Source organism: Erinaceus europaeus, chromosome 19 (assembly GCF_950295315.1).
Source record: "Erinaceus europaeus chromosome 19, mEriEur2.1, whole genome shotgun sequence".
NCBI classification, from domain to species: domain Eukaryota; kingdom Metazoa; phylum Chordata; class Mammalia; order Eulipotyphla; family Erinaceidae; genus Erinaceus; species Erinaceus europaeus.
The window spans coordinates 38650480-38722568 of NC_080180.1; the positions used below are offsets into that span (position 1 = coordinate 38650480).

The 72089-nt window shown below is 39.8% G+C and overlaps 1 protein-coding gene and 1 long non-coding RNA gene across 2 annotated transcripts; one reads left to right on the plus strand and one right to left on the minus strand.

The window, feature by feature from the left end:
• Positions 1-2463: 2463 nt before the first annotated feature.
• LOC132534738 (uncharacterized) lies at positions 2464-6797 on the plus strand. The gene is made up of 2 exons (XR_009546446.1): positions 2464-2681; positions 3281-6797. It is a non-coding gene; the product is annotated as an uncharacterized LOC132534738 (long non-coding RNA).
• Positions 6798-34344: 27547 nt separating this feature from the next.
• On the minus strand, positions 34345-53143 carry APELA (apelin receptor early endogenous ligand). The gene is made up of 3 exons (XM_016194635.2): positions 52868-53143; positions 51367-51456; positions 34345-36468 (listed from the first exon to the last, which is right to left on the minus strand). Exons 1-2 carry the CDS (start codon positions 52938-52940, stop codon positions 51368-51370), a joined length of 162 nt encoding a protein of 53 aa, XP_016050121.1. The 5' UTR covers positions 52941-53143; the 3' UTR covers positions 34345-36468; position 51367.
• Between the last annotated feature and the right edge of the window lie 18946 nt (positions 53144-72089).

A 72089-nucleotide genomic window follows, 5' to 3' on the forward strand; every position in this document is an offset into this window, starting at 1 on the left:
GAGCGACTCCCCTGCAGGTGGGGAGCCGGGAGCTCGAATGGGGATCCTTCAGTCGGTAGTTGAGCTGTGCACCACCTGCGCTAAACCTGCTGCGCTACCGCCCGACTCCCCCTTTTTAATTTTATTTTATAAATAATGAAAAAAGCTCATCATCTAAAGAAATCCAGACTAAGGGATCATGCGGCAGGAAGCAGAGTTGATGCCCCACGGCGGGGTGCTCACTCCATGGGCAGGTAGGGTGCACCTCAGAACTCAGGTCCTTGGCCATTGAGCCTCGCCCACTCCACCGCACTTTACCCTCCAGCAGGTGCGTGCCGCCTGGTCCCCACTGGAATCCCCGCGCGGGGGCTGTTAACGGTCCTTGTGGAGCTGTTGCGGGCGTTACTGGTCTGTGGAACCTAGGGAACTTCCTAGCTGCCCCAGATCTCTCCATCAAGCAGGCAGGCCAAAAGGAGGTCTCTTCCATCTCCACTTCTCTGGGGTTTCTGGCCGCGCCCTTCGGGGGTGGGGATGCTGCAGAGATCAAGGACCACGGTGCAATGTCAGGTAGGCAGAGCTGCCCTCAGCATCAGAAGTGATGGGTTCCCAGGAACTTGTGTGCCCACCTGTAAGCCTACCTCTCCAACTCCCTCAACGACCCCCCTTCCCCCCCATCCCTCACATTCCCCTGTAGACTTTGGCTTTGGTTTACAGAGGCCTTACGCCTGGTCCCATGCCAGCTTTCTATGGACGGGCTGTTGATCACCTCCACTTCTCACCCAAATACAGTCAAAGTCAAAATTAGGATCATTTTAGGCAGCCCCTGACTCTGAAGACCAAGGAGACCCAACCCACTGGTGGCCTCCCTACTCCGGGAGTCTGGTGTTGTGCCCCTGGGGACCAAGCTGAAGGATTGGGTTGAATCTAAGAGGATTTTAATTACTAATCTGTTATCACTTAAAATGTGCTTCAAATCAAACTTTTTAAAAATAGCTTGTGCCGAAAGAGAGAGGAGGAAGAAAGAAAAGAGGAGGGAGGAGGGAAGAATTTGCTTGTGACTTCAGAGAAAGTGGAAACAACATTCAAGAAGTGTGTGTGTGTGTGGGGGGGGTCTGGGGGGAGTCAATCCACAGGGGAGAAAAGACAATTTAGTAGGGAAGTTAATTATGTTTCTTGAGAAACAAGGGTATGGGGTGGGGGACTGGGTGCACCCGATTTAAGTGCATATATCACCATGCACCAAGACCCTGCTCCCCACCTATGGGAGGGACGCTTCACAAGCAGTAAAACAGGTCTGCAGGTGTCTTATCTTTCTATTTCCCCCTCCTCTTTCAATTTCCCTCATTTTTGAATCTCCACTGGGAAAAAAAAGGGGGGGGAAACAGCTTCTTAAACGGGGGTACCTGCACCAAGCTCTGGCTATAACCTTCGTGGCAATAAAAATGAAAGTAAAGAAGAGAAAAGGAAACAAGGATAGAAATGAAAATAAGAAGTGAAACGTGTACTCGGTTTGGTATATCACATCAAAACAAAGGGCTCTGGGAAGGGAGAAATGGCTTTGAGGCCCTGGTGAATGATGGTGGAAAAGGAACTAAGCTGGGAGAGTGTTCTGTAGATACCTATCAAAGGAAGATGAGAACGTATCAACAACTGTACGATAATCTACTAACCCTCCTATGAAGTGATGGCAATATAGTAGAAGATAAAGCTTTCTAAAATTGATTCCAGATTAAGGAACATTTTAAATTGTAAACTACAGCACTCCAGAACCCCACTAGTTAACAGGTTAAATATGTCTTGTGGAAAATAACTAAAGTCCTTTATTTTAGAAATTTTTAAAGTGGTATTTGGAGTATCAGGATTAATTCTTCAGTTGCAAAGTTCCATTTTCACTCATTTAGCACCACACTGGAAAAAAAAAAAAAAAAAAACCATCGCGCATCAAACCCCTCCTCCCTTCCCAGAGACCTTTGCTTTAATGTGATACACCAAACCAAGCCTTTTCTATTCTTGTTTCCTTTTCTTCTTCTTTCATATTGTTGTCTGGGTCCCATCTCTTCTGGACAGCAGGGTTCTTCAGCAGCAGACAAGGTCATACTCCATAGGATGGGGCACATGTAGAAACAGACCCCGGGTTCAATGTCCAGCTCTTTCACCCGCTTCTCCAGTGACCTCCATGGAGTCATTGTTCCTCTTCATCCACACTTTCCCTCTGTAGCTGCTGCCCTGGAACACAGGGATGTGTTGAGGATGGATTCTGAATCACACCAGTGCAGTTTAAACAATATCTTCCTGGTGGTCAGTGAGTTGACCCTCAGAGCCTTCTCTAGGCCCTGGTAAGGAATGTTGCTGTGGAATTCCATCTGTGGATGAACAAAACCTCCAGTGCTCACACCAGGAGCCTTCCTGTGGATTTAGAATTTATTGTTTCCACAGACTTTTTTTTTTTCTTCTCCATTTCCTCCACCACAGGCTTCTGTCTCTTACTAGCTTCCTCTTCCTGCTAGAACCTTCCAGCCCCCAGGACATCTGAGTCTTCATGGAGTTCTCTGGGAGCTTTGAGATGGCTGAATGGCCCATATCTCAGCAGGATGTCTTACCTGTCTTAGCTCCACGCACCAACTATCAACTTCATAAAGGGAAAGAAGCCTCTTCTGGAAAGGTCCAGCTCCTGATTCTATTCAGGAAATTGAGCTACACAGGTACGTCACTTCCTACTCCTATGACACTTCTGATTCCCTATACAGCATCCATGGGCCTTTTTAAACGCTTACTGAGAAACTTCTTGACTGTAATTCCCACAGGCCACAGGACTCAGAGTTCCCTTGACGCTTCAAGAAATCTTAGCCAGGTCCTGCTAATAGTGTAGGGAAGGAATGTTCAATTGCTACACATGTGCAACAGAATGCAGAGCCGTTTCCCTTTGTTACCACACTGCTTGCCATCGAGGATCACTGGGTCCAGCGTTTAGTGATTGTGGTCCATTTCCCATTTAGTGATTGTGGTCCACTCCAAGCACTAAGTCACTGCACTCTTCTCCATCTGGGCCATGCACACCTGGTTATGTACAGGGAGAATGCAAACAGAGTCCAGGCTATATCTTTCTATACCATCCTTCTGATTCTAAGACTAGGAAGATGCAGGCATTTCCCAAGACTGCCCCCTTCTCTCACAAACATGGCAGGACAGACAGAGAAGAGCAGGGAAGGAGAAAAACCCAGGGGAGCCATGCAGGTTTACAGGTTTCTCCCAGGTGAGGTGCTGGACCTGCAGGTAAGATGGTCTCTCTTCTTTCCTCCAGGTGACACTTAACACACCAGGTTCACCGGATAGAATACTCCTGAAGGCCTTCAGGGGATTGTCTGATCCCTTTGCTGGGGATCCTTACAGAGAAGTCTGTGGAAGCTAACACACCTTCCAGGAACAAGTGTTCTCTCCAGGTCTGAGTGCAGAGAGATCCTTCCTGCACTGCAGCCTCCCCAGATGTGCTTTCACTGGTCTCCCTGAAGTTCCATCTGCTTTTGTCTTCATGGAACCTGAAAGGAGCTTGAGTGTCTTTCGCACCCATGGTTACCCTTTGCTCCTCTGTCTTTGAGGGGAAGGACTTCAGGAAGCTGCATTTGGATGTTTCGTCAGTCTATACGTAGACATCGTTTCTTCGGTGGCATCTTTTGCGGGTTGGCCCACAGTTGCACAGTCTTCTGAGAAAGTGGAGCCACTTGTTTGCCTTGACTGTGACCAGGGGAAGAGGTGCTGTTGTCACCTGGGTGAGGGGGAGCTTGCATGGAAGCGTTGCTGAAATCTGAACTGCAGGCCCACTGTTGGTACTGAGGGTGGTGAATAGAGGCTGTAGGACCAGGCTGTGGAGCTGGGGGTGGGTGGCAATGCTGAATTTTAAGCTAGAGGAAAGAAAGAAACAGCCTTCTCTGTTTGCCCATTTTCTGTCTTCCAGGAACTGGAAGGAAAGGCAAGTGGACAGGAATATATCCCTCTCTTTGCAAAGATCTTCAGCGGAAACTAGTGCCAAAGGATTGGTTCCTCACCGGAAGCCAGTCCATGTGGAGGTTAACCCATGGGTGTTTTATGATGTGTCCAGCTTCTTTGTGGGCTTGACTATTATCACTAGTAGGAAGAGGTGTTTCATTTCAGGAGAAAGAGTGTCAGGAAAATGCCAATGTCCCTGCTTTAAATAAGGCCTCTTCCTCAAAAGACAAGGGCATAGTGACCATGAAGTGGAGGCCAGACCCCAGATTCCATAGGTCCACTTCAGGTGTTATTCTCAAGTGTTTCTGGGACAGTACAGATGCTGTTGCAATGCGAGTACTCAGGGTTGGTCCACTAGGACCCTACTGAAATCAAAGTCTGTCGGCTTAAGAGTGTGCTTGTCATCTGCCAGGAAGTGCATGCTTCGAGTCCCTATGTGCTATACCCTTAGTGTGACAATATTGCAGTGCTGAACTCAGCTTGCTGCACTTCATTCAGACTTCCTCCTCTCCTAAGGGTCTGTGGTCCACCAGATGGGCCCAGAGGCCTCCCCTCCCTCCAACATAGTGGAGGACTGGGGTTAAGTCTGGTTGCTTTGATCACCTCATGCAGTTTGAGGATGTGTGGGTGATCTAAAACCTTCATGCTGACCTCCAGATGCAAATACTGGGGGGTTTCAGGGAATGCGGATTTTTGATGATCTTCATAGCAACCTCTTGGCTGCTGAGGACCTACTGTGTCTATTTTTCCTTCTCCAATTCTCTTTCCAATGGCTTAGCTCTTGAGGTTGCTCTTCTCAGGGGAAGAAGCAGTCACCAGGTCCTTCAGGACCAACTATACTAACTATGCATCTAATTATGCACCAAGTGGTGTCTAACAACTTTGAAAAGAGTCGTCACTGTCTCTTCTAGCTATTCTAAGCATCTATACCAATGGCATAGTAGACAGCACCACCTTATTCTTAAGGCAAAATTAACAAATTGAGAACCCTACCAAGAGCTAATTCAAACTTAGCTGTAATAAATAAGTCATGTATTTGTATAAATATACAAATATATGAAATGCAACTGCTTTTAAAAACTATGTATATGATAATACATGGAAATGAGGAAAAGAAGACTGAGGTGAGGAGGGATAGTCCTTGACGCTTTTGAAAAGCCCTGGGAGTGCGGGGAGAGGAACCGAGTACTGGCCTCTTAATCTGGTTCTCCTAGAAACTTGGCAGTTGGAATGTCTCTTTTCTTCTACAACTCTTATCCTCTAACATTTTCTCTGTGTGGGACTAGGAGGAGGATAAATCTACTGTATCCTTAAGAAAAATATGGAAAATGAGCTTCTAAGTTATATACATGGCCCAGCATAGCTTACAATTTAAGGGCACTTAATATTTAGTAGGAGTGCCTAGCTCTTACTTTCTTCTAGGAACTATGATCTACTATTTGGGATTTGTATCTTTTTTCTCCCAGATCCACTACTTCCCTTTCCCACAGCTCATCTATTGAGATAACATTGATGTTACTCTCTCTCCCTTCATCTACCTTCTGTTGAATGGCACATGGTTGAGCATTTGACTCATGCTGGGCCAGTGACAGATCTTCCCCAGAACTTCATCCTGTGATGAAATATGTGCATCTCCAATTCATTATAACAGGTGATTTTCTCCCTTCTCTTCATCCCTTCTCTTCATCAGTCAATGGATCACAAGGCTTAGCAAGCCCATCTCTAAAAGCTAAAAACTGTCCTTTGTGCATCTCAAACCATGCCCGAGTCAAGACTCCCATCACTTCTCCCTTGGATAGTGATGCTCTGACCCTAGCTGGTAACAAATGATGCCCCTGCAAAGTATGCCTCATCAGGATCACCTTAAGCTGATGATTCGGTGAGAATACAGACACAGGAGGAGCTACGAACACAGTAAAAATTACTGTGTAAGCAAAACATAACAAGGGAGGTTAGTATGCTAAGTCTTTTACTTAGGAAACTTACAAAACTTGCCTGCATAGCATTTTAATTGGACAATCTTTGTCTGTCCAACATTTTCCTCCATTCACCTTCCTGTGAATCATCTTTCTCCACATCAGAAATACTAAACTTCTGTCCTTTCCTTTGCTCTGGTTGGCATATGAGTCTCAGTCCTCTGGCCCTTGGCATCTATCTCCTGGGCTTCATGCTGCTGGGAGTCTTGGTGGGTTTGGCCAAGTCTCTTAGCACAAAATTTGAATAGAGGTGTCCATGATAATTTTTCCAGTTATGTAAATGGAAATATAGAGTTATTGATTTTGAACTTATAGATGGTACAAAATAATACACACTTGCCACTGGGTGTCCTGCTTGTCATTCAGTGGATTGATCACCATTGGGGTTGATGGACCATGGAATTGACAAGGTTACTTATTGTTGGATCTGCTTCTACACAGGGCCCAACAGGTTAATGTGGCTTATCTTTGTCTATAGGGATGAGAGAAGAGCTACATCTGTTTATCTTTCAGGTCTGCTCTTTACCCATGTTCTGCTTCTTGGTGCACAAATGCCTCTTGAGGGGTGGAGAACAAGTCATTGTTCTACAGTATGAGATTAAGAGTCTCTGTCCCCAATGCATTCTGTAACAATGAAATTGGGTAACTGTAAGCTTGGGAACGCTTTAAAGCTGGATGATGAAAATGGAATGTGATTAGATATTGTATCTAATTAGAGCACTACTCAGCTTTGGCTTATGGCAGTGCTGGGGATTGAACCTGGGACCTTGGAAACTCGGGTAGGGAAATCTGAGTGCAATTTAAAATCCAACATTTGTCTGTAAATGAGGTTATAAAGAGATGATCTCCTAAATGAAACAGTCTTGATGTCTGAATTTCATAGTGCCTACCTGAGGTGGAAGTAAACACAATAGGACATTCTTCTGAGGGCTATCCCAGTTAGGAAGATGTGTCCATAATGTAGGAACATATTCTAGTGCTTTCTAAGAGATGGGTTCTTTTGAAAATTTATTTCTAAAAAGAAAGCTATGGGGAGCCGGACAGTAGCGCAGCAGGTTAAGCACAGGTGGCGCAAAGCACAAGGACCGGCATAAGGATCCTGGTTCAAACCCCTGCCTCCCCACCTATAGGGGAGTCGCTTCACAGGCGATGAAGCAGGTCTGCAGGTGTCTGTCTTTCTCTCCCCCCCTCTGTCTTCTCCTCCTCTCTCCATTTCTCTCTGTCCTATCTAACAATGACGACATCCATAACAATAACTACAACAATAAAATAACAAGGGCAACAAAAGGGAATAAATATTTTAAAAAATGAAAGCTATGAATCTTCTTTTCTAAACTTCTGTTGGGAAGCATTAACCTTTATATCATTGCAAAGAATTCAGGGATCAGCTGTCGCATGAACTCTGAAGTAAGGGATCATAAGAGTTCACATTCATGAAGACTCATCATCCACCCCTGAAACACAGTGCACTGAGCATTCAGGCAGACAGACAGCCATGGATCCTGTCTCAGAGAGCTTACAGTTTTGCTAGAGAAGCAAACACACACTGGTAGAAGACAGTATCAGCAATTTTCAAAAGAGAAATTCAAAGTGACTTCATGTTACAAGTGGTTAAATCTTTCAACATATATTTTACAAATATCTTAAATTTAAACATTAACTTTACCCTCAAAATACTGACTCCTTATTTAGGCACAGGTGGCGCCAAGCACAAGGACCGGCCTGAGGATCCTGGTTCGAGTCCCTGGCTCCCAACCTGCAGGGAAGTCACTTCACAAGCGAAGTATGTTTGCAGGTGTCTATCTTTCTCTCCCTCTCTGTCTTCCCCTCCTCTCTCCATTTCTTTCTCTTCTATCAAACGACATCAGTAACTACAATAATAAAACAAAGGCAACAAAAGGGAATATTTAAAAAATATATTTTGTAAAAAAGAAAGATATTCTACTGTAGTATTTGGGGGGACACAAAGGGGAAGGAAGGAACACTAAAGGGAGGCCTGGAACCAAGTTCCCTGAGGTAGAACAGGATGATGAGTTGGTGGAGGGATAAATGGACTGAAGCCTGTCTTGGAGGAATATGGAGATGTGCCCTTATGACAACAATCTCATATCAGCAGTCTCTCAATAAGGTGATGCTGAAATTGGGGGGGGGGAGTAATAGGGGAAGAGCAGGAAATATTTTCTGAGTGCCTACATCAGACACTGTGCTCAAAGTTTAAAGTGTAATTATTTAATACTTAGCATATTTCCACAAGGTGATTTTCCCCCAAGTCACATATTGTAGCCTTTACAGATGAACAAGCAATGGCACAACTATATAATTTGTGAAAGTAGGATCAGAAATTTCAGTAAGGATTGTTCTGTTTCACATGAAATGCATAAATAAAAATTTTAAAGTGATATCTGCATGTCCATGTTCACTGCAGAATTATTCAAAGTACCCAAGACCTGGAAATCACTTAAGTGGCCCTTGACTGATGAATAGATAAGAAAGATGCAAGATATATACAAGCTGAATAAGATTCAGCCATCAGGAAAAATGAAAATCCTGGCATTTGTAATAATGTGGAGGAAACTTTAAAGTGTTAAATATGTTAAGTGAAGTAAGTCCAGCAAAAATGAAATCTTAACATGTTGGCAAGATAGCTCACCAGGAAGAGGTCGGCCTTGTCATGTGTGCCACCCAGGTTTGAACCCTTAGTCCCGAAGGCACTGGGGGTAACACCAGTGCGATAGTGTCTCTCCTCCTCTCTGTGTCTCTCCCTTTGTTATTTGAAAACAGTCATTTTGGAGTGGTGAAGTTCTAGTGACAATGATAGCAAAAAAAGTCAGACTCACAGGAACAGACAATTTTTATCATGAGCTGGAGGGCTGGAGAAATGGCAAAACCTTGCTGAAAGAGTTCTAATGTTACACTACAAGATGAATAAGGTGCAAGAACCTGATATAAAATATGACTCTGCAGGAACCAGGTGGTGGCGCAGTGGGTTAAGCGCACCTGGCGTGAAGCTCAAGGACTGTTGTGAGGATCCCTGTTTGAGCCCAGGCTCCCTGCCTGCAGGGGAATTGCTTCACAAATGGTGAAGCAGGTCTGCAAATGTCTTTTATCTTTCTCCCCCTTTTCTGTTTTCCCCTCCTCTCAATTTCTCTCTGTCCTGTCCAACAACAACAATAATGATAACAGCAATGATAACAAGGGCAACAAAGGGGAAAAAATAGCCTCCAGGAGCAGTGGATTTGTGGTGCAGGCACCAAGCCCCAGCAATAACCCTGGAGCCGGAAAAAAAAAAAGACTGTACTTGATAACATCCTATTAAATTTTGATAAAATAAAATTTAATGTTTTTACAGTAAAAATATATTTTTTGTGATCTATCCTGGAGAATATTTTGTGTGTGCCTGCAAAGAACATGAATTCTACTGTTGTTAGATGGAATATTCTAGACATGTCTACTAGGTCCATTTGATCTGAAGTATTATTCAAATTTATCTGGGGCTTATTCACTTTTTGTCTGGTTTCTTTCTCTATAATCAATTATCAAAGGCTCTTGCCTTTAGATATTAAAAAGCTTTATTTCTTAAATCTGCTTGCTTAGTATAGTCAGTTACTCTGATGTTGGGTATAAATTTACAATGGTTGTATATTCTTGATAAATAGAACTCCTTATCATGATGGAAAGGTTTTTTTGGTTTTGTTTTTAGGAAACCAGAATCTTGTGCAATTTTACTGCCATGGGTCAATTTTTTATTCATATATATATGGAGAGAGAGAGAGAAATGGAAAGAAAGAGAGAGACCTCTAGAGTTTCCTCTGGAATTAAAGAACCCCCTGTGTTGTTCTAGGATTGGAACCTGGGCCTCAAGCAAGACAAGACTCCTGAGCTATCTCTCTAGTCCCTTCTATCACATTCCAGTTCTAAATTTTTATTTATTTTTCTGCCAGAGTTATGCCTGGGGCTTGGTGTATGAAGTTTGCTGCACTTAGTAGTTATCCCTGCTCTCTCTCTCTCTTTTTTTTTTTTTAAAGACAGTAATATGCTTTCCTTTTGAGTTTGTGGCTTAAGGTTCACTCCCTCCTCCATAGTGAAATACCTATTGCTTTGGAAAATATCTAAGACAACTTTTTTTTCTCCTTTATTGGGGATTACTATTTTACATTCAACAGCAAATACAATAGTTTGTACATGCATAACATCTATCAGTTTTCCACATAACAATATAACCCTTAGTAGGTCCTCTGCCATCTTTTTTGGACCTGTACGCTTCCCCACCCCAACCCCACCCCAGAGTCTTTTACTTCGGTATAGTACACCAACTTCTGATCTTGTTTTTCAACTTCTGCCTGAGAGTGAGATCATCCCATATTCATTCTTCTGTTTCTGACTTTTTTCACTTAACATGATTTCTTCAAGCTCCATCCAAGATAGGCTAAAAACGGTGAAGTCACCATTTTTTACAGCTGAGTAGTATTCCATTATGTATATATACCACAACTTGCTCAGCGACTCAGCTGTTTTTGGACACCTGGGTTGCTTCCAGGTTTTGGCTATTACAAATTGTGCTGCTATGAACATAGTATACACAAATATTTTTGGATAGGTGTGTTGGGTTCCTTAGGATATATCCCCAGGAGAGGATTTTCGGAATCATAGGGTAGGTCCATTTCTAGCCTTCTAAAGGTTCTCCAAACTGTTCTCCACAGGGGTTGGACCAATTTACATGCCCACTCAGTGCAGGAGGGTTCCTTACTCCCCACAACCTCTCCAGTATTTGCTGCTGTTATCTTTTCTGATGTATGATATTCTCACAGGAGTGAAGTGGTGGTATCTCGTCTTTATTTACATTTCTCTGACAATCAAAAACATGGGGCATTTTTCCTATGTGTTTCTTGACCTTTTGGATCTCTTCTGTGGTGAATATTCATTCTATCTACGAAGGACCACATTGTTTAAGAGAATTGGAGGGTGCAAGGCAAGTTGTAAGAGAGAATGTGTCCAATTGACTGGATTTTAAAAGGAAAGTAATACAGTTCTATATGTCTGAGACCATTTCCAGGAAAGATTCAAGGTGGAGCCAACACAGCTTTATGACCTTGACACATGTTACATTCACCACTTAACAAATATCCTTCCATTATTTTTTCTATAATCTAGCTGAAGTTTTATAAAATGTCATTTTGATAATTCAAAAAACTTCCAGCAGATGGTGCTAGCTACTAAACAATGTGCTTATATCCTGCAGCTAGGAATTGTGTTCCAGAAGAACAAAACAAACAAAACCCAAAATAAACAAAACACCTGTCCTGTCTCCTAAATGTATGGCCATCCCCACTGAAATGGGACAGGACTTCTGCTGCCTTTAATGCTTCCTCTCCCTGGACAGTCAGGTTCCCTGTTTTGGGATTTATTGCTTGAGTGTCCTAGGGACTCCACTGATTATGCTGTGAAATGACTGGTGGTGTCTGAAGACTGAGGATGATACAAATGAGCTAAGGAGAGGCCTGAATGGATGAAGGTGAGATAAAGCACAGAGCTGAAGGTCAGCAACTGTTAGTTATTTCAGCAGTAAATGAACATTTTGCGTTTCAGATTATAGCTGAATGCTCTGGAAAGTTCACACCTTGCATTCCCAAATCCAATTGTTCATACGCACACTCCCCCCCTTTATACTTACTAGGTCCTTCCATGAGAAAAGGTCCTGCCAGGAGTTTCACCTTCCTAGACCCTTTCTAAAGCCTCAGGGAAGTTACTCCCTATGTGGTTTTAAAGTGGAACTGGATCAGGTTACACCCAAAGAGACTGATGGTGAGACTGGAGGTGATGGATTGTCAGATTCGGAATGAGAAAACACATCTGACACTGCAGAGGGTAGAAAGGCCCTTGTTTCAGGGGTGGTGGCCCATGCAACAATAACCAGAAGCAGGAATGTAAGAGCTGTTGTCACCCAGAGGAAAGAGCAATGCAGATGAGCAGGAAGCTGAGCTCCTGGTAGGCCAAGGTGAGCAGCAGCTATTATGGTCCAGGAGTGGAAATGGGGCTGGGGATCTGGGTCCAAAAGAGCAGGGGAACACACCAGCCAGAGTTGGAAGAGGGAGAAAGGGTGTAGCGCCTCACCTAGTCTGAAGATGTTGACTTGGGGTCATTAATTGCCTGGAAAATAAGGAAGATAGGGGCCTGTGGCATCCTGAGTTAAGCACACATTGTATGAAGCTCAAGGGTCCTGGCTCAAGCCCATGGCTCCCCACCTATGTGTGTGTGTGTGGGGAGGGGGGTTCCACTTCACAAGTGGTGAAGCAGGTCTGCAGGTATCTATCTTTCTATCTTCCCTTCCCCCTCTCAATTTTTTTGTTATATATTTTTTTTTATTTAAATTTTTAATTTAAGAAAGGATTAGTGAACAAAAGCATAAGGTAGGAGGGGTACAACTCCACACAATTCCCACCACCCAATCCCCATAACCCACCCTCTCCCATGATAGCCTTCCCATTCTCTAGCCCTCTGGGAGCATGGACCCAGGGTCGTTGAGGGTTGCAGAAGGTAGAGGGTCTGGCTTCTGTAATTGCTTCCCCGCTGAACATGGGCGTTGACTGGTCGGTCCATACTCCCAGTCTGCCTCTCTCTTTCCCTAGTAAGGTGTGTCTCTGGGGAAGCTGAGCTCCAGGACACATTGGTATCTATCTTTCTATCTTCCCTTCCCCCTCTCAATTTTTTTGTTATATATTTTTTAAAAAGCTGAAAAAATGACCATTGGCAGTGGATTTGTAGATAACCTTGGAGAAGAAGAAAAGAAAACAGTTTGCATAAAATGAAAAGACATGTCGCAGGGTTCTGGATCCCCAGACACATGAGCAAGGTCTGAGATTACAGCCTGGCTATGAAGTCTTGGGATTTCTCCCTGCATCAGCCTCATAGAAGCAGTGCAGGGAGGGTCACGTCAGACCCAGCAGGCCCCATTCCAGAAGATTCAGTCTTCAGATTCTAGACTTTGACTATAGACTCATGCTTTGTTCTCCTGGGTCTGCTCAGGAAGGAGGCAACTGGGGTTTCTGTGACCTGAAATGACGGAGAAGTTCAATTAAGGGGCCCTAGAGGCTTTATGGTCAAGAAGGGGGGGGGGGGGGTTTGAGAACATGGGTTGATAGAGTCACCTTTAAAAACCTTATGATTGAAAGGATGGCTATTTTAGTCTCATCTAAAAGAGAAGTACTGAAGTGGAAGAGCAGCAAGAGGGTGTCCCTACTGTGAGGGAGACATGTCCCAACATCTTCATGTCCCCCCTGGATCTGGGCTAGAAGTAAGGATGATGGGGGAGAGGTTAAAGTGAATATTTATTTATTTATTTATTTATTTATTTATTTATTTATTTATTACCAGAGCACTGCTCAGCTCTGGTTTATGGTAGTGCAGAGGATTGAACCTTGAACCTGGGACTTTGGAGCTTCAGGCATGAGAATCTCTTTGTCATTATGTAATCTACCTCCTACCACCCCCCAGTGTGAGTTTCTCTTTAGTGACCTCTTTTTCTTTTTATCAACTTGTTTATTTGAGGAAAGCAGTAGATAGGAATATATTACTGTGGAGGCGAGATAGCTTATGATTATGCAAAAGACTTTCATGCCTGAGGCACTAAGGTCAAAAATTCAATCACCAGCACTATCATAAGCCAGAGCTGAGCAGTGCTCTAAAAAAGGTGGATATATTTTTATGTAAAACTCTATATTTTGTAGTATGTTTTGTTTTATGTAGTTATGTTTTAAGATTCTGGGCAAAGTATTTACAACCTGTTCCAATATTGCTTCCTTTTTTCCTTTCCTATAGTAGGGTCCTCGTTAACTAAAAAGCAAACAAACAAAAAAGAACTAGATTTTTTAAAAAAGATTTTATTTATTTATTCATGAGAAAGATAGGAGAGAGAGAAAGAACCAGACATCACTCTGGTACATGTGCTGCTGGGGATTGAAATCAAGACCTCTAATTCTTTATCCACTGTGCTACCTCCTGAACCACCGGAACTAGATTTTTTTTTTTTTTAAGATTTTATTCATTTATGAGAAACATAGAAGAGAGAAAGAACCAGACATCACTCTGGCACATGTGCTGTCGGGGATCGAACTCGGGACCTCATGCTTGAGAGTCCAAAGCTTTACCACTGCACCACCTCCCAGACCACTGGAACTAGATTGTTAAGGTCATTTTATTAATAAGAAAACTGAGAATTTGAGCACAGGAGGGACTTGAACTCAGGAAAAAATTCATATTATTTTGAGATTTCTGATCCACATGGATTTTGCTGTGAAGAAATTCTACGTGAAGATGTATTATGTGTGCATGAGAGTGAGGGACAGAGTGGATGTTACAACTGATATCTTAGGAATTTTCCCACATCGTGCTACTTAGACAGTATCTATGTCTCAGTACTATGTCTGCCTTGAGACAACCAAGCAAGGTCACTTTCTTTGTCTACCCTGTTAACCCATTCCTTTAGGGGCACATGTAGTCAAATGTCATGGGCAGGCTGTTGTTTTGTTTTGTTTTGTTTTCATGCATCTTTGCTATGTGATAAAGATTCTGTCTCAGGCTATTATGTCTCTGTTCTTTCAGAGTTAGAGTTTTAGATATGACTTCTTCATAGAACAAGACCTGTTAAGTTGTGAGAAAAGATGGTAGCTTGGACTGATTTGACAATTTAGCTTCTTTTACACAATAGCCCTTCTAATTCCAAAGTCATTTCCCATGAACAGTTAACAGATGGAAGAATCTCAGTGTTTGTTCAGTAAATTAAACATTTGATAGGAATGATGTATAGGAACTAACCATGGGGAGATAAGAAATTACATCCATGTGGAAACAGTGGTCATGCAAATCATTACTTTCCTAATAAAATAATTTGAAAAATAAAAAGAATAAATAAAAAATGATTGGCAAGAAAGCCAGAATGCTGGAGCAGAAGGTGCTATAGAGAGAATTTAGGAAGTGAGCTCAAATAACAAGAAAGGAAGAGTATTTCTAAAGGCCTATAGGTCATGGGAAGAACTCCGGCTTTTTTGCTAAAGCTTGTGCAAAGTCACTGGAGGGCTTTCAACAGAGGAATGAATGGCATGATTGATTTTTAGTTTACTTCTTCTTCTTCTAGCGTTTGCCCTTCTTCCGTAGCCAGTCAACAGCGTGAGGTTGAGCCTGATGTAAAGTTTCGAGACCTCCTTTGAATCTGGAGAGGTGGCAGTCATTGACTATGTGGGTCATAGTCTGTCTGTAGCCACAGGGGCAGTTCGGGTCGTCTCTGGCTCCCCAGCGATGGAACATAGCTGCGCACTGGCCATGGCCTGTTCCATAGCGATTGAAGAGGGCCCAATCATAACGTGCTAGGTCTAAGCCGGGTTGACGCTTGCAGGGGTCTGTGATGAGGTGTTTGTTCTTTACCTCAGCTGACTGCCAACTCTGTTTCCAAGAGTCTGGAGCAGAGAAGTTCAGTGTAGGCATAGGGGACCAGATTGGGTGACGAGACGTCAAGCGTTGAACAGGGTGGGCGAAGATATCCGCGTATATTGGCAGGTCCGGTCGAGCGTAGACGTGGGAAATGAACTTAGATGATGCTGCATCCCGACGAATATCTGGCGGGGCAATGTTGCTAAGAACTGGCAGCCATGGAACCGGGGTGGAATGGATGGTTCTAGAAATTATCCTCATGGAGGAATATAATTTGGAATCGACCAAGTGAACATGGGGGCTACGGAACCATACCGGGGCACAGTATTCTGCAGTGGAATAGCATAATGCTAGAGATGATGATCGTAGTGTGGAAGCGCTCGCGCCCCATGAGGAGCTGGGAACATTTGTTTCTGACCTGAAAAGTTGCTAGAATATAGGTTATGAGAGGAAGCAGGGGAACCATTAAGAAATTACTATAGGGGAGTCGGGCAGTAGCGCAGCGGGTTAAGCGCACCTGGCACAAAGCACAAGGATCAGCGTAAAGATCAGGGTTTGAGCCATGGCTCCACCTGCAGGGGAGTCGCTTCACAGGCGGTGAAGCAGGTCTGCAGGTGTCTATCTTTCTTCATCTCTGTCTTCCTCTCCTCTCTCCATTTCTCTCTGTCCTATCCAACAACGACATCAATAACAGCAACAATAACTACAATAAGAAAACAACAAGAGCAACAAAAGGGAATAAATAAATATATATATATATAAAAGAAATTACTATAGGGAGTCAGGCGGTAGTGTAGTGGGTTAAGCACAGGTGGTGCAAAGCGCAAGGACTGGCATAAGGGTCCTGGAGTCTTCACAAGCGGTGAAGCAGGTCTGCAGGTGTCTATCTTTCTCTCCCCCTTCTCCATTTCTCTGTCCTATCCAACAACAACGACATCAGTAACAACAATAAAACAGCAAGGAATAAATAAATAAATAGTAAAAAAAAATTAAAAAAAAGAAATTACTATAGTTGTCCAGCCAAAAATGAATGATAGTTCAGAGCACATTGAAGGCAATGGGGGTGATAAGATTTATTTAGTGCTTGGATCTTCATTTTGACATCAATCCTATAAAATTTATTGATGATTCTTTTGTAGATGTGGATAATATGAACATGTTTAGCCTGAGGAACTGATTAAATGGAGAAAGCATTAACAGAAACAGCAAGAGATAGACTGCAGAGGATTATCAGGACTTGTTTGAGAACATATTAAATTGTTGATGCTCATTTGACCTGTGAATAGATTATATGTCTAGAGTTTTGGGAATATGGAAAAGCAGAGTATAAATAACACTTTGAATTTTAGGATAAGTATGTCCTGTGTGACTTTTCAAAATGTAAGTGATTGTCCTGCATTTTTATTTACTAAGTCCAGCAACTTTAATAGTGGAGGCTAGTGTTTTCTCATTAAAGAAACTGGAAGGAATGACCCAAAATAGTAAAGAGAAATTGAATTCATAGTATGAAATTCAGAATAAGAAAGCGTTTTAGGAGGGCAGAGTTATCAACTATATAAATTGATGCTGATAGATCAAGTGTGTTCAGGGCATAAAATAACCATTGGAGATAGTCAACTAGAAATGGGTGGTAAATTTGGTTGTTCATGGACTAGCAATTAGGAGATGTTGGTTTCTATTGGGTTAAGGGAGAAAAAGAAAATGGGTAAGTACAGAACTTTGTTCAAAGGTGTTTTGCTGTGAAAACAACAGACAAATGAAATGGTAGCTGGACAAGAAGATAGAGAACTGGAAATTTCCTTCAGGAATGCCAGCAGTAACAGTAACAAATCAGCAGTAACCTGATTTGTATGGTGATAGAGTAATTTTTTTTTTAAATAAAGAAGGAATGGAACAAAATTTAAAATTCCTTCTTCATTCATTGTTACTTTACCATAGTTGAATGACCACGGTAGGATGATGGGTCCTTAGCAGAGGAGGGTAACTTACCAGCTGAGATGAATTCTGCTGTGTGCTCAGATCTCAGGTCTCTGGAGAACCCACAGGCAGACTGAAGAGCTGGAAGAGTCTGGTGATAGGGTAATTTAATAAAACATAATGAGACACTTATGAAGCAGAAATCTGACTTCTAGGACTATTCCTGATTCTCCCTAGAGTACTTGCTCTTTTTTTAAAATTATTATTATTTTCTTATATTTATTTATTTATTTGGATAGATACAGACAGAAATAGAGAAAAGAAGGGGTGATAGAAAGGGAGCAACATTATTTTAGCCCCCACAAAGCTTTCCCTCTGCAGGTGGGGAGCAGGTGTTTGAACCCAGGTCCATGTGCATTGTAACATGTACTCTCAACCAGGTGTACCACCACCCAGTCCCCTTAGTTCTGTTGAAATAGATTATGAGTCCAAATTTCACCCTGCTTCTCTCTTTGCATTCCAAGGGAAACAATAATGCCAACTCAAAAATTTATCTGTCCACAGGCCCGAGTTCATAGATGCCTTATTTACAAAAACCAAGATGTGGAAACAAAGTGAGTGTCCATTATTAAATGAATGGATTAAAAAAAATGGTGACATATTTACATATGTGTGAGAGTGTGTGATTCACACTATTTCACCATAGAATAAGAGAAAACCCTACTATATATGACAACATAGATGGACTTTGAAGGCATTAAGCTAAGTGAGATTAAATAGAAAAAGACAGTATTCTATGATCTCATTTATGTAGAATCTAAAAAAGACTAACAAACACACCAAATCTATAGAGGAAAAAAAAAAAGCAGACTTGTGGCTGGCCAATAATGGAGGGTTTGGGGGAAGAGAATAAGAAGAACATGATTGAAAGGTACGAAGTTTCAGTTACAAGACTAATAAGCTGAGGGAGTGATTTTTAGAACTGAACCCTTTCGCATGGATTAGTGGAGAAACTGAAATAAAAAGACTAGTAAGCACCCAGGGGTATGATGTACAACACGATGAAATATTAAGTTTTTGTTTAACACTATGGTTAGTTTACTGAAAAAATGGAATCTAACAAAAGCAGGTTCTCTAGTAATGTAACTTCCTTTAAAGTCAGTCATGATTTCTCTTTGTTCATCAATATAACAAAACAACACTGAACAAAATGTTAGCTGAAGACCTACTGTATTGGTGTACATTTGAAAGCTGCTAAAAGAATTCTTCAGAATACATATCTTGGTGTTAAAAGAACAATGGTGTATACAGGAAGATGCTTAGAGTTCTTGTTACAGATTGCTTCTCTGTGTAGCTGTTAATGGAATTAACTCATAATTCTTTCCCAATGCAAGTACATCAAGTCAGTTTGCTGTGTACCTGAATCTTTTTATTTCTCCTTCTCCAAATCACCTTATTGAATTAAATAATGATTTATAAGATAGTTATCTCATGAGTACAGAGCCCTCCCCTCATCACTTTATTGGGAGAAGTAATTATTTAGAAGACTATTATTGCTATACAAGTACAGTTTATCTCCCTATGATAAGTGTACCAATTTAAGCTTTCTTTGTCATTATGCACTGGGTCCCCAATACCCTCTCATCCTCCTTCTGATTCTCCCTATAGAGTACTTGACTCCTTTTTTTGTAATTTCTTTTAAAAATATTTTAAAATTTATTTATTGGATAGAGACAGCCAGAAATCAAAAGGGAAGGGGGTGGTAGAAAGGGGGAAAGACAGAGAGACACCTGCAGCACTGCTTTACCACTTGCAAAGCTTTTCCCCTGCAGGTGGGGACTGAGGGCTTGAACCCAGTTCCTTGTGCACTGTAACATGTGTGCTTAACATGTGGGCACCACCATCTGCCCCCCCCCCCATTTTAAGTTTTACTTATTGGATAGAGAGAGCCAGAAATCGAGAGGGAAGGGGTGATGGAAAGGGAGCAACACTGTTTCACGCCTCGCAAAGTTTTCCCTTTGCAGGTGGGGACCAGGGGTTCAAACCTAGGTCTTTGTGCCTTGTAACATGTGTGCTAAACCAGGTGTGTCACCACCCAGCCCCTTCGGTGCAGTTGTAATAGGTTATAAAGAGTTCACATTTTATCCTGTACTTCTCTTTCTTTGTATACCTGAAATTTACCCTATGCTGTATGTCAATTAAGTACTATTACTACCATGAATACTACACACACAGAGTTTTCAACAATATCAATACTAAACAAAATATTATATACACACATATATCATAGTGGTACACATAATTCACATTTAGGTCGAAAGCTGATTAGCTGAATGTTACAGTTAGTATTTAGCAGCACTTAAGTGCAAAGGCAAATACCAACATTATACAATGAGCTGCCAAGATAGAATAATAAATCTAAAACTGTAACAAAAAGCAATCGAATTTGGGTGTTTCTTTTCTTTCTTTTTCTTTTCATCCCCTTTCTTTTCTTTTCTTTTCCTTTCATTTTCCCTTCTTTTCTTCTCTTTTTCTGTTTTTAGTTATCCCTGGGCCTCAGTTCCTAGAGTACTTCAGAATTTCTAGAGGTTTTTTTTTTCTGTTTGATAGCAAGAAAGAGAAAGGGAGAGAGAGAAGGAAGAGGAGGAGGAGACAAAGAAGAGGAAGAGGAGGAATAAGAAGAAGAAGAAGAAGAAGGAGGAGAAGGAGAAGGAGAGGAGAAGGAGAAGGAGGAGAGAAGGAGAAGGAGAAGGAGAAGGAGAAGGAGAAGGAGAAGGAGAAGGAGAAGGAGAAGGAGAAGGAGAAGGAGAAGGAGAAGGAGAAGGAGAAGGAGAAGATGAAGAGACATCCGTAGCACTATTTCAGTGTTGATGAAACTCTCTCCCTGAAGGTGGGGGCTGAGGGCTTATTCCCAGGTTCTGGTATGGCACATGGCAATGTGTGTGCTCTCCCATGTACACCATCAGCTGGCTTCAGCATTACTAATCTACTTTTCCACATTTTATTGCCATGCAAATCACTTCAAAGAACTCACTGAGTGTGTAAATTCACTGAGTATGTAAAACAATAAACATATTGTCAGGGAGACAGTAGAGCAATAGCACAAGGGATCTACATGTGAGAGGTCCCAGATTCAAACTCTGGCATTATCAATCACAGCTGAGTGATATTCTAGTCAATAATAATAAGGAGGAGAATGCTATTAATGACCATAGTAAATATAAAGTAAAAGAAAGTATTCCTTGAATGAACAACTTAATCTCAAAATTAGGCTACTACAGACAAAAAAATAAATGTTACTATTAATACTATTTACCCTGGGGAGATATCATGTAACAGGTGAGGAAAGTGTGACAAGCAAGATAGAGTAATGCTTCTTTACTTTATACACTACCATAGCATATGCAATGATTGCTGCTTCCCTGAATGACATATGTAACAGATTTATGGAGATATTTTAAAATTGTAAAGTACATGACTTGTCTAGAATCAGGATGTTGGAAGGTTATTACATCACAGCATGAGTCTGAGCAAGGTAATAGAAAACACATTTTCAAATCACTGGCTTCTTGTTTTTTTTCAGGTGATCCAGCCAACTACACAGGCAATATATAAGTGCATAGTATATAAATGAGATATATAAGTGTGTATTTGAAGGATTATGTTGGGAGTATATAACTGCTCTGGCTGTTTATTATTATGAACAATCTGGTCTCTTATTATGAGACAATGATAATTGGATAATTTATAAAGTAACTGTTACATGCCATTCATTAGTCATTTAAAATCTTAATACACTTTAAAAATCACCTATACAAATAGAATTTCTGTGAGTTAAATATTATCTTTATTTTAAAGAAGTGAGGATTGAAGTCTATACTTTTTCCAAGGATAACTAGGTAAATGATAGAACTGACATATAAGTTTACTGGCATCAAATTTTATACTAAGGACAATGTTTCTGTTGAAAGCTGTTTCTCATTTTTTACTATCAGAAATTTTCTGTCATACAGAAGTTGAGAAATAAGAACAGAAAGGGGAAATACCAAGTAGAGTTTGGGATGGATTTTGTATATGGCAAGAAAGCAAAGGACTCTGGGAGGGGGGTGGAAGTGGGGGACTTTCAGGTCCTGGTTTCATGATGATGGAAGTAGGCTAGGGGTGAGAGGGTTTTGCAGAAAACTGAGAAAATTTACACATATATCAACAACTTTATTTACTGTAAACTATTAATCCCTCCCATGAAAAATTTTAATTTGCCATAAGCCCAATATGGATTCTTAGACATAAATCATTATTCTTTCCTTCTTCAGATGATTTACATGGGTTTATTCTCATGTGAGGACTTACAGGGTTAAAGACATGAACAATCTAGCTAGTTCTAGAATATCTTATGAATATACATATGGATTCAGTGTACTCTGGCTGCATCAGAAAGGATTTGACCCCAAATACTTGCTTAACAGTCTCAGCCTCAGTTTCAGTGTTTACAGGCACCTCAATAAAATTTTAAACAGGAGAGAGAGAGAGAGAGAGAGAGAGAGAGAGAGACTGAGACTATAGCACCTACCATTATTGGTATTTCATTAGTCTTTGCTTGTATGCCATGCTGGGTGGAAGAACCCAGGGCCTCACACAGGCAAGGCATGTGCTCCATCATTGAGCCTATCTATACCCTATGCTTCACTCCATGCACTGTTAGGAAGCTATGAAAAGATATTCTCCAATGACACAAGAGACCAATCTTCAGGTAGAAGAAATCAGGAAACAAGAATAAAAGTTGGCCATGGAATCCCAAAGATGCTGCCTGACATCAGAAACAAAGACATCGGAAACAGAGCAGAGGAGATAGAAAAGACAAGTCTGAATAGCAGGTAAATGTGGCTCAGAAGCGAAGAGCACTGACAAAGCAAACTACTGTAAATGTCAGAACTTATCCTACTAGGGGGCGGGCTGCTGAGGAAAAACTGTTGGAAATTTTCAATCTTTCCAAGCAGGCAACCAAGTGATAATATCCCAAACTGAAAAACCGCACAAGTTTCACTATTAGCTACTCACTTAGTGCTTACATAGTGAATATTCAAAACTCAGTAAAGGGGCCCAGTGGCGCACCTGGTTAATCGCACATACTACTATGCACAAGAACCCAGGTTCAAGCCCCCTGCTTCCTACTTACAGGTGGGATACTCTCACCAGCAGTAAAGCAGGTCTGCAGGTATCTGTCTTTCTCTCTCCTGTTTTATCTTCCCCTCTCTTCTCAACTGCTCTCTGTTCTATTCAATAGAAAATAAAATAAAAGGGAAAAATATTCACTAGGAGCAGTGAATTTGTAGTGCCTGCACCTAGCCCCAGTGATAACCCTGGCGGCTATTAAAAAAATAATAATAGGGGCCGGGAGTTAGTGCAGCAGGTTAAGTGCACATGGCACTAAGCCCAAGGACAGGCGTAAGGATCCTGGTTGGAGCCCCCAAGCTCCCCACCTGTAGGGGGGGGGGTCACTTCATGGGCGGTGAAACAGTTCTGCAGATGTCTTTCTCTCCCCCTCTCTGTCTTCCCCCCTCTCTCATTTTCTCTCTCTCCTATCCAGCAACAGCACTGGCAACAATAACAACAACAAGGTCAATACAATGGGAAAAAAATATGGCCTCCAAGAGCAGTGGATTTGTAGTGCAGGCACTGAGCCCCAGTGATAACCCTGGAGATAATAAATAAATTAAATAAACAAATAATTTTTCAAAAAATAATAATTTTTTTAAAAAGTAAGAACTGGAAGTGATTAGATCTCGGGACTTGCATGTCTGAGACTCCAGGTCAGCTCCTCTGGCATATGCCAGAGCTGAGCAGTGTTCTCCTCTCAGTCTCTCCCTCACAGAAATAAATATCAGAGTGTTAGAAAAGTCATGAAGCATTTATGCATAGAAAAACATTAAAAATATATAGCATGACTTTTCTGACAACCTAATATATAAAGGGAAATAGCGCAGCGGTCATACAAAAAAAAATTTCATGCCTGAGGATTCAAAGTCTTGGGTTCACTCTCTAGTACCAGAACTGAGCAGTGCTCTGATTAGCAAATAATAATAACAACAATAAGCAACCAATAGCACAGCTATATACAAGATACTGGGTACTGTACAGCAAACCCTAACAAAAGGACTTTTCAAAGTTAACCCAATTAACAAATAATGTGATGATAACACTATCGATTGTCTTTTTGAACCCTAAGACAGCAGGAACCTCACATCTCCACTATAGAGCCTCTACTTCCCACAGTCCTGGAACCCTTGGATAGAGCCCACTTTCCCATATGCCTCTCCCAATCCATATCAAATAATATTGCATCTGCCAATCACAACCTAACCAACACGATTGCCACCTCAACATGCTTCACTTCAGACTGTGTCCAGAGAATTCACGTGTGGAATGACAACCCTTCAGCTTCATTACTCGGGTGAGACCTTTCCTTTCATAGTATACTCTAATTCCATCTCAGGTGGTTCACTTTCTAACAAAGTCCCAAAACCTAGATATACACCAGTTTCTGTGAGAGAGAGTATATGTTCACACGTATCCGTAAACTACTGCAAAATATATACCTGAAAGCCGAAGTACACTAGAGTTTGCAGTGAGTAACCCCCTAACACTTCCTCTCCACTATTCCAAGCTTTGGGTCCATGATTGCTCAACAATTTGTTTGGCTTTGTATGTTAACTCTCTTTTCAGTCACCAGGTTCCAGATGTCATCAGGATGCCGGCCAGGCTTCCCTGGACTGAAGATGCCACCAATGTGTCCTGGAGCTCAGCTTCCCCAGAGACCCACCCTACTAGGGAAAGAGAGAGGCATAAAAACTGCAGCAAAGGTGGGTGCGAGGAATAACATCATTGCAAGACTGGCCAGCTCCTCATGGGGCGCGAGCGCTTCCACACTACGATCATCATCTCTAGCATTATGCTATTCCACTGCAGAATACTGTGCCCCAGTATGGTTCCGTAGCCCCCATGTCCACTTGGTCGATTCCAAATTATATTCCTCCATGAGGATAATTTCTGGAACCATCCGTTCCACCCCGGTTCCATGGCTGCCAGTTCTTAGCAACATCGCCCCGCCAGATATTCGTCGGGATGCGGCATCATCTAAGTTCATTTCCCACGTCTACGCTCGACCGGACCTGCCAATATACGTGGATATCTTCACCCACCCTGTTCAACGCTTGACATCTCGTCACCCAATCTGGTCCCCTACGCCTACACTGAACTTCTCTGCTCCAGACTCTTGGAAACAGAGTTGGCAGTCAGCTGAGGTAAAGAACAAACACCTCATCACAGACCCCTGCAAGCGTCAACCCGGCTTAGACCTAGCACGTTATGATTGGGCCCTCCTCAATCGCTATGGAACAGGCCATGGCCGGTGCGCAGCTATGTTCCATCGCTGGGGAGCCAGAGACGACCCGAACTGCCCCTGTGGCTACAGACAGACTATGACCCACATAGTCAACGACTGCTACCTCTCCAGATTCAAAGGAGGTCTCGAAACTTTACATCAGGCTCAACCTGACGCTGTTGACTGGCTACGGAAGAAGGTCAAACGCTAGAAGAAGAGAGAGGCAGACTGGGAGTATGGACCAATCAGTCAACCATGTTCAGTGGGGAAGCAATTACAGAAGCCAGACCTTCTACCTTCTGCAACCCACAATGACCCTGGATCTATGCTCCCAGAGAGACAGAGAATGGGAAAGCTATCTGGGGAGGGGGTGGGATATGGAGATTGGGTGGTGGGAATTGTGTGGAATTGTACCCCTCCTACCCTATGGTTTTGTTAATTAATCCTTTCTTAAATAAAAAAAAAAGAAAGAAAAAAAATGGACTGAATAGCAAGGTTTAGTCCATATTTTAAAAATAAAAAAAAATAATAACAATAATAATGAATTTGGTTGCCTCTTAAAATAACCACAGAGGTAACAATAGCTGTAAAACACTGACTAATGTTCCTAACCAACAAATATTGCAAAAAAAAAAAAAAAATGAGCACAGTAAAAAACAATGAGACTGGATCTTTACAGAATTGAGTTAGATTTCCAAGAGGAAATAGTTCATTTCATTTCCCCTTGGAAATCTAATTCAGTTCTTTAAAGATCTAGTTACATTGCAAAGTGCAAAAATGCCTAACTGCAGTAAGTTTAATTGAAATGAGGAAGGAGAGGTTTGATATTACTGAGGGTAGCAGCTGGGAGCACTCAGAGTAATTTTGAATAAAGTCTCCTTGCCTATGATGTTTTACTTGGCAAACTGATTCTACAACTCATAGCAAATAGGCCATGAGTTGCTATGGTAAACCTGGAGGAGAAATGATGAAAACTGCCACCAGATATTAAAAATGAAAGAGCTGTACTATTTGACTATGGTAGTGATGAAAAGATAAACAACACTTTAATAATTCATTTGGCTTTGTATGTTAACTCTTTTCAGCCACCAGGTTCCAGATGCTAGCAGGATGCCAACCAGACTTCCCTGGACAAACAATATGTCCTGGAGCTCCACTTCCCCAGAGCCCTTCCCCACCAGGGAAAGAGAGACAGGCTGGGGGTATGAATGATCTGTCAATGCCCATGTTCATCGGGGAAGCAATTACAGAAGCCAGACCTTCAACTTTCTGCATCCCACAACGATCTTGGGTCCATACTCCCAGAGGGTTAAAGAATAGGAAAGCTATCAGTAGAGGGGATAGTAGGTATACGGAGGTCTGGTGGTGGGAATTGTGTAAAGCTGTAGCCCTCTTATCCTATGGTTTTGTCAATGTTTCCTTTTTATAAATAAATAATTTTTAAAAAGATAAACAACACTCCAGTACAGCAGGTCACCTATCAGATAAAGTGACACTGAAAATCATTTCAGGCCGGTGGTGTAGGATAGGAAGATAGCATGTTATACAAAAGACTTCCTTGCCGGAGACTCTAAGGTCCCAGGTTCAGTCCCCAGCACCACCATAAGCCGGAGCTGACTAGTGCACTGGAAGAAGGGAAAAGAGGAGAAAGAGGAGAAGGAGGCAGGAGGGTGAGAGAGAGGGGAAAAATAAGAAGAGAAGGCAGGGGATGGGCAGAGGATTAGGGAAGGAGAGAGGAAACACAATCATTTGGGGAAATTGATAGACCTCTCAAACAATAGTTCTGTGATCATTGTTTGTTTATACATTTTAAACATACATAAATACATACACATGACCCATCCTAGTTCCAAAGAGTCAGTATCAATATATATATAGTGGCTTTGGTGTGGGAGATTTATATATATATGAGAATCCCCCCAAAAAAGATAAAAATCATGTCTCTTTCTCTTTATTTGTCTAAGAAATAATGACAAGTTGGTGTAAGAGTGGTAGAATCACATATATGTGAGAACCCAGTGTTACAAAACAAAGGAAGGACCAGAGACATTTCATCAAGTAGGGTGCATACCTGACCTGCGCGTATATACACAAGAATTTCGGTCCTAAAACCACATGAGGGCACTACCATGTAGGCAAAGCTTGATAGACCATGGAGCAATGTTTCTGTGCTTCACCCTCTGTCATTCCCTTTCTACTTGAAATAGAAAGGATGGGGGAGAGAGTGGAATTGTGCATATACAAGACCCTGGCAACATGAACAACAACAGCAAAACGGAACATGGATGTCAGTAGGGATTCTAAAAAGAAAGGTCAACTATCAAAAGAAACGGAGGCAAGCAGTGTAGTGGATATCTCGTCCAAATAGAAAGAGGGAAGTGTATCGTGTGTATCTGCGTGTATGGTGGAGGTATTACTTTTCTGCATGCCCTAAATCAAAATCTGACACACAAATGTCACTGAGAAATGCTAAGACAGATGGGTGAAAGTGGCTACTTTCACAGAACAGGGAAATGTAGTGAACAAAAAACTTATCTTGCTAAACAGAAAATATAGAGGCAATTACTACAAAAATTCTCAGGCTTTTATGGAAACTTAGAGGATTTTTTTTCTGTTTTTAATCTTTGTTGTTGTTGTTGTTATTTATTTTTGTTTTATTTTTTAAAATATTTTATTTATATATTGGATAATGAGACAGAGAAATCCAGAGGGAAAGGGAAGAGAGAAAAGGAAAAAGAGAGACCAGGTGGTGGCTCACCTGGTAGAGTGCACGTTACAATGTGCAAGGACCCAGGTTGAAGCCTTCAGTCCCCCTCTTCAGGGTGAAAGCTTTGTGAGCGGTGAAGCAGGATTACAGATGTCTGCTACCTATCTATCTCTCTACCTCCTTCCTCTCAATTTCTGACTGCCTCTATCCAATCAATAGATAGAGATTTAAAAAAAAAAAAAAGAAACTCAGGGCCGAGTGGTGGCACACCTGATTGAGTGCACATGTTACAGTGCACAAGGACTCAGGCTCTAGCCCTCAGTCCCCAGCTTCAGGGGGAAAGCTTCACAAGTGGTGGAGCAGTGCTGCAGGTGTCTCTCTGTCTCTCTCCCTCTCTATCTCCCCCTTCCTTCTCGGTTTCTGGCTGTTTCTATCCAAAAAGTAAATAAAGATAATAAAAAAAAATCTTAGAAATAAAAAAACTTCTCAATAAGAGAGAGAAAAGGAGAATGACATCTGTAGCATTGCTGCTTTGCTCTTGAAGTTCTTCCCTTGTAGGTGGGGATGGGGACTTGAACCTGGGTCCCAGCTCACTGTAACATGTATGTTCTATGGGGTGCACCATCACCTGACCCTAATTACTGGACTTATAAAGTTATATATATATATATATATTTTTTCTTTTTTCATCAGAGCACTGCTCAGCTCTGGTTTATGGTAGTGCTAGGGATTGAACCTGGGGCTGATGGTGTCTCACGTATGAAAGTCTTTTTGCATAAACATTATGCTATCTTCTCAGCCTAACACATTTATAAGTATTTTATCTTAGAATTTCTAAACCACTTTTTAATTGGACCCTATAATTTATCTGTAAATTAAGCATTGTAATCATATTTTTTTAATTAGGGGATTAATGATTTACAAGGAAAAAAGTCAACTGTTGATACAGGGATAAAATTTCTCAGTTTTCTGGAAAATACTCTTCTCCCCAACCCAGGTTCTCCTCCATCATCATGCATCAGGACCTGAAAGCCTCCCCCCCAACACAAACATGAAGTCCTTTGCTTTGGTGTACCACGAAAGCACCACCAAACCCAGTCCAAGTTTTAAGTTACATTTCCCCTTTCTGTTCTCATTTCTGAATTTCTGTCCATAAGTAAGAACATCCCATACTCATTCTTCTCTCTCTGGCTTATCTCATTTAACACGATCCCTTTAAGTTCCATCCAAGATGATCTGAAGAAAGTGAATTTATCATTCTTAATAGCTAAGTAGTATTCCACTGTGTATATATACCCTAATCTTCTTAGCCACTCATCTGTTGTTGGACACCTAGGTTACTTTTAGGTTTTGGCCATTACAAATTGTGCTGCTATGAACATAGGTATACACAAATCTTTTGGGATGAATTACAATCACACTTTTAGAAGTTGTTGGAAATTAATTTGGGCTACTTAAAGGGTACAGTATAGAGATTGCTGGGACTACATTCACAGGTTTAGTTTTATCCATGAACTCAGAAAGGCATAATAAATTCAATCATGGAGATAAATAAAACAGAAGTCTCTTTCTAACCATTCTCCTTACCTGCATATACTACGTGCTTTGTTTTTAATCTTCTGACCTTTTAAATATTACTTATTTGTTAAATAGAGACAGATAATGTGGGGAACTGTGGGGCTGAGGTTGAGATGAGCATGGTGCAGATCGCCTGTGGAAAAGGGTGCCTAGAGGTATAGTCACCCCGTCAGTCTCCCCCACACGGGGTCAAGCAGGGGACAGGCCTCGGCCTCCAGGATTTTGTCCCCGTCAGACTCCCCCAACCCACAAGGGCCCCACAGTCTCCAACACAATAGTACACTTCCTTGTTCCCAAACCACTTGGTCCGCTTACTCTTACTCTTAATAGAAGCCCCCTCACCACTTCCCTGTCTCCTGTTCCTTTTGACCATATATGGCCTGATTCCTCCTGCCCACACAAAGACCCTCCCCCCACCTCTCTCCTTGTGTGCCTGAAAATAATCTCACCTCCTCATTCCCAAACCAGCCAGACCACCCACCTAATGATTACTGGAAGAACCCCCACCCTTTCTCAACCTCCTGGTACTTTACCCATATAAGGTAAAACAAAGTGCTTCCTCCTACCACCCTTTGCATCCCCCTACCACCCTTTAAAATCTCTGTTCTGCTGCTCAATAAACGGGTTATCTGCTGCCATAACCTCCTGGGGTGGTCTTTGGTCTTGTCTCTTGCAGCGGGCCTCAAGGAGGTACCCCAGCCGTGCCCACCCCTGCTGCTGTCTCCAGACAAGTTCTTATCTGCGTCAGTCTCTGGTGGCCAACAAAACAGTTGCACAGAGAGAGCTAGACCCGAGGTAGGGCCCCCAGGAGAACCCGGCAAGGTAAATTAAGAAGTAATGGGGGAATTAGATAGGGAGAGACACCCAGAGTATTGCTTCACTATTTATGCAGGTGGGGACCAGGGTCCTTTTGCACTATAACATGTGCATACTAACAGGTATACGACCATGATGTCCCACCCACAGATCCAAACTTACTCAATTTCTGCTTTGCGTTTCTCTTTCCATAAAAGATTTTTTTATGACAGGAGCTCCAAACTCTTAGATGTAATCCTCAGCATCACCATAAACCAATATTATGGTGAAATAAACACAAATAACATTTAAAAAATGCAAAAGATTGGTTTGGTTGGTATCTCAAGGACATGGTGGGAGGTGCAGGAATGAGAAAGGATGAGAAATGACTTTTGTGTTGCTGATGAGAGAAACATCACGAGTAACAATGAGGACTTTATCAAATGTAAAAGAAAGCTGTAATGGGAGAATGCACCAGTCTGGGATACCACTTCCTGTTTCAAAGAACTTCCGGATAGTGAAATGGACAGATAGTGAAAGGGACACTGAAGTCTCAGGAAAGCAAGGGAAAGTTTATTAGGAAAAGTTATGCACATATAAACATATCTGGGCCCAATGGAAAGAGAGAAAGGCTGTCAACATTTAAAGGCTTCCTTTTTATCCTTTTTGAAGCTATAGGGCAGACATACAGTGATTAATGATCATTACGTAGGTGGTATAATGATAACATGGTATCTATTGCAGGCTCAGAGGCAAGTTGCCCTGGCAGTATCTGTTGGCTGGGTTCTTTTGTTCTGGGGGAGGATTTACAGCCTGAAGCTGGCTATTATCCTTGGCAGAGGAGGAATGGGGCTGTTCTTTACCCCACACTCCACGTTCCAGCCCTGCTCACACACACATCTATAATGTCAGCTTCAGGAAAGGAGAAAAAGCATCCATCTTCCTCTGGAAATGTGTCTTTCAAAGTTAGCAAAAGGCTTTAAGCCATTAACATGATATAATAAAATCTGAATATTTCTGAAGGGAAGACTATGACTCAGCCAATGGGTCTTTGGTAATTTTAAGAGATTCAAGAAGTAGTGGGTGATGTGCAATTAAATGTAGGTGTGAATTAGAGCACACTCAACCAATGTTGTTCAAGTTGTATATTCTTTTGTAACATATGGGCTCAACCAGGTATGCCACCACCCTGACCCCTGTAGTTTCTTTTGAATGGCAGGCGGTGAGGTGACAACTTTGCCATCTATTTGTTCTGTTTTTGTCTATAGTGTGAGTTTATGGTCTTAATAATTGTTTATGACATCTAAAAGTACTAAAGACATGAGCCCCAAATAATGACACTAATTCCTGAAATGTCAGACATGCAGAAAATTCAGATTAATATATAAAAGTTCAACAGGAGGAGGTCACTCTACCTGGCAGACATTAACAGTAATCAACCTAAAGAACTCATTCTGTTAGAAGAGGAAAAAATCTGGACTACTTGCTGGATTCTTTTCTTTTTTTTTTTTAATTGGGAAATTAATGTTTTACAGCTGGATTATTTTTGATATGGTCAATGAATCAATTAACGTGAGTTAGGCAGGTTCAGGTAGACAGCTCAGTGGCAGTGCAAGCTTGAGGCTCTAGAGTCAATCCTCAAGGAGTAGTAAAGACAAAGGGGGTATAAAGTAGAACTCCACTGGAGCAGTATTTTGCTTTCACAAAAGAATAAAAATAAAAACTGATTTGGGCAGGTGATTGAGTGGTAGAGGGCTTGTGTGAAATCCTGGGTTCTATTTCCAGCACCAGGAGTAAATGGATAAGCAAATAACACAGTTTAGTAGAAGAAAAATTCTAATTATGGGGAATCTATATAGACATGTGAATTCAATAAAGAAGGACCCCAAGTGGAGAGATAAATCCTGAGAGGAAGCATGGAATAGGAGCCAGAGACCTCAAACACAGGTGGGAGCTCACATAGAGAGGAAAGGGAAACAAAGATCAGATAGATAATCTGTAATTATAATAGATCAACTAACTGACCTCTGATTAAAACAATTTTTGTGATAAAATGGTACCCACATGATTCTTTTTTTGGATTCACTGCTTTTAAGATTAAAATAAGGTGGGGGTCATGCAGTGGCGCACCTGGCTAAGAGCACACATTATAGTGTGGAAGGACCCAAGTTCAAGTCCCTGGTCCCCACCTGCAGGGAGAAAGCTTCACAAGTGGTGAAGCAAGGCTATTGGTGTCTCTCTGACTCTCTCCCTCTCCATCTCCCATTCCCCTCTCAATTGCTCTCTATCCAATAATAGATAAATAAATAAATACTAAAAAAAAAAAGAATATATTAAGGTACAGAATTGATGTGGCTTTCACCCTTATTCCTCCAGTGTTAAGAATTCAAAGTAATCTAAGCTTATCAGTGATCTAGTGTCTCAGTAAGAAATGGGACACAGTCTTTTGGTGGTGGGAATGGTGTTTATGTACACTCCTAGCAATTTATAGTCATATAAATCACTATTTAATTAATATGAGAGGAATAAATTAAAAATAAATAGATAGATAGATAGATAGATAGATAAATGAAATGTTTTCCATTTCTAGTTTTGGTCTCTGGCTGTCCCATCGTTCTTTTTCTCTCCTTGCCCTTCATGAACAATGTAAAAGTCTGCAAGTGCACAGGGAAAACTTTCAGTGTGTAGCACGAATACATGTATGTATGCATATTTGGGTACCTGCATACTTGTCTGTGTAATTCTCTATGTAGAATGGAAGCCAGAGAGTGGTGTATATGACCTGGCTTTGGAATCAGGATCTTAGAAGCTCACTTTTTTAAAAAAAATTTTTTTTCATATTTATTTATTTATTTTTCTTTTGTTGCCCCTTGTTGGTTTTTACTGTGGTTGTAGTCATTATTGTTGTTGTTATTGATGTCGTTGTTGTTGGATAGGACAGAGAGAAATGGAGAGAAGAAGGGAAGACAGAGAGGGGGAGAGAAAGATAGATACCTGCAGACCTGCTTCACCACCTGTGAAGCGACTCCCCTGCAGGTGGGGAGCCAGGGGTTCGAACCGGGATTCTTATGCTGGTCCTTACGCTTTGCACCACCTGCGCTTAACCCGCTGCGCTACCGCCTGACACCCAGAAGCTCACTTCTAAGCAGTGACTTCCTCTACTTCCTGTGACCTTTGGAAGTTTTTTTTTTTTTTAATTGTTTTAGTTATTATTGATGTCGTCGTTGTTAGATAGGACAGAGAAATGGAGAGAGGGGGTAAGACAGAGGCTGAGAGAGAAAGACACCTGTAGACCTGTTTTACCGCCTGTGAAGCGACAACCTCCCCACTCCCACAAGAGGGGATTCGGGCTCAAACTGGGATCCTTATGCAGGTCCTTGTTCTTAGTGCCACCTGCGCTACCGCCGACTATCTAGCAGGTTATTTTTATCAGGCCTGTTTTTTCATCATGTCAAGAAAGAAAGATAGTATTAGTACAATCAACACCTTAGAGAGTCATACTAAAAAAGTTTTCACAAATTAAAAACACTTAATAAGGCTAGGGAGATAGCATGATGGTTATGTAAAATACTTTCATGCCTGAGGCTTTAAAGTCCAAAATTCAATTCCTTTAGGGCCAAAATGAGGTTTAGAGAAAGCAGCTGTGTGTCCCATTTTATGTCATTTATGGAGCTTAAAAAAAAAAAAGACACTGAAATCTATGGACTTTCTTTGCCTTTTGAGAGTAATTATTTAAAGAAAAAGCACAATCATTTGATTTACTCAGTTTAGATTTCTTTGGGATTGTATGCTTAAATAGAAATCTATTTAAAAATTAATAAATCTATCTAATGTTAGTGTTACTAGAAACAACAACAATAAACAGGCCAAACAAATTTTGTAAATTTCCTCAAAAGGAAAGGGAAGAAAATTGGGAGGGAATTAATCCAGAGTTAGGTGAACGAAAGAGAGACTCAGAACTCTGGCTAAGTACGACTTGTATATCCTAGTGGTTGAACGCACATTTGGGAAAGTATTTAGGTTGGTATTCCCCAACATTTTCAGTTTACTCTGTGGTTGTGGGTCATTCTCAATTTCTTTTCTTTTTTTTTTTTTTTTAATTTTCTTGGCATCTTGCTGGTGGCACACCCAGTTCAGTTAAGCTCACATATTACTGTGCACAAGGACCCAGAGGATTCAGGCCTTGCTCCCCACCTGCAGGAAGGAAGTTGCATGAGAGGTAGAACAGTACAGATGTTTCTCTTTCCACCTCTCCCTATTTCTCTGTTTCTCTCGTAATTAAACCAAATATATAAACAAAATTACAGATGTCTCTCTTCCTCTCCACCTCTTCCTATTTCGTCCCTCTCGTAATTGAAACAAATATATAAACAAAATTACAGATGTCTCCCTTTCTTTCCACTTCTTCCTATTTCTCTCTGTCTCTCTCATAATTAAAATATATATATAAACAAAATAAGATAAGCTGTGTCAGGAGAAATATCAGGTTACTCAGTCTGGAACTTAAGAAGAACCATGGAAATAGAGACAGGTATCGGAATAATTTCTACTATATTGTACCTAAGTCTCTGAACATTTCTTATATGAAGCAAGGACAATGTACATCCAAATCACTGGGTATTTTATTGAGCAGTTACTGAAGTTGTAGAAAGAGAAATCCGTAAACATTTAATCAGTTTACAATAACATGAGCTAATTTTAACTGTTTCTGTGAACATGATCATCTATATTGAAAAAGTGTGGTTTTATATTCAAAGAAATGCATCTGATTATAAAATTTATGATTCTGTTGTATACAATATATAAACTGTGCTTTAAACATAAACACAATAAATGGTAGTATAATAGCTTATGTTTCTACTGAAATACACTGTGCCAAGAAATTAAAATGATTATCTCCCCCAAAACATGCAATTTAAATATGGAGGTGTAACAACTTTCATAAAATTATCTTTTGTTTGTGTATAAATTTAATTACAAAAATTTATACAAGCACCTTCCAATCTAAAAGATACCTTTCTTTCATAAGCTATAAAATTGAGACAAATCGGGGGCTGGGCGGTAGCGCAGTGGGTTAAGTGCACATGGTACAAAGTGCAGAGATTGGTGTAGGGATCCTGGTTTGAGCCCCTTGCTCCCCACCTGAAGGGAGGTCGCTTCATAGGCGGTGAAACAGGTCTGCAGGTGTCTATCTTTTTCTCCCCCTCTCTGTCTTCCCCTCCTCTCTCCATTTCTCTCTGTCCTATCCAACAACAAAGATATCAATAATAACAAGAGGGGGAAGAATAATAACTACAACAACAATAAAAACAACAAGGGCAACAAAAGGAAAAAAATAGCCTCCAGGTGCAGTGGATTTATGGTGCAGGCACCAAGCCCCAGAAATAACCCTGGAGGGAAAAAAAATGAGACAAATCTTGCAAATATTCTTATTTCTCAAGTATATATGGTTTTATTTTAATAAGAGAGTTCTGACTTATAATGGTACAACTATCCCACATTCTAGATATGTTAAGCCCAATCTTTTATTTTAACAAAATAAGAGTTAATGGTTGGTGACTTCTCCCATTTTATGTTTATAAAATTTTTATAAATTTATAAAAAATGTTTATGTTTAAAAATTCTAATGTAAATTTTCATACCAAGACTTAACTCATAGTAAAATAGGAAGAACTTTCTAGCACCAGTCTAAGTCTTTCAAAAAGTACAAGTTATAGAGCATAGTTAACAACTTGGAATGTTGTTATTTGAAATGTCAACCTTAAGGAAAGTATTTTAAGGGCTGGGGAGATAGCATAATGGGTATGCAAAAAATTTTCATACCTAAGGCAGCAAAGGTTCCAAGTTTGATCCCCTGTACCACCATAAACCAGATTTGAGTTATGTGTGCTTTGATAAAAAAAAAAAAAAAAAAAAGTTAACCTTAAGTGGGCCTATCTGAGGAACTTTCAGTACAAATGAGTTACGGACATGAAACAGAAATTCCAAAGAAAAGTCAAACTGACTTTTTTTTTTTAACATTGATTTTTAATGCTTACACAATAAAAAAAGACTCAGAGATCAACACTTCAATCTTAAACTAAATGAGCAATAATTAGATTTACAACTTCCTCTTATAATTTAAAATGGCCATTAATCAAAATAAAATATTTTTATAAGCATTAAAGTGTACCATGTAAAAGTGGTAGCCAGTAACAGCTTCCTTCTTAGTCTCTCTATGTAAATAATTCATGAATCCATTGTTTTCTTTATTCTTCAAAGTCAAATGGTCAAGGCAATTAATTCAGATAGTGCATATACATATATATTTTAAGTCACTGAAATGTACACAAAATTTAAAATTCAAAAACATCGGGGGAAATATAGAAATATAAAATGAAAAACTTTCAATTCTTGCACATTTTTATTAGCATTCTAAGACATTAAAAAACATTTTTTTTCTTTCAACCAGTGTACAATGGTCATGTGCAAAAAAAATGGGAGACTTTTGTTGTGCAGGTAATTGTTGTGCTTCAGAATGGAACAGCTTTTCAATTTGTGTCATCCTCCTCTAAGAAGAAGGCAGAAAGAAGAGAATCCTGTGAAACGAATAAACCAGCCCAGGTGCTTTGCAAGTGATTCCTTTGTACAGGAACTTAGACATAATCACTCTAGTCTTGGTGGATAGCTTCCCTTCCCTTTACTCCTCTTCTGTTTCTGGCAGACCCATGAAGTTACTTAGACAAGATCTAGTTTTGGAAGGGAAGGGAAAAGAAGCACATCAAAATTAGAAATACGATCTAGCAGATTAATTGACCCAGACTTCATAATCATGTGACAGTGAATTATGAAAAATGTATCCGTGCTGTTCTGTACTAAAAGCAAATTTTTTTTTCTGTTATAAAATATAGCACCTATCTCTCTCTCTCTCTCTCTCTCTCTCTCTATATATATATATATATATATATATATATTTAGATCTGAATGTATGTCATTGGAGAAATTTATTTTCATTTATTTATTTTACTAGAGCAATGCTCAGCTCTGACTTTCTGTAGTGCTGGGGGCCAAACCTCGATGTTCAGGTCTCAGACACTAAAGTCTCTGCATAACTATTTTTCTTTCCTCCTCCTTTTTTCTTTCTTTTCTTTTTCTTATTTATTTTATTATTATTATTATTTTGATCACTAAGGTTATCATTGGGGCTCAGTGCCTGCATTATGAATCCACTGCTACCAGCAATGATTTTCTTCTATTTTTTTTCTTTCCATTTTTATCTGATAGGACAGAGAGAAATTGAGAAGAGAAGGGAAATAGAGAGGAGAGAAAGATAAACACCAGCAGATCTGCTTTACCACTCAAGCATTCCACCTGCAGGTGGGGAGTGGGGGCCTAAACCTGGGTCCGTGTGTTTAGTACTATGTGCACTTAACCAGGAGCACCACTGCAAGGTCCCCTCTTTGCATGACTGTTATCATATCTCGCCAGACCTCTGTTTTTCATAATATTTTGGGTTTTGGTTCCTGATGTTTATACCAACTATTTGGAGTAGGCTGTGGGTCTGATGTGTGTTTGAGCATGGATGGTTGACCCCACACTCCCACCCCAAGCTAGTCTATCAAACTCCCCTTGGCATGCCAGCCTTGTGTTGGAGCGAGATGCGGCCAGAGTACGCTGGGAATTTCAACCTTCCTATCAGCCTCACTCATCATCTACCCCTGCCCCCTTCTGGTGGGCTTCACCTTCCTTATATTTCTATTTCCTTGTTCCTGCATCACCATCCATACCTTCTCATCACCTTGATCTCTTTTCCCTTATAAGGAAATATTGATCTCATTGGCCAGCTGGCTACTTCCCCTGCACAGCTACCCCTTTATAAACTAACTTGTACCTGTATCAATAAAAAGGTTCCACTCGGGAGTTGGGCTGTAGCGCAGCTGATTAAGCGAAAGTGGCACAAAGTGCAAAGACCAGCATATGGATCCCCATTTGAGTCCTGGCTCCCCACCTGCAGGGAGTCACTTCACAAGTGGTGAAACAGGTCTGCAGGTGTCTGTCTTTCTCTCCTCCTCTCTGTCTTCCCCTCCTCTCTCCATTTCTCTCTGTCCTATCCAACAATGACAACAATAATAACTGAAAGTAAATAAATAAATAAAAAGTTCCATTCCCCACAATAGTACCCTAAAGAGGTTTGTGTATCGTCCTGCACCATACGCTAGAAGACCCCCTTTAGCGAACTCACTCCTGCCTCATCTCCCCTCCCCCCCAGGAACCCCGACAGTAGGCCAACAACAACAACAAAAGACATCAGAAGCAAAGTATTAATCATAAGTATTTTATTTAGCAGAGAGCATGGTTCCTTGAAATCTTTTAATGTTATAAGACTATGTGACAATTATTACTTAGAATTATGTTTTGAATATATGGTGTTATCATTTCTATTCGATGATAAAAATAAGGCCAGCAAGACAACTCACTTGACCATGCACCTGCTTTGGCATATGAGTGACCCAAGTTCAAGACTGGCCATCTCTGCACTGAAGGAAGTTTTAGTGCTGTGCTTTCTATCCTTCTCTCCTTCTGTCTCTTTTCATATCAAAACAGTTGGTCTGAGAGGTAAAGCCCCATGGGGGGTGGAGGATGACCTTTTACAGTGGGTGGAGAATTGTCAAGATCCTCCTAGGATGTTAGCTTGGGCTGCCTCCTAAAAACATTTCTAGAAGCCTCCACCTATTTCTTCTTCTCTTTTCCTGACAAGTCACAGTTGGGCATTAATTACAACCAAATTAGGAGAAAAACGATGCAGGCATGTATGTCTCTTTTAGAAATCATTCCCAACTTAGAGAGTCTAGATTCTGAACATAAAAATGAAACAGGTATTTTGCTTATTTGATTGAAAAAGACTATTATGTATTTACAACACCCACTGTTAGCCAAGAATATGAACAATAGGATTTTCTTGACTTGGCTATTATAAGAGTTAACCGGTATGGATATCCTTTCTTCCTTCTTCTTCCTCTATCTCTCTCTCCCTCTCAGCTGGGGAACTAAACTTGGCATTTCTGAGCCTCAAGCATGAAAGTCTGTGCATAACCACTATGCTATTTCCCCCACCTGTAAGTAACTTTTCTAGAAAGCAAAGGATGGGGGTAGATAGCATAATAATTATGCAGAGACTTTCCAAAGTCCCAGGTTCAATCCCTGCACCACCATAAACCAGAGCTGAGCAGTGCTCTGGTAAAAAGAATATATATATCACAACTGGAGGGCTTTTTTTTTTTTTTTCTGTTTCAAAAGATCCATTTATTAATGAGACAGAGAAAGAAGAACAGAAAGAATCAGGACATCATTCTGGTACATGTAATTCTGGTGACTGAATTCAGAACTTTGGGAGTCTAGCACTCTGCCCATTGCAATACTTCCAGAACTGGGAAGGAAGGAAGGAAGGAAGGAAGGAAGGAAGGAAGGAAGGAAGGAAGGAAAGATGGAAGGAAGAAAGGAGAAAGGGAAAATGGTAGAGAGTGAAAGAGAGAAGGGGGAGCACTGTGGTCCCTCTTCTCAGTAAAGTCACCATCACTGATGAAAATTCTTTTTTAAAACAGAAACAAACAAAATAAAAGTTTCTGGACAATGTCCAAAGGACCTATAGCAAATAGGAAAGAATTTAAGTGCTGTAAACTGAATCTTTGTGTTCCTCCAAAGTCATACATTGAAACCAAAATCTTCAGGAGTTGGGTGGTAGCCCAGTGGGTTAAGAGCATGTGGCACAAAGTGCAAGAACCAGTGTAGGGATCCAGGTTTGAGCTTCCTGCTCCCCACCTGCAGAGGTTGGGGGGAGTCACTTCACAAGAGCTGAAGCAGGTCTGCAGGTGTCTATCTTTCTCTCTCCCTCTCTGTCTTGCCCTCCTCTCTCCATTTCTTTCTGTTCTAACAACCACAACATCAATAACAACAACAATAATAACTGCAACAACAATAAAAAAGGGCAACAAAATGGATAATAAATATAAAAAAATAAAATAAATTTAAAAAGCTTCAATGTGATGGAATTCAGAGATTGATCGATTCTCCAGAAGTGATTAGGTAATGAGGCTGGGAGGCCTGTTGACTGTGATCATGGAATTAATGCCCTTCTAAAGCAGAACACAGGGGGCTGGGCATATGTGAAGACCTAGATTCAAACTTCTGGTCACTCCCTGCAGGGGAGAGAACTTCACAAGCAGTTGAACAATGCTGCATGTCTCTCCCCCCCCCCCTCTCTTTCTCCTTCCCTGTTTCTCTGTCCTTATAAAGATAAAGGCAATAAAAGAGGGAGGGGATGGAGTAGAAACCAAGGGCTCTTTCTTTCTAAAATGTGAGCACAGGGTGGAAAGATAGCTGTCTCTGAAACAGGAAGCAGGTTTTACCAGGTACTCAGTCTGCCAAAGCCTTGTTCTTAAACTTTAACCCACCAAAAATATAAGAAATAACTTTCAGTTGTTTATAAGTCAACTAGTCTATGGCTATCTGTTATGCCAGCCCACACAGACTAAAACAGTAGATAAATCTAATAGTGACTGGAGTCAGAGCTAATAAATAAATCAAATAGAGCAAACTATACATAAATGCTTCCTCTCCCCTCAGTTTCTTTCTCCTTTTCCTTAATTATTTTAAACTCTTCTTTTTTCACTAGAACACTGCTCAACTCGGGTTTATGGTAGTGCCTACGTTTCAACTTGGGGCCTTGTAAGTCCAGGCAGAAAATATTTTATTTTTATTTATTTATTATAGGATAGAGACAGAGAGAAATTGAGAAGGGAGGAGAAAATAGAGAGTGAGAGACACCTGTAGCCCTACTTCACCACTCCTGAAGCTTATCCCCTGTAGGTGGGGATCAGGGGCTTGATCCACATCCTTGTGCACTGTAATGTATGTGTTTAACCAGGTGCGCCACCATCTGGCCCCTATAGGCATGAAAGTATTTTTATTATTTTTTTTTTAAGACTTTCTTTTTTTTTTTTTTTTTTCTTTCCCCTCCAGGGTTATTGCTGGGCTCAGTGCCTGCACCATGAATCCACCGCTCCTGGAGGCCATTTTTTCCCCCTTTTTGTTGCCCTAGTTGTTGCAGCCTCGTTGCGGTTATTATTGCCATTGTTGACGTTGCTTTGTTGTTGGATAGGACAGAGAGAAATGGAGAGAGGAGGGGAAGACAGAGAGAGAGGGGAGAGAAAGATAGACACCTGCAGACCTGCTTCACCGCCCGTGAAGCGACTCCCCTGCAGGTGGGGAGCCGGGGGCTCTAACCGGGATCCTTACGCCGGTCCCTGAGCTTTGCACCACGTGCACTTAACCCACTGCGCCACCGCCCGACTCCCTGCATGAAAGTATTTTATATAGCTTCTATACTGTCTTCCCAGTCCTCCTCTCAGTTTCATTAATGGGCTTAAAATTGTATAATACCATAAAGTAAAGTTGGAGTTGTACTATATGTATAGTTTATACTATATTTTAAAAAAGGAAAGAGTAGAGGTAGATATATATCTTTACATCTTGCTGGATTTAAAATAGTATAATCTGATATCGATTCTGCTAAATTCAGGTATGTATTACTTATGTTTTAGAGCATCCACTAAGAAAATAATATAGAAAAAAATCATTAAAGGATTTAAATTTTGCAATTGAAAATATTTGCTTAGTACAAAAGGAAGGAGAAAAGGAAAAACAGAGGAACAAAAAAACACAAGAAACAACTAAAATGTTAGCTATAAATTCAACTGATTATCTGGGCCACAGAAATAGCCAAATGGTCCCTGCCAACTTCTATGAAGCCAACATCACTATGATACCAAAAGCAGATAGGGACACAACCAATAAAGAAAACTACAGACCATATCTCTGATGAACATAAATGCGAAAATATTGAACAAAATTCTAGCCATCCGGATACAGCAGTATATCAAAAAGATTGTTCATCATGACCAAGTGGGGTTTATCCCAGGCATGCAAGGTTGGTTTAATATACGTAAATCAATCAATGTGCTCCACCACATCAACAAAAGTAAGACCAAAAACCACATGGTCATATCAATAGACGCAGAGAAAGCCTTTGACAAAATTCAACATCACTTTATGATCAAAACACTATAAAAAATGGGAATAATTGGAAAATTCCTGAAGATAGTGGAGTCTATATATTACAAACCTACAGCCAACATCATACTCAATGGTGAAAAACTGGAAGCATTTCCATTCAGATCAGGTACTACACAGGGCTGCCCACTATCACCATTACTATTCAACATAGTGTTGGAAGTTCTTGCCATAGCAATCAGGCAGGAGCAAGGAATTCAAGGCATACAGATTGGAAGAGAAGAAGTCAAACTCTCCTTATTTGCAGATGACATGATAGTATACATGGAAAAACTTAAGGAATCCAGCGAGAAGCTTTTGGAAATCATCAGGCAATATAGTAAGGTGTCAGGCTATAAAATTAACATTCAAAAGTCAGTGGCATTCCTCTATGCAAACACTAAGTTAGAAGAAATTGAAATCCATAAATCAATTCCTTTTACTATAGCAACAAAAACAATAAAATATCTAGGAGTAAATCTAACCAAAGAAGTGAAAGACTTGTATACTGAAAAATATGAGTCACTACTCAAAGAAATTGAAAAAGACACAAAGAAGTGGAAAGATATTCCATGTTCATGGGTGGGAAGAATTAACATCATCAAAATGAATATATTACCCAGAGCCATCTACAAATTTAATGCTATCCCCATCAAGATCCCAAGCACATTTTTTAGGAGAATAGAAAAAATGCTACAGATGTTTATCTGGAACCAGAAAAGACCTAGAATTGCCAAAACAATCTAGAGAAAAAAGAACAGAACCAGAGGCATCATACTCCCAGATTTCAAACTGTATTACAGGGCCATTGTCATCAAAACTGCTTGGTACTGGAATATGAATAGACACACTGACCAGTGGAATAGAATTGAGAGCCCAGAAATGAGGCCCCACACCTATGGACATCTAATCTTTGACAAAGGGGCTAAGACTATTCAATGGGGAAAGCAGAGTCTCTTCAACAAATGGTGTTGGAAACAATGGATTGAAACATGCAGAAGAATGAAACTGAATCACTGTATTTCACCAAATACAAAAGTAAATTCCAAGTGGATCAAGGACTTGGATGTTAGACCAGAAACTATCAGATACTTAGAGGAAAATATTGGCAGAACTTTTTTCCGCATAAATTTTAAAGACATCTTCAATGAAACGAATCCAATTACAAAGAAGACTAAGGCAAGTATAAACCTATGGGACTACATCAAATTAAAAAGCTTCTTCACAGCAAAAGTAACCATTACCCAAACCAAGAGACCCCTCACAGAATGGGAGAAGATCTTTACATGCCATACATCAGATAAGAGTTTGATAACCAACATATATAAAGAGCTTGCCAAACTCAACAACAAGACAACAAATAACCCCATCCAAAAATGGGGGGAGGACATGGACAGAATATTCATCACAGAAGAGATCCAAAAGGCCGAGAAGCACATGAAAAAATGCTCCAAGTCTCTGATTGTCAGAGAAATGCAAATAAAGACAACAATGAGATAACACTTCACTCTTGTGAGAATGTCATACATCAGAAAAGGTAACAGCAGCAAATGCTGGAGAGGATGTGGGGTCAAAGGAACCCTCCTGCACTGCTGGTGGAAATGTCAATTGGTCCAACCTCTGTGGAGAACTCTCAGAAGGCTAGACACGGACCTACCCTATGATCCTGCAATTCCTCTCCTGGGGATATATCCTAAGGAACCCAACACATCCATCCAAAAAGGTCTGTGTGCACATATGTTCTTGGCAGCACAATTTGTAATAGCCAAAACCTGGAAGCAACCCAGGTGTCCAACAACAGCTGAGTGGCTGACCAAGTTGTGGTATATATACACAATGGAGTACTACTCAGCTGTAAAAAATGGTGACTTCACTGTTTTCAGCTGATCTTGGATGGACCTTGAAAAATCATGTTGAGTGAAATAAGTCAGAAACAGAAGGATGAATATGGGATGATCTCACTCTCAGGCCGAAGTTGAAAAACAAGATCAGAAAAGAAAACAGAAGTGGAACCTGAAATGGAATTGGCATATCACACCAAAGTAAAAGACTCTGAGGTGGGTGGGTGGGGAGAATACAGGTCCATGAAGGATGATAGAGGACATAGTGGGGGTTGTATTGTTAAATGGGAAACTGGGGAATGTTATGCGTGTACAAACTATTGTATTTACTATTGAATGTAAAACATTAATTCCCCAATTAAAAAAAAAAAGAAATAGCCAAATGGCTATGCAAAAAGCCTTGTGCCTGTGACACCAAACAAAGGTCCCAGGTTCAGTCCCCACACCACCTATAAGCTAGAGCTGAACAGTGTTCTAGTAAAATAAAAACAATAACAATAATAATCAATTAATGAAGTAAATAATCCATTCAAAGGAAAGATGGTTATCAACACCTTTTAGATTCAAAGTCACAAGTAAATTTAAAGTAAATATACATATAGAAATAAGCAAACAGTAAAACTTTTGCAACCTGTAGGTGGTATGAGCTTGTACATAAAAACCTCAAAAGAAGGGAGTCAGGCTGTAGCACAGTGGGTTAAGCACACGTGGTGCAAAGGACAAGGACCTGCGCAAGGATTCCAGTTCAAGCCCCCAGCTCCCCACCTGCAGGGGAGCCACTTCACAAGCAGTGAAGCAGGTCTGCAGGTGTTTATCTTCCTCTCTTCCTCTCTGTCTTCCCCTCCTCTCTCCATTTCTCTCTGTTCTATCCAACAATGACGACATCAATAACAACAACAATAAAAAAGGGAAACAAAAAGGGAATAAATAAAAAAAATTTTTTTTTTAAATCTCAAGAGAAGACAAGTAAAATAGTTTCAAGCCCAGCGTCTTGTGTTGAAGGAAGCTTCAGAGCTGTGGTCTCTCTTAACCTCTCTGCCTCAACAAAAAAAAGAAAAGAAAAAAGAAAGAAAAGAAAAGAAAAAGAAAGAATTTATTAAAACTATACAAATAATAATTTCATCAAGGTTAGAAAATATAAGATCAATTACATATAAGTCAATTATTAAGAAAATTCCAGGGAGCCAGGTGGTGGCACACATGGTTAAGCACATCTGTCATCCTAAAAAAAAAAAAAAACAGGCAAAATGGCCACCAGGAGCAGGAGTGGTGGATTCATAGTGCCAGCACCAAGCTCCAGAAATAACCTTGGTCAAAAACAAAACAAAACAAAAACTAATTAATTAAGTAAAAGTAAGAAAACTCCATTTACATCCTAGTGCCTCCACTTCTACCTCTCCTCCAGTCTTTTACTTTTGCTACAAGACACCATACCCAGTCCACAGGCAACATATTCAGCTAAAGATACAAAGATAAATATGTGTTCTGAGTTTGGCTAAGTGACTTTATGGCATTGTTGCCTCTAAGCACCCATTTATTCCGTCAAGGACCTTAAATAGGCACTAACTCCTGATACGGCCTTTCCAGTAAGTAGTCCTTGTGATCAGCAGTCTCTGCTGCTTCCAGGGTCTGTATTGGATACCCCTTTGGGAAGACCCCTGCTGTGCTTACCAAAGCCAGATTCTGTTGATTTAAATTAGTTTATTTGTAGCCCCCCACTCCCATTCCTTACCCCCCCCACACACAGACACTGTATTCTTTCCACAACCTCTACAAAGACAGAAATTCTGCCTCAACTTCCCCTAGTGGTCCCTCAAGGCATCTTGTATACTTATTTCTGGGTCCTAGAGCAGTTTCTCTTTATCTCAGTTTCTTCAGTAGCCAACTCAAGTCCTCTTAAGATTACTATTATATACTTCTAGTTCCCTTTCTTTTTAATCTAATAATAATGTTATTATTATTATTTATTTATTTATTTTTACCAGAGCACTGCACCTCTTCACTTCTGGCTTATAGTGGTGAACATCAACACCCTCAATATACACATATGTGTGTGTGTATGTGTGTGTGTGTGTGTATAGTTTTTGCCTCCCTCCACTTCCTGGGGCTTGGTGCCAGCACTTTGAATCCATCACTTCTGGCATCCCTCCCCTCCCCCTTTCTCATTTAATAGAACAGAGAGAAAGTGAGAGGGAGAGGGAGAGAAAGAGAGGGAGAGAAAGACAGATACCTGTAGACTTGATTCACCACTCACAAAACTGTCTCACCTGCCAGGTGGAGCATGGGAGCTTGAACCAGGACCCTTGCCCATAGTATTATTGTGTTTAAATAAATGTACCACTGCCCTCAATCTATTTAATATGATGACTTTCTTTATCAGTAGTAGTAGTAGTATGGGGGGGAGGACTAATGGCTTACAGTAAATACAGCTGTTGAGACATGGGTAAAATTTCCCAGTTTTCAGCAAAACGCTCTCACTTCCAGCCTAGCTCCTCTTCCACCATCATGCACCAGGACCTGAAAACCTCCCTCCCCCAGCATAACCATTTATGCTGTCTCCCCAGCCTTCCTTCAGGATACACACGTTCAGTCTTCAAGGCATAGATGGCATACTGAGGCAGGGAGAAGTGCAGTCAGCTAACAGTGGCAGTGCAGTAAGGCAAGTACTTTCATAGATGTACGTGCTGTAACACATACATTTAGCAAGAGTGTCAAACTCAGGGAAGGATGAAGTGATAATGAAGCGGGGGAGGGGAAAACATTTCAGGCAAAAGTACATCTCGAGAAATAGCAAAGTTGAAGAATGTGCTGGCTTGAAAGTAAAGGTAACAATAATAATAGCATTTCTAGCTGCTATCTGTTTAGCACTTACTATGTCTGAGGCATGCTTATGATAAGGTAAGAGAAAAGTCTTACCAATGGTCACCAGTCATTGAGCTAGCTGGCCAGAGCTGAAATGTAAGCTATCCATATTGTCTTGATTCTGTCTTCCCCTTCAGGAAAGAGGTGATAGATGGTATTGGGTGTTGTCTATTGAAGTAGGGGAGTTCCCCCTGTCAAGAATTTTCATCAGGGTGTGACATGATTTGAGCCAGAGAACTAGTTCTCTTGGATCATGCACTGATTTGCCATGTGTGCAACCCAGGCTCAACCCCCTCCCTTACCACATTGAAGGAAGCTGTCTCTCCCTTAGGAAAAACAAACAAATAAACAAAAAAACAAGTAAGCAAAGCCAGTGATATGACTGGATTTACTATTTAGAAGGGTTAGATAATAAAATAAACCAATAAGCAAGAACTTCTCAGAACCAAAATGAAGACCAGAATCTTCTGTTAACTAAGATGTTGAAGTCATGTTGGGGAGATGTAATACTGCTGAGACAGAGTTATGGAAATAATATCTCACATGTATAATTCAGAAAGAGCCTTGAATTACAGAATAAGTAGTGTGTACAAAGGCCCTGGGAGGTGGCAGCACAGAACTTGGAAGCATGAGGTATACACACACACACACACACACACACACACTTAAATGTAAAATGCAGTGTGTACATAAGGCTTGGTAGTAATCTGTATATACACTACAGAGGTTGTGGTGTCTGTAGAACAGTTAAAGTGGCTCTAAGAAAGCAACTGGATACCCTCCTACAGGTCCTGAAAAGAACAGCAAGTGATGTGTTCTTGAGACAAAGCCAACCTACATGTATGTATGTATGTATATATATATATATATATATATATATATATATATGTTTAGCATAGGTTCAATAATGTGTTCATGGATTAGTAAGAGGAAAGTTATTAGGAACCTTTCCCGGAATGTAACAGAGAGCAAGTGTGTGGGAAATAGAGGGGAGGGAAGGAGCAAATAACCTTTTCCAGAAATTTGGCCATGTAGAGAAGAACACTATGGGATCATTGTTTCTTTTCTCAAAGATGAAACATCATCAGTTTTGACACATGGAACGTTCTGAGGAAGAAAGGGAGTAATTACTGGATCAAGGTTGCTGAGGTGTGGAGAGACTGACTGTACTCAAGAGAGACATCTTTTAATGGAAGATCGGGAAATGAAAACAGAAGTGTTGCAGATGTAAATCTTCATGGTTTGGGGCAGGGGCTGATTGTGAAATTTGGATAAGCTCCATTTTCTCTAGGAAGAGGAATTAGCTCTCTCTGTGAATTAGAAGAAGAGGTTAAGATTTTTAAGAAAAGGTCACTAAAGCTTTGAAATACAGCTTAGGGCAAAGCAGTTCTTTCAGAAAGCCCAGCTAAAATGGGAGTATCCCACACTACAGTAGATATTTGGGGCTGAAGGCAGAATTAACTTCTCATTAAGTCAAAGGCAGAATAGAAAGAGAATAGTTAAGACAATAATACACAGTTGTAGAAAGTGTTGTGAAGCAGGGCAGAAGAGGTTGGGTCAGACATCTATAACTTTGAGGGGACCAGAATAAGTCAGAAGGGCTGGGAGAAAATGTAGTAGTAGCAAAAAGGACTTGAACTCAGGAAGTCACAGTTAGATCCCCAGCACCACCAATAACCACAAATAAATATGGTGGTGGGGTGGAAGGTGGGTACAGGTGAAAGTGCATTTTGAATGATAGTTAAGATGACAGGGACTATTAACAGATCTCAATTTAAAACAATATGTTAATGCCCTAAGAGATGGTGTAGTGGATAAAGCATTGGACTCTTGAGGCATAAGGTCCTGAATTCAGTCCCCAGCATCGCATATGCCAGAGTGAAGCTCTGGTTCTCTCTCTCCTTTTTTTTAATTTTAATAAATAAATAAAATTTTTAAATAAAATACTAAGAGCTAAGGAGATAGCATGATGGTTTTGCAAAAGGATTTTCATCTCTGAGGCTACAAGGTCCCAGATTCAATCCCTAGCATCACCTTAATCGAGAGCTGAGAAGTGCTGTGGTAAAAAAAATGTAGGTAAGTAAATAAATAAACATTAAAAGACATTTTAACCAGAAAAATAATTTATAGTTATTGCCTCTGGAAAATGAACAACTGATGATTAAGACTCTTTATTTTTTATTTTTACAGTCTTCCATACTGTTAGGAAAAAAAAAAATCACACCATGAAAATGTATTATACTTAAAAAAAAAATTCTAAAGTAACACTAGCAGAGTGTGTAGCTATCTGGAAATGAAAGCACTGACGTGAGATTTTGCTGTTGGACGGGGGAAATCCTTAACATCTAAAGTTCCTACCTATTTTCTACTCTAAACCTCTTACAATAACCATTAAGCCTGGATTTCCTGAAGTCCATTCTCTTGCTTGAGTCTATTCTAATTCACTTAGGGCTGAAAATAGTACCAACATTATTTCTGTGAGTAAACACTATTACCAAGACATGAAAATGTTATACAGCACAGCTTTTTCTACTTAATTAACCCAATTGTACAGATCCGGATATCTCACTAAGGAAGCACAGCAGAGGACACTATGAGCTAGAAAAATTGAGTCAGGATTATAGGGCATCCCCACTAAGTGAGCTAAAAAGGGAAAAAACATGTAAGAGGCTTAATCTGGAAACCTTCCAAAGCCAACTGTTTACCTTCCCTATCATTTTACAGTCTTACTTGACCCTAGCTGAATCTAATAACCACATGTGATTTTATCTAATACCCGCTGAAAATGGAGGGAGAGGATTGAAAGGAAGTTTCTGCCTTAGTTCCCGTATTTTGACCTGCACTGCCTTTCCCTAATTGTCAAGTTATTTTGTTGCAAGAGAGATTAAAATTGTGGAAGTATTTAGGGCAGTGAGAATTATACTATAAACATTTGACAACAGTCGTGACTATAAGCACTGAGTGAACAAGATCTTGGGAAATTATCTTATGTGCATTGGTTTTTATACAACTACAGGGTTCCAAAAAATGTGACTTTTAAATATTCTTCAAAGAATTGTAGCAGAAGGTAGGGCTAGTGTAAGCTCTGAGGAAATAATGCTTTGATCTGAGCAGTTTAGTTTTTTCAAGGACTCCACCAAATTCTTTAAAGGACTGTCATTAACTGTTTTGTTAGCTTTTATATAAATTTCTACTTATTTAACTTCTATTTAAATTTCCTTTCAGTTTGCAGATTTGTTTTGTAGGCCAAAATGTCCCTTAACTCTGGCAGTTTGATCTCAGGACTCTATCTTGTCCATTTGAAACCCTTTTGTTTTATGGCAGGTGGCTTGTGGAGAAAGTCAATAGAATCTGTGTGACTAGCTAAAGGCTTTGATTTGTGTTATATGGATATCTTTCTCTGTATATGCAGGAATTCCTTTGCTACTGTGAAATGCCTCCTCTCCTCTTTGTTATTTGTGGAGGAGTGCTGGGAAAATCTTGAACTTGTTCACTCCTCCTAAGGGTATATTTATCATTATCTATATGAGACTGAAATACTTAGTCAACACACACTCAAAAGGTTTTGTAGCATATACAATCCCCTGAAAGCATCCTTTAGTTCCCATTAATTGGCTTCTTAGAAATTTACTGTGTTTTCCTGGATTCCTCTTCCACCAAACCTATTCTTCATATTTTGATAGCAAAGAATAACACAGTACAGATACAGGCATGGAGAATTTGGCTTTTTGTCTTAATTCACTTGATAAACGCAAATTACTGGATTGTCCTTGCTTTATTTAAAGCTTTTCCACTGGGCTTTCACAAGATAGCAAAAGCTCCCATTAGGCAATAGGCACAGCAACCATTCTTTCCTCTGGATGAATAGAGTCATAAATGCTACAGTTAACAGACCAACTGAGTAAGCTAATTTAGCGCATGTTGGCCAGTTGAAGGATATAGCTAAGGTTTTCTTTCTTTCTTTCTTTCTTTCTTTCTTTCTTTCTTTCTTTCTTTCTTTCCTTCTCTCTTTCCTTTTTTTGGGAGATACATTGTATATACGTTAAAAAACTTAAAATAATTACAGTGGAATACTAACTTATTTTTTAGTACAAAGAAACTACTTAAATTTGGGCAAGTTTTTTTTTTTTGCATTTAGTGGAATCAATCAATATTACTGATGGGGGTGGTAAAATCAATGGTATTTCGATGAGAGTTTAAAAAATAAGGGAGGAATTTATCCCTAAGGATGCAATTCTATGAATGAAGCTGTAAAGTGTCATCCTGTTAATATAAAGTTGACTTTCTGTATGAAAAGAATTATTTGAGGCTAGGGAGATTGCCTAATGGTTATGCACAAGACTTATGCCTAAGCCTTGAAGGAGGTCCCAGGTTCAGTTCTCAGCACTACCATAAGATAGAGCTGAGCAGTGCTCTAGTGTGCATGTGCATATGAGTGTGTGTTTCGGGTAACTATACTCTAATGCTTGCCAGCACACAGTTATCTTATGGCAAATGTGCTTATTCTGGATAATTAGAGTGTGGACACGCTTTCATAGTTGAATTCTCCTGATCTTTTAATAGTGCAAATTCTCAAATGCCTCCAGTAGGATTGACCCTCCAGATAGCCATCACTCAGATTCAACTGTTGTCAAAAATTTTCTGTCCCCATTAACTATGAAATCAATTTCCAAATATCATGTCATTTCTCTGTTTCATTAGCTAGCACACGTCTCTTAAACTGACATCACCATAGAGTCATTATCACATATTACAACATAGACGTAAACATTGCTTGGTATATGTAATCTGGAACACTGCTCAAATAGAGGAAAAGCTGTTTTTTATCAGAAATACCTCAGGGGAAGGGCACTCGGGAATGGAGAGGTAGACATCTCCTCTGAAAGCAGTTGTGTCTGTGAAATTTTCTTCTCATTATCAGATTAGCTGGGGGGGGGGGAGAGACAGAGAAATATTAGAAGCACTTTTTTTAAAAAGTTAACTATTGCTGAATTTGTAGAATATAAGGATCCAAATTGTACTGAGATGATTTGTACTTTGCTCAGATGTGGTTATGATATGAAAGATGAATGTAACATGAATACATGAGATGAATTCCAGACAGTTCATATTAATGACAGGATCTAATAATAATTTCCTCTTCCTTCTATTTGACTTCTTGCTAAGTGTTCCCAGACCTTTGATTTTATGTAGTGGACTAATCACAAAGATTTTCCAAGGATATTGTCCAAGGTGCCTTGTATTTCAAAGAAGTAGAAATAGTTTGACTAGCAACTGCTGTGAATAGTTAACAAGAGTTTGGCTGCCTTCTAAGCTACTGATTTTGATTTTTTTTCCCCCTCCTTACCACCTTTCTTTCTTTCTTTTTTTTTCTGTTCCTTTTTTAAATAGAAAGAGCCAGATTAGGGACATCACTTGAAATAACTTCAGGGATCTAACTTTTGATTAACTGAGGCAGAAGCTGAATTTTTAACCAATGAACCATTTTCTGTTCTAAATGGAATATATTTAGTTAGTAATCTCCCATACTTGCATATATATCAACACTTTTCTATTACATATGGGGGTTTCTTTTCCCATGTAGAAAACTTTCTACTTTTTTTTTTACTTGTCTTTAAAGTCAAAGCACATAGAATAAATCTATTTAAGTTTCTATTCATTAAAAAAAACACACACAATGGATATTATTCTAGAAAAAATATGTTAAGTCAATTATTACTAATATTATCTTGACCATATATACTTTTTGGCTATATAAACAAAACAATACTAAAATTGTCACTTTAAAGAAAATCATACATTTAATCATATATGGAAATAGCAACTATTGACCTGTTTTTAAGATTTCATCTCCATTTTGCCACATTATTTCTTTAATTCCCTTAAGGTTGTCACACTTTAACCAGCAACATGCTCTTTAAAAGAGATATTTTTTTGATAGGGACACAGACCTTTGGTGATGGGAGTCATGAAAAAAAAGACTGTACTGTAAACTGCTATTCAATAAAGCTCTGAAGTTAAAAATACACATATGTTGAATTTGCATCTTGCCTGCAAAACTGTGTACCTCTTATAGGAGCAAAATATGGACTAAGTAGATCAATATTTTTTTAATTTAGAGAGATAATCGTAAGATAGTCATTATTTAAGAAGTTATTTAAAATATACATATACCCAAATAGCAGACTTAACATGACAGCACGTTTCTGAGATCCTTTGCATTTGTCCCCAATGCCCACAAACGCACCTAAACGATTTTTCAACTAAGTGAATACAATCACTGAAGAACCCACAAACAGGCATAACAACAAGTTAGTACAAACTATTCAAGTCCTACCTGGTTTCTGTCCGTTGATAAGAAGAAGGCTCATCATAAAAATGAAAAGCACAAAGAACTGTTGGACTCTCATCTTTCTGCAACAGGAGCGTGAAGCGGTAGCTCTGAAAGGCAGCCAAACAATCTTTGAATAGTCTGGGCAGTATCTGTGTGGCTCTCCTCACATTCTAATGACAAACCTCAGAGAACTGCCAGCTGCGCTTTCCAGAAAGGTTAATGATCACATCAGACAAGGTTACTTGTATGCCGTGCTGTGGTCAGAACCTCCCTCCGCTTCAAGCCCCTCCCACCTCTCTCCTATCCCTCCTCGTCACTCCCCTTTATTTCCATAAGCAAATATTGATGAAATAAAGCATTCAAGCATTCTGTGACTTCCGTAGAGTTTGTGAGCTCCTTGGAGGGAGAAATCCGTGAACGGTCAGGGCATTGCCTCCTCCCCCTCATTATTTGCATCCGTTTAAACTTTGCATTGCCCATATTGGTCCCACATGCTGAAACCCCGGGGAAGGGCAGAAAGTCTCTCTTTTGTCCTTTTCAGAAGGGTTTCTGCCACTCGAACTTAAGATTCTCAAATACTTTGTGGCTGAACATGTGCTTGAAATGCTTTCACTTTACCAAACCTACTGCAAAGTGGTACTTACTTAGCCTAAATCTCAAAATTGCATATTATCTGTGGGCTCTACCAATAAACATTCCAGGGGGTAAGAATGTCCTGAAATAAATCTGGAAAATGTTTACTTTTTTTTTTTAATTTCTGGTATACCATTAAAAAAAATAATGGAAATCATTTTTATCTGCAACACTTTCAGAATTTCACAAAAGTTCAGGCAAACCACAGACTCACAAAATATATGTTCTGTTAAAAAAAAAGTTATATGTGATGGAATGTCAGACTCATATGGCACAGATGCTGAAAGAGACAGAAAAAATCTCAGGTCACCTTCAAGTGAATTCAGAAGACACAAAAGCAGCCTTGGGTTGTCATTTACACACATAAACACATAAAGTGTTCCTTTCTTTCACAGGTACCTGTTATGAATGTATATTACTATCGTGACTATAAAGCAGTCAGAATGATGGTGTGGATATCCTCTCAAATAGGAGTAGAGCCAGAATACCAGACCTGAAGTACATGCAACCTGATAGGAAGTGCCAGGAATTTTTGTTCCATTTGACTTCTCTGGATGCAGCTAGATGATTCACAACCTCTGCACTTCCTGAGGTTTGAAATTAATGCATAATTAGTTTTGAATTTCACCCCACAGCCTATAAAATTCCCTGCCTGCTTAGTTCTCTTTTTGCATTTTATTGCAGGCAACAGCAGACAGAAATTCCTAAGACCTAGGACAACTTGCCTGTTTGGGAGCTTGGAAGCATAGTGCTAAAGTGTGCTGTTCTGTATGTCTACATTTCACCATAAAGTCAGTTGACTACAAGAGTTTGGATTTGTGCTATAAAAGTGCTCCAGGAAGGGCAAGAGGGATTGATAGAGATTTTACTCCTTCTTGCCAGCTCCTCATTACAGCTGGAAATAGAGCAAACTGACAGTGTTAAATCAAGCACACTAACGGGGAGAATAACATAAAATATTGACAGTGTAAACCGGGCCAAGTTTTAAGACTATTTAAAATCATAACAGTGAGTTTTCTTTGTGGATAAGATAGTGACTATCATAAACTGTACATATTGATTAAAATATTTACATTTTATTACCGGGTGGTCAGCCTGAGTTCTTAGAATAGAGCTAATGTAAACAAGGTCTGTGGAAGATTCAGTCATATGATATCTCCACCAGTCAGGATACAACTATAAAGACTTAGTCAAGTGAAATGTATTCAATTCATGAAACTTGGGTCAGATTGCTCACTGAGTAGGGTGTATGTTTTCGGGGGTTCCACAACACCCAGAGAAACACTGGTGCTGTGACATGTCCCTGTCTCTTTATCTGACCCTCCCCCACCCCATCCCTACCATTCTGTATCTCTCCCTGTCTCTTTATCTGAACAGAAATATCAGCCTGGGATCAATAAAATCATGAATGTGGGAAGACTCAATTTGTGGTGGGGCATGAAGGGTAGTGGTGGGAGGGGGAGCTACAAAATTTAAGACAGTATTTATATTGAAAATTTTTTATTGTTGTTATCGCTGTTGTTGGATAGGGCAGAGAGAAATGGAGAGAGGAGGGGAAGACAGAGAGGGGGAGAGAAAGACACCTGCAGACCTGCTTCACCACCTGTGAAGCAACTCCCCTGCAGGCTGGGAGCCAGGGGCTCCAACCAGGATCCTTATGATGGTCCTTGCACTTTGCTCCACATGTGCTTAACCTGCTGCGCTACCACCCGACTTCCTAAAATTACTTTTTTAAAAGCAGCTTAAGGGCTGGGGAGATCACACAGTGGTGTAGCAGAAAGACTTTCATGCCTGAGGTACCAAAGGTCCCAGGTTCAATGCCCAGCACCACCACCATAAACTAGAGTAGAGCAGTGCTTTGATAAAACAAATAAGCAAACAAACAACAGCTTAAGGAAAGTGATACCGATGTTTTAAGTGGCTGCACATCAATAAAGTGATAGAAAGTTGATAGGCAAACCTAAATACTAGAAATGGAAGGAAAATGACACAAGCTCCAGCATTTCTATAAAATGTAGGTTGACGGTGGTTTTAAGTCACTTTTGTTTGTACTGATTAGCCAGGCACCACAAAGAAATCTTGGTGGCAAAGTGGTAAGTCCTAACAGTGCACATGGCCCTGCAAACAGCCCCCTACTAGATGGAACTATCTTTGCATATGTGAATAGAATCTCCCAATTTGCAGCAGGGGAGACAGCTCAGCAGTTAGAGTATAAGACCTGCATATCTAAGGCCTCATGGTTCCATTCCTTGTGCTATGGGGACCAAATAATGCTCTCTTCTCATTTTCTCTTTGTCTTGATTGTGAAACTATCTCATCTGAAATAAATTAAAATAAATCTAAAAAATAAAGAGAAAGAAAGGAAGAAAGAAAAAAGAAAGAGGACTTTCTTTCCCACCCTTCCTTTCTCAAGGTATATTAACCTTTAAGTTTTCTATTCAACATCTTTTTGTTTGTTTTGTTTTTAAGATCCAATTTGTTTATTAGTGGGAAAAATAGGAGAGAAAGAGAGGGAACCAGAGCATCAATCTGGTAAATGAGCTTCTGGGTATTGAACTCAAGACCTCATGTTTGAGAGTCCAACTCTTTGTCGACTGTACCATTTCCCAGACTGTCATCTACTCAATCTTTTATTCCATAGCCTTTAAAAAAAAAATCCTTAAACTAAATTCTTATTGTGGAGCTTGGCGTCAGACATTTTCTCATTCTTGAGATTAAACCCACACTCTGCATTTAAAAAATTACGAAAAGAAAAAAACATACCAAGTCTGATAGTATTAGGCAGTGCATGCCAGCTACTGAGCAAAAGCTTTCTTTACTTTTTTTTTTTTTTAGTATTTATTTCCTTTTGTTGCCTGCCTTATTGTTGTAGTTATTATTGTTGTTGTTACTGATGTCCTCGTTGGATAGGACAAAGAGAAATGGAGAGAGGAGGAGAAGATAGAGAAGAGGAGAGAAAGATAGACACCTACAGACTTCCTTCACCGCCTGTGAAGGGACTCCCCTGCAGGTGGGGAGTTAGGGGCTTGAACCGGGATCCTTATGCAGGTCCTTACGCTTTGTGCTACATGAGCCTAACCCGCTGTGCCTGACTCCCCCAAAAGCTTTCTTTAATTTATATGTATATGATCACAGATTCAGTTTTATTTACAGTCATTCTTGTGATATAAGTTTCTCATCACTTTACAATTGAAAGGGGAAAAAAAACCTCAAAATTAAATGTCTTGATCCAAATTCTTCTAAGTAACTAATAGGAAAGCCACTCTGATACTTGGTCCTGGTCTGCTATTTCAGTAACGTTGCTCCTCTGCACATGTTTGTCCTAAGAAATCCTGTTCAATCTGTTTTGATTTCCTTGTCATTTGTACCACCAATCCTTCTTTCCATATTTCTCTCCTTACAGATGTGCTTTTTCCAATTTTTTAAAAAAATATGTTCGTTTGTTTTTTATTTGGCTTCTATTTTGTCTGATGTCTGAAATAAAAAGGCTTTTTTTTTTTAATTTTAAAAAGCCTTTTTCTACCCACTCACCACCTTCTCAGATGTATCTCCTTGACATTAGACTCTAGCTTTCACCCTAGCATGAAAATGTGTGGGACTTACATAAATCATTACATTCCAAATATATTCTATTATGTGAACATTTCAGCCACCCTTTATATAAAGCTACTCTCAACTGATGTTTTCCCCTTTCATTATTTTTATTTTATCTTATTTGTCACTGGGCCTTGGTGCCTGAACAATTCCTTTTTTTTTAATTTCTTTATTGGGGAATTAATGTTTCACATTCAACAGTAAATACAATACACTGTACATGCATAACATTTCCCAGTTGTCCATATAACAACACAACCCCTACTAGGTCCTCTGTCATCCTTTCTGGACCTGTACTCTCCCCCTCACCGACCCCAGAGTCTTTTACTTTGGTGCAATATGCCAATTTCAGTTCAGTGCCTGAAAAATTTTACCACTCTCTGTGGACATTTTTTCCCCTTTCTTTATGATAGAGAATGATAAGCAGAGAAAGAGAGCGAGCGAGCGAGCGAGAGAGAGAGAGAGAAGGAGCGAAAGACAGTGAAAAATAGTTACCTGAAGGACTGTTCCACAATTTGTGGAAATCCCCCGTCTGCAGGTGAGTTTAATTATTTTTTAATATGTATATATATATTTTTTCTTTTCTTTTCTTTCTTTTTTTTTTTTTAATCAGGACACTATTCAGCTCTGGCTTATGGTGGTGTGGGGGATTGAACCTTGGACAGTGGAGCCTGAGGCATGAGAGTCTGTTTGCATAACCATTATGCTGTATACCCTCTGCCCTATGTATACATTTTTAAAAAAATTAATACAAGCAAGAGAGGAAAAATAGGAACAGAGCATTATTCTGACAAATGTGGTCAAGTTAAGGACCCCATGCTTTTAGACTCAATATTCTAGCTATTGTGCCACTTCCTAGATGACTCTGATTATTTTTGCTTGGTATGTATTTTCGTTGGATGAACTCACTGTTTTAGTTTTATCCAATCCTATTAATTGCTCAGTGTTTAATTCAATCACTTCAGGTCAATTCAACAATTGTTGAATTTGTTGAGTAGTTTAAGTACTATGTTCCAGAGTCTGTTTTAGTTACTAGACATCAATGAAAAATCACTTTCAGTGCCAAGTATTCAACTTAATATTTATTCATTTTTTAAAAAGATGTATTTAATTTATTGATTAATGAGAGAAGTAACCAGAGCATTTCTTTTTTTTTTTTTTCATTTAATTTTTATCTTTATTGATTGTATAGAAACAGCCAGATACCGAGAAGGAAGGGGGAGATAGAGAGGAAGAGAGACAGAGAGACACCTGCAGCCCTGCTTCACCACTCGCAAAGCTTTCCCCCTGCAGATGGGGAAAACCAGAGCATTTCTGTGGCACATGTGATGCCAGGGATGGAGATCAAACTCAGGACCTCATGCTTCAGAGTCTAACATCTTATCCACTGTGCTACTTCCTGGGTCTTTGATGCCTCTCTTTTCTCACTCTCATACTCCATTCTTCTCCAGACAGTTGTTTACACTGGGCTATAATACTTTGAGTGTTTCATTTTCTAATTTTCAAATATAGCAGCAAATATTTGCCCATAATATCAATATCACATATATGACAGTGAGAATATCTAACTACGTCTTATCGCCAATATGTAAGATTTTTGTGCATGCTGGAATCTGAGTTTTTTAGTGTCTTGCTGAACTTTTTGTGCTGTCCTTTTACTACTAGATAAGTCCTTTTCTTTCTTCCTTCCTTTCTTTCTTTCTTTCTTTCTTCCTTCCTTCCTTCCTTCCTTCCTTCCTTCCTTCCTTCCTTTCTTTCTTTCTTTCTTTCTTTCTTTCTTTCTTTCTTTCTTTCTTTCTTTCTTTCTTTCTTTCTTTCTTTTTCTTCTCTCTTTCTCTCTTTCCTCATCCCAAACTTCCTGACGCTTGTTATTAGAAATCCTAATGATTGGGGTGTCGGGCTGTAGCGCAGCGGGTTAAGCGCAGGTGGCGTAAAGCACAAGGACCGGCATAAGGATCCCGGTTCGAACCCCGGCTCCCCACCTGCAGGGGAGTCGCTTAACAGGCAGTGAAGCAGGTCTGCAGGTGTCTATTTTTCTCTCCTCTCTGTCTTCCCTTCCTCTCTCCATTTCTCTCTGTCCTATCCAACAATGACGACAACAACAATAATAACTACAACAATAAAACAACAAGGGCAACAAAAGGGAATAAATAAATAAATATTTTTAAAAAATTAAAAAAAAAAGAAATCCTAATGATTGTTAACTTTGCATCTATGTTTGAAAATATACATTGGGAGTCGGATGGTAGCACAGCGGGTTAAGTGCAGGTGGTGCAAAGCACAAGAACCAGCATAAAGATCCTGGTTAGAGCCCCTGGCTCTCTACCTGTAGGGGAGTCACTTCACAAGTGGTGAAGCAGGTCTGCAGGTGTCTTTCTCTCCCCACTCCGTCTTCCCCTCCTCTCTCCATTTCTCTCTGTCCTATCCAACACAGATGACATCATCAACAACAATAAAAAAAACAAGGGCAACAAAAAGGAATAAATAAATATTATATATATATATATATATATATATGTTGTTTGTTTGCCAGACACATTTCTTTGAATAATAATACTATAAGGCCTGCTTTTCAGGCTCTGCTCCTTGTTATAAGAATTCAACTTTATGACAAAAAGTCTGGATACGTCAGAGATTTTTTTTTTTGGACCCACAGGCTAAGAGAGAGGCTTGTATTGTCACATGCAAATCATCCATAACCCGGATGTCTGGCTACTGCTCTGAGGGCCTGGAGATTGTGCATGGGATAACTGGAATAAAACTCAATATCTGGGAGTTGGGCTGTAGCACAGCGGGTTAAGTGCACGTGGTGCAAAGCACATGGACCGGCGCAAGGATCCCGGTTCGAGCCCTGACTCCCCACCTGCAAGGGAGTTGCTTCACAGGCGGTGAAGCAGGTCTGCCGGTGCCTGTCTTTCTCTCCCCCTCTCTGTCTTCCCCTCCTTTCTCCATTTCTCTCTGTCCTATCCAACAACAATGGCAACAAAAGGGAATAAGTAAAAAAAAAAAGAAAAGAAAAACTCAGTATCTTACAGCATCAAAAGAATGTACCTGATGCAATGACATTTGGACAATGACAGTTTTAAGCAACCCTTACCCTGATGTTTTATCTCTTAGAAATGCATTCTCTTTATCTGTGTGATGTATAATCACCTGTTATTTGTGCTTGAACATTTACTCTTGATATATATCTTACTTAAAAAGCATCTTTAATTTTCCTTGTTCCTTTCTGTTGTAATGCATAACTTTTACAAATAAACATACTCCTGGAAGCTTGGGATGGACAGCCACGTGCTTGACACTATCCCAGATCAGGATATGATCTGTGCCAAACCTGTTATCTTCTGATCAACTGTATGGTGACTGGCTGTGGTTATTCTCTCTCCCTCTTAATTAATTAATTAATTTATTTATTTCTCACCACTCCCATTACCAAAGGTCTGTATCCCCATACCCACCCCCATAAATAACCACTATCATTCCCCCAGAGTCTTGAAAATAGTTTATTTTTTCACATCTATATATTTATATAGTCAATGCTCTATATTCGATATATGAGTGAAACCATTCTATAGTTGTCCTTCACCTCCTTACTTGTTTCATTGAACATAATCTTCTCCAGTTCCATCTACTTTATCCCAAAGGGCACAATATCATCCCTTTTTATTGATGCATAATACTCTGTTGAATATATGTTCCATAACATTTTATTTAAGTTTTTATATGTATTTTTTTCCCTTTTGTTGTTGTAGTTATTATTGTTGTTGTTAATGATGTTGTCATTGTTAGATAGGATAGAGAGAAATGGAGAGACGAGGGGAAGACAGAGAGGGAGAGAGAAAGATAGACACCTGTAGACCTGCTTCACTGCTTGTGAAGTGACTCCCCTGCAGGTGGGGGAGCTGGGGGCTCTAACTGGGATCCTTACACCAGTCATTGTGCTTTGTGCCATGTGCTCTTAACCCTCTGGGCCACTGCCTGACTCTCATTCCATAACATTTTTACCTAGTCATCTGTCAAAGGACATTTTGGTTGTTTCCAGGTTTTGGCTATTGTGAATAAAGCTGCTATAAACATGGGAGTATATATATCCTTTTGAGTCAGTGTTATGATATCTTTTAGATATATGTCTAGTAGTGGAATTGCTAGGTCATATGGCATTTCCATTTGTATTTGTTTAAGGATTTTTCATACTGTTCTCCAGAGTGGTTGCAACCGTTTACATTTCTGTCAGCAATGTAGTGAAGTTCCTCTTTCCACAGCTTCTCCAACACTTATTTTCCCTTGTTTTCTTAAAGAAGCCTATTCTCACAGATGTGAGGTGGAATGTCAATGTGGTTTTAATTTGCATTTCTCCAATGATGAGTGATTTCAAACATTTCCACATGTCTGTGGGCCATGTGTATCTCTTTAGAGAACCATCTATTCATATCTCCTGCTCAGTTTTTAATTGGATTGTTCTTTTTGTTGAGATATAGGAGTTCTTTATAGATGTCTGATATTAACATTAGTGTGCAAATATCTTTTCCCATTTGCTGGGTTTCCTGTTTATCCTTATAAAATTTTCTTTTGATGTTTAAAAGTTCTTTAACTTGATGTAGTCCCATTTATTCATTTTTGTTTCCCATGTTTATTCATTAAATAGTACCTAATTTAATTTTTAAAGAGAGAAATTATGGTGGGAGAGATAGTATAATGGTCATGCAAACAAACCCTCACACCTGTGGCTCTGAGGTCCCAGGTTCAATCTCTCACACCACTATATGCCAGAACTGAGCAGTGCTCCAGTAAAAATAAGTAAGTAAATAATCAAACACAGCATCAAAGCCTCCTTAAATGTGGTAGGGATGAGGCTCACACCCAAGTCATGCACACGGCAAAGCAGTACACCACCCAAGTGAACTATTTTGCCAGTCTCAATTTAATTTTTAAAACAAAGTCATTAGGTTTCCACCAGCAGCATTCCCTGATTCCTGCCAACTGAAAGTGATTTCAGCTCTGTTCTGGGATCTGGGAGATTTCCTCTGTTATCATAGCCTTTTCACCACTGTAGCACTTAATTCCTCCCTTGTGGGCCACAGCCCATTCATCCTGGGCTGACAGTGTCTTCAGGACATGTGAACTCCTGCAGAAATAACAACTCCTTGAACTGAAGGGCTTGTCCTTTCTTTTTATGATGTCTTCTCCCTGAACTAGGGATATTGAATTGATGTTCAATTGAATTAAATGTGGAATGCATGAGATGAATGAGTGAGAACTTAAAGTTAGTATCATTCCAGAAGTGAATATTAGGATAACGTAAGAATATATTTCCCTGGACAAGGTGAAAAGGAAAGAATAAGGGACTAGACAAGCTTAGAAATTACTTAGACCACATCCAAAGGTGTCGATTTATGGAGCTTGACCCAGATAAACATGAAAACTAGGTCATCTTTCAAGCCTGCTTCTGGAACATGTGACTCACCAACCTCTACTGAATATAAACTCTACAAGGGTAGGAAATTGTATGTGATTTTCTTTCTTTCTTTTTTTTTTTTTTTAGTTTTTTAAAAATTTGTTATTGGATAGAGACAGAGAGAAATTGAGAGAGAAGGGGGAGATAGAGAGGAAGAGAGACAGAGAGATACCTGTAGACCTGCTTCAGCGCCTGTGAAGTGACTCCCCTACAGGTGGGGAGCTGGGGGCTCCAACCAGGATCCTAACCGTTCTTTGCGCTTAACCCACTGCACTACCGCCCGACTTCCATATGTAATTTTCTTATGCTACATAATCATAAGCTTATTGTGGAGTATGCAAATGAGTAAAATTCATTCCAAGTAGTCTAAGTCTGGTAAAGTCAATCTTACTGTTAGAAGGATCTGATCTCCATTCCTGATACTCACCTGCCTGTCCAAGCTGTGAATTTCAGCCTCAGTCCACAGATGGAAGCATTAAAAGCTAGTCCTAGCAGAGGCAGACTATATGTTAAAATAGTGTCCCCAAGAGTGTTTTCTACTTGATACTTGTACAGATGATGCTGATTATCACTTCCCAGTGTTTTGCACTGGTTTCAGTTATCTGTCTGAAGATGTCATTCACTCTGTCCCACCATTCCTTCCATTTCTCTCTCTGGATTTCACATCAATACATTGACCTTTAGTTTCAGTATACTTTTTTTTTCTTTTGATTCCCTGGTTCAATGTTGATCACATCTGAATCTAGACGAATCAGAATTGTTACCATTTATTTCCTACATTAGTTCTTCTGGGTGTCCTTTGTCTGTTAACATCCTTGGGTTTCAAACTAACATTGAAGAAGAAGCTGACAACCGAAGCTATAGCAAATAGAATCATTGTAAATGGAAAAAATGACTGTTTTTGAATACGTGTGTGACTGACATGGGCATTCTCCCTACTTAAAGGATATGGTGGATTATACATGTTGGAAATACTAACTGTATAAAATTAGAATATTGGGTATGGTAAAACATTTATTCAGCACACTGTGAACTCAAATTTTTTTCCCACCATCTTCTTGGATACATGTGCAGACTGAAAAAATATAACTGATCATAAATGCCCCATCAAGCTAATATCTGGGCCAAAATATATATTTTCACAAGAAACCATAATTCTAAAAAAGGGCATGAATTTTGGGAATAAAGATATCTCCCTAGCCCTTGTATGTCTGGTAAATCTGGGGAAAAAAAGTTATGATCATGGGTGTAGTAGATTCTCAACTATATCATGTTAAAATATAATAGATGTAGCAGTATTAATGAATATTCAGACACATCGTATGTTTCCTACATTGTGATTTTTTTTTTTTTTACAGTGATACAGAGGCAAAGTGAGAGAGTCAAAGAAACTAAAATTCTTTCAATGTCCCTGGGGTCAGGCTCAAACCTAGGATATGCACATAGCAAAGCAATACACTATCCAAGTGAACTTTTCCTTGACTTTGTTATGATTCTTTTCTAGGCTACTGGGTTAAAGAGATTCAAAATTGGCATCAAAAAGATGTTTTATTATTTGTAGCCAACTGAAAGGGATATCGTGATCTTTACACATTATCTTGATAAAGAAAAAATTAGGTTAATATATCAATGGAGAAGAGGTCACATTTACATATACATGTATATTTATTTATTCATTTATTTATTGGATAGAGACAGCCAGAAATTGAGAAGTAAGGGGATGATAGAGAGGGAAAGAGACAGAAAGACACCAGCAGCCACTCACGGAGTTTCCCCTGCAGGTGGGGACTGGGGGCTCTAACCTGGGTCCTTGCACATTGTAAACCATATGCTCAACCAGGTGCACCACCACCCAGCCCCCAAAATGTTTCTTTCTTTCTTTCTTTCTTTCTTTCTTTCTTTCTTTCTTTCTTTCTTTCTTTCTTTCTCTCTCTCTCTTTCCCTTCCTTCCTTCCTTCCTTCCTTCCTTCCTTCCTTCCTTCCTTCCTTCCTTCCTTCCTTTTTTTCTACTAGACCACTACACAGCTCTGGCATATGGTGGTACAGGGGACTGACCTGGGACTTTGGAGCCTTAGGCATGATAGTCTGTTTGCATAACCATTATGCTATCCACCCCTGCTTACAAATATAAATATAAATATGAATATAAATATAAGCTGTTTGAGGTCTATCTACTCTACCCTACTACTTCTATTTTTAATGTTTTTATATGCTAATTTTGATCCAAAACAGCTCAGTAACTTTTTATACCAAAGTTGTGTGACTCCTAAGCAACAATTATTGCTTATTGAATGAATTATATATGATATAAAACATCTTATAAACCACATGTAGGAATGCTTTAAGGACTTACTCAAGACAGATTCATGGAATTCTGACTAAAAATTGAAACACAAAGCTTAAATGGTCCAGAGTTTCATATTTATTTGACAGAGCAGAAGTTCAGTACTTGAATCTTGACTTATGATGATTTTGTTCATTACCCAAATGCAGGTAATTTGGTGCAATGGCTACAGCATAACATCAGACAACTTAAATATTTAGTCCTGGTTTCTGTCTCTTCGTCACATGGCTTTGGCCAAGGTCTTTAAAAACATTCTCCCTCCAAGGTTTTTTTAATTTAAAATGCAAGGCTTTAAATTCACAAATTCTTAAGTTCTTGGAACCCCTAGCTTTTGGCTTTGCTTCAAATTCCCTTGGCAAAAAAAAAAAAATGTAAGAGGTTCATTAATCCACTTAATTGGCATGACACGAACACATAGCATATACTGGAGTTCTGTCGCATTTTATGAAAATAAATAAACTCAAAGCATCCGGTATCAAATAGAACACAAGTATAGTGGCAGACTAATTGACATGCGGTTGACAGAGTACAGAACGTGGTTGATCAGTTTCCAAGCATCGCATCCTTTCAATCCTGATCTTTATTTTACTCCCCCGAGAGAGCCTGCAAAATATCATTTCTTTTCACTAGAGAACTCAATCCAATTACTGTTATCCAAGGGTGCTCAGTTCAGTCGTTTAACACTGTTACACTTTGTCTGAATTTTGCTTCCTGATAATGAGTCAAGAACAAGTTCCATCTTGCTCCTTTCTCCAGTGAGGGTGTCTCCACATCCTTTCTGATAAATGTGGGATCCAGTTTTCTGTCATATCTCCTGACCTGGCTGGAAGGTATATTTTATCATTATTTCTGTTTTGCTATAACCTCTGCATTTCCCAAATTGGCACTTGAATTAAAAGTATTCATGATAAAGTATTCAATTACTGTCTCTTAGATTTGTTGAGCTTATATCATACAGAGTAATGTTTAAACAAGATTGTGTGCTTTAAAATTTGTTTATTCATATATCCTTGAGGGAGAAAATGAGAGAGACCAGAGCACTGGTCCACCATTTATTTTGCCACCAAGGTTACCATTCGGGTTCAGTACCTCCATGCCATCAAGTTCTCAGAAGACACACACACACACACACACACACACACACACACACACACACACACACACGTTCTCTTTTCTTTCATTTTTATAGAAGGTGAGAGGCAGAGAGAGAGAGAGAGAGATAGGAAGGAGAGACTATTTAGCATTGATCCACTACTTGCAAAGCTTCCTCCTTGCAGATGGGGACCAGGGGCTTGAACCTGGAACCTGGCTCTTTGTGCATGCATGATAACCAGCCCCTTACATTAGGTTTGGTGCTAGACCTCTAACCTGGGATTTCAAGCGTCCAAATCTTGCTCTCTTGCTCTCTTACCCTCTGCTTTCTGCCCTCTGCCCTCTGCCCTCTGAGCTATCTCCCTGACCAAAGTTTGGGTGATTTTGAAGTTTAGAAGTGTGCGTGAGTGTTAGAAATGAAATCCAGTCTGAACCTTTTATAGAAATGAGAAAATTGGCATCAACTCGCCTGCCAAAGTCCAAAGCACGTTAGTGATAGAACAAATATGCACAAATTATGGTTCTTATTAGAAGCAAATTTAATGGATTTTTTTTCCTCTGTATCACATACTATAATCTAGGAATCATCATTGGAGTGACTTGGGAGGTGGTGTGGTGGATAAAGCCTTGAACCCTTGGGCCTGGTGTCCTGAGTTCAAGTCCTAACATCAGATGAGCCAGAGTGATTTTTTTTTCTCTCTCTCTCTTTTTCTCAAGTGAGTAAGTTAATCTAAGCACTGTTGCATTGTAATAACTTTTATATAAACTGACTAATTTCATCCTCAATAGCAACCATTGTGTGCCTCTTACAGATTAGGCAGCTAAGGTACAAATAAATTGATTGATTGATTGATTGATTGATTGATTGCCTTCAGTTGCTGGGGCTTGGTGACAGCACTGCAAATCTACCACTACTGGCTGCTGTTCCCCTTCCCCCTTTTCTTTTCTCCATCATTTTATTCGATAGGACAGAGAGAAATTGAGAGGGAAGGGAAGATTGAAAGATAGCTACAGACCTGCTCCATCACTTGTGAAGCGTCCCTGGTGCAGGTGGGGATCTGGGGCTTGAACCCTGGTCCTCGTGTGGGTCCTTCTGCATAATACTATGTGCATTTAACTGAGTGTGCCACTGCCCAGCCCCCATGAAAAATGAAATCTTTTTCCAAGTTGTGCAGCTAGTTAACATTAGATCTCCAGTATGAACACAAATAGACTCCAGAGTTCCTATTCTGAAAGGTTAGCTACCTCTTTTCAGCTGCAGAAGTAAACCATAACTTACCATATGTTAAACTGTAGACTTCTCATTCATATGGACAGTGAAAATGATTTTGTTTTTTTATTTGCATTTCAATTTTACTAATGCTCTTGGTCTCCAATGAGAACTCCCACTCAAATATTATTTTTTTAGAGACATGGTCATAAAATATCTTTGTAATATGCATGTGTACTTAAAGAAATTTAATTATTTAAATTAGGCTACTATTTGTGTATGTGTTTGTGTGTGTATGTGTGTGTGTGAATAGCTTGAAATATATCTTGTGGCTCACTTAAAAACACCCCATTGCTCTAGGACACAAACACAAACATTTCTTCAGATAAAGCTTCTTTAAAGGAGGGAGTAATAATTTGTCCAGAAGTAAGCTAGAGGAAAAATTTATTGTAGATGTGTCCTTTCACATATACACTTTATTTATTTATTTATTTTCTGAAATCAGACCACGTTGGAGTTAATTTCTTTGTAAACATCTATAAAGCTGCACATCTGGAGCCAATTACTTACTTGTCTGTAGGGCTGTAATGACTGTTGCTTCTACCCATGCCATGCAGTTTTTGAGAGCTCTACATGCAAACAGAAAAATGTCTCTTCTCACTGAGCCTATGTCCTGTTTCAGAAGGAGCCAATCAGTGACAGATGCAATTGGGCAAGGGTATGCAAGGGAAAAATGTGAATGTGTAATGTCGTTCATTTGAAAAGGGAAACAGATAAGGGGGGAGGGGTAGAGAAAATAGGCAGATATAAAGAGAGAAAAGAGAGGTGGGAGCAGAAAAGCAAGTGATAACTGAGAAGAGATATTTCCTTGTTATGAATTTCAGTGGAATCTTTTGTTCTTTACTTTTAGGAGAATCAGTTTTGCAGATTTAATCACCACGTAACACAAAATGCAACACACACACAAATACTGCCAAGTTAAATGATTTTAAGGAAGTGAGTAGAGGTGAAATGATAATTTCATTGTTATAACTTTATATGTTGAAAATAACATGCTAGTCTTTGAATCATACCTCTTCATGAAAGGCTAAAAGGGACATTTACACATTAGAGTTTCCTGTAAGTGTATCTCTGAATCCCTGCTTGTTTGCTCTGATTGTTTTTAATTATCATTTATTGTCTAATTACATTTAATGCAGAAAGAGTTACATTGTCAGGTAGAATGGAAGAAAGATTTCAAAGCAGAACTATTAGAAAGATGGTTTTCTTTTTTATGTGTTTGGAGACCACATTATTTTGCATTCAATGATATTTTTTAAAAATCTTATTCGAGAGTTTAGGAATGAAACATAGAAATGTGCCAGGTGTAGCTCACATAAACTAGCAGACAACTCAGTTAACCAGATCCACTCTGCTCTCACATACCAGCCACTGGTGATTAAAGAAAGACAATGGTTTGGGGCCAGCCAGTGGTTCACCTGGTTGAGCACACGTGTTACAATGCTTAAGGGCCCAGGTTCAAGCCCCTGATCCCTATCAGCAGGAGGAAATTTCACACGAAGTGAAGCAGTTCTGCTGGTACCTATACATCTCTTTCTCTCTTTATCTTCTCCTTCTCTCTCAATTTCTCTCTGTCCTATCAAATACATTGAAAGAAAGGGAATTAAAAAAAAAAAAAGACAGGACAAAAAAAAATGGCCACCAGGAAAAGTAGCTTTGTAGACAGCACCAAGCCCTAGCATTAACTCTGGTGGAAATAATAAAAAAGAAGTATTAGTGACTTACAAGATGATAAGATAGCAATAGGGCTAGTTCCACACCACTCCCAGAACCAAAGTTTTTTTTTTGCCTCTAATCACCCCACTCCCTCAATGATAACCAGCATAGTTCTCCCAAGGTCTCAAAGAAAGTCTTTCTGCATAACCATTATACTGTCTCCCAGCCCTGCAGTAACAAATGTTTTTATTATTATTTTTATTATCTTTATTTATTAGATAGAGACAGCCAGAAATGCAGAGAAAGGGGGAAGTGCAGAGGGAGAGAAACAGAGACACCTGCAACACTGCTTCACCACTTGCAAAGCTTCCCCCCCCCTGCAGGTGGGGACGGGGGGCTGGAGTCCATATACCTTGCGCACTGTATCTGTGTGCTCAACCAGGTGCGCCACCACCCGGTCCCAGTAATAAATGTTTTGATAATAAAAACAGCAACCATGTTTTGAGTTCATAGCATGTTCTACACCTCATGGACAAGCACATTGCTGTCCATTATCCACAGTAACAGCAGGAAGTAGAAATAATCTCTCTTTTACTAGCTGTGAAGCTTAACTCCAAAAAAGTTCTGACCTATCTCTAGAGTCAGGCTCTAGATATTAGAACCCTAAGCACTGTGCTAGCCCAAAGTTTTTAACTATGAAAATGATTTACCCCCTCTACAGCCATGAGCAACCTTTACCAGAGTTGATAATTGTTTATCTTATGGGACTAAACTTTTGATAACTATACTCAGACTTTATGGATCTAGCTTACTCTTAACCCTTGATAATAAGTGCTTATTTTGCCTTTTACCTGTTTCACTCTAATAAACCTTGTATTGTTTAAACCAAAAAAAAAAGATTTACCAGTACCAAATTTATCCCCAAGTTCCTATAGTTATGCTGTTCTAAACATATATATAAAATATAGGTAAACAATAGCTATGTCAAAATCACAGGGACATAAAGATAATGGGAAATTCCATTATGGAGGGTGGGTAGAAGAAATGGTTTAAAGGTTATTCAAGCTTCCAGAGTAGCACTGTACAGTATCAACTCCCCCTGAATGCAAAAACAAGAAAATGCCCACCACAATATGTGTATGCTTATGAATATAACCCCATATACAGTTTCTGGTGATTATGTCTACATTGTGGAATTGTAAGTGCCTTTTCATCTTTGAGTTTTTTGTGTTATCTACAGAGATCACATCAAATGACTAATTGGTGGATTGTCCAGAGAGGCTGCAGTGAGGAAGCAAGGCACAGAGGCATGCCTTTCTTTGATGTGCAGGACAGGCTGAGCCTTGATGTAAACCCCCGGATGGCAATCCATAACGCTGTGCAGTCTTCTAAGCTCCTAGATTGATACCTCACTTCTGGAAATAAGTGGATAAAATGTGTACATGGAATCATCAGTATCCAAACAGAAAAAGAGTGCAAGGGAGAATTTGGATGATCTTGAAGAATGTCCGCTTCAGCAGTAAAGGATGCATTTACTAAATACCAGCAGGAGCAGAAGGTCAAGTTAATAAAGAAGGGATGAAAGTGTCTTCCCTTCACCAAGAAGGAACCTCGCTAAACCCAGAGACTGATGTTCTTTTGGTATTTTTTAAAATTATTTTTAAGTTGTATATTTTATTATTATGAGAGAGACAGAGAAATTGGAAGAGAGGGAGAGAGAGAGAATGAGAGTGAGAGAGAGAGAGAGAAAGAGTGAGAGAGAGAGAACGAGAATGAGAGAGAGAGAGACTTGCTGTATTGCTTCATCCTCTGAAGCTTCCTCACCCCTCACAAAACTAATTTTCATGTTCCCTTTTTCCACTGGGATGTTTATTTACTGAGAACTTCTTTGTGAAAATGTCTAAAAGTAAAGGATAGCATCATTCTAAATAATAATTACTTGATTCTTGTTTAAGCTGAGGTTCTGTTACATGATTATTTCTTAATTTGTATCTGAATAAAATTTCCGCAGTACATAGTTTAGAAATTGTCTTTAACATTAAAAATAACTTGAAATACAGACTAGAACTTCAAATTATTGTCTGGGGTGAAGGATAGTGGGATATTGTTGGAGGACAAAGGTGACAAAAAAAATTAGTGGAATATGCTTGTTAAAAAGATGTGTTGTGGGGCTGGGCAGTGGCATACCAGGTTAAGCACACACATTGCAGTGTGCAAAGGCCTGGGTTCAAGCCCCCGGTCCCTACCTACCTGCAGAAAGGAAAACTTTCACAAAGAGTGAAGCAGTTCTTCGGCATCTCTCTTTCTTTCTATCTCCCCCTTCTCTCTTGATTTCTTTCTATCTCTAGCCACTAAATTTATATATATATATAACAGATGTGTTATGCAGTTTTCTTCCTTCCTTCTCCTGACCTGCTAGGACTTCACTGAGGCATCTTTATAGTGTGATTCCACCACTCATAGAAAAATTTCTTCTTTTATCTATGTAGATGGTGAGAGTCAGAGATGGAGGGAGAGATGGAGAAGAGAAAGAACACAGCACTGTTCCATAGCTAATGAAGTTATCCCTGTGTGTGTGGTATTTCTTTTTTTTTCTTTTTTATTTAAGAAAGGATTAATTAACAAAACCCTAGGGTAGGAGGAGTACAATTCCACACAATTCCCACCACCCAATCTCCATATCCCACCCCCTCCCATGATAGCTTTCCCATTCTCTATCCCTCTGGGAGCATGGACCCAGGGTCATTGTGGGTTGCAGAAGGTAGAAGGTCTGGCTTCTGTAATTGCTTCCCCGCTGAACATGGGTGTTGACTGGTCGGTCTATACTCTCAGTCTGCCTCTCTCTTTCCCTAGTAGGGTGGGTCTCTGGGGAAGCTGAGCTCCAGGACACATTGGTGGGGTCTTCAGTCCAGGGAAGCCTGGCCGGCATCCTGATGACATCTGGAACCTGGTGACTGAAAAGAGAGTTAACATACGAAGCCAAACAAATTGTTGAGCAATCATGGACCCAAAGCTTGGAATAGTGGAGAGGCAGTGTTAGGGGGTTACTCACTGCAAACTCTAGTGTACTTCTGCTTTCAGGTATATATTTTGCAGTAGTTTATGGATACATGTGAACATATGCTTTCTCTCACAGAAACTGGTGTATATCTAGGTTTTGGGACTTTGTTAGAAAGTGAAC

Excerpts from the sequence above, each read along its gene's own strand:
- APELA (XM_016194635.2), bottom strand. The coding sequence starts at position 52,940 with ATGAGAGTCCAACAGTTCTTTGTGCTTTTCATTTTTATGATGAGCCTT. Across the intron at positions 51,457-52,867 it reads TATCAACGGACAGAAACCAG|CTAATCTGATAATGAGAAGA; the intron begins GTAGGACTTGAA and ends CCCCCCCCCCAG.